Source organism: Patagioenas fasciata, chromosome 7 (assembly GCF_037038585.1).
Source record: "Patagioenas fasciata isolate bPatFas1 chromosome 7, bPatFas1.hap1, whole genome shotgun sequence".
Taxonomy (NCBI): domain Eukaryota; kingdom Metazoa; phylum Chordata; class Aves; order Columbiformes; family Columbidae; genus Patagioenas; species Patagioenas fasciata.
This window is the reverse complement of record NC_092526.1, coordinates 41,223,994-41,296,082: the sequence shown is the minus strand read 5'-3', so window position 1 is coordinate 41,296,082 and position 72,089 is coordinate 41,223,994.

Here is a 72,089-nt window from a genome sequence, read left to right as displayed (position 1 = left end):
CTTTACATCCTCCCCAGCTGTTCCTTGAAGCACAAAGCCTTGGGCTGATGCAGACTCCCTCTGGGTGACCTGCTCCACCACAGCACTGCCCTTCCAGTCACATTCCTTTCTGCTCATGTCCAGCCTGCACCTCCCCAGCCGCACTTTGGGCAATTATTTCTTTCTCATACTCTTTCCCACTATGAAGAAAACCTCCACCATCTCTGAAACCACCCTTCAAGCACTCTCAGGCTACTCCTGCACTGCTGCAGCCTCCCCAGCACTGCTGGGCCAAAGCAGCCCAGGTCCCTCAGCATTCCACACCATGTGCACAAGGTGCTGAACCTGCCTTGGCAGAACCCTGCACTCTCCACTTCCTCCCTGCTTCTCCAAACTGGGAAGCTGCACACTGGCACACACCCATGTGTGTGGGGTCACACCAGCGCTGAACCGAATGGGATGAGAACTCCAGGTGTCTGGGTCCCCATGCTCCTCCTCATGCAGCCCCGTGTGCAGCTGCCTTGTTCATGGTGAGCATGCACCACAGGCTTGTGTGGGGACCTTGTAGTGCCCAGGCCCTTCTCCTCAGGGTCACTACTCAGCGTGTCAGGTCCTGGTCTGTCCTGATGGATGGGGTTGTTCTCCTGCCCCAATACAGAACAGGTCACATCATCTTGTCAAAATTCAGAGCTTTATACTGGATGAATACCAGATTTTCTCAAGGTCTGGACTCTCCCTTGGCTGAAGCTCCATTTGCTCAGCTGTTATTTCTTGCATTCGGATTGTTTATCCTAATGAGGGTGTGTCTCCCAAGATAATAACATGAGGACACTACAAATACCACCTCCTGGAGGAAATGTGGAAGCTTGTGGGTCTGATTCTTATAATGCCAGAGGTTTGGACTTCGAGAGGAAGTTTCTGTTCATGTGGGAGAGCAGCAGGAATGCGTGGAGCTCTGCCTGGGGACAGACAATGTCAGTTGAAAGTTGAGGAGTCAGCATGAGAGGGCAGAACAGCATGGGCAATGTTGTGGTCACTGGACATCAGCTACTGACTCACTGATGAGGAAGAGGAATTAGATGAGGCCTCCTTCAGGCAAATGAAAGAAGCCTCATGTTTCCAGGGCTGGGTCCTCATGGCAGACCTGAGATATCCCAATACCTGCAAGGTACCAGCCATCCAGCAGGGTTTTGGAGCTCATTGACAATGTCTTCCTGACACAAGTGACTGAGGAGTCAGTGAGGTGAGTTGCCCTGTGGGACTTTACACTTACAAACCAGAAAGAATTGATCAGGGATGTAACAGTGAGGGATGGGAAAGTGGAGTTGAGGCTCCTGGAAGATGATAGCAAGGTAAAAAGCACAGTTGTTGTGCAGCACTTTTTACCCTTTCTCAAATACAAGATCACAGAGGTGCTGCCAGCATCACTGAGTGGCTCAGATTTGGCAAGGAGTGGGTCCATCTTGGAGCCAGCTGAAATCCGTTCTGTCTGACGTTGGTCCAACTCCTGTTGTCTTCTCAGAGAGGTGACAACTGTAGCACACCCACACCCACCCCCAGTTCCAAGACTTTGCCATGTAAATCCAGTTAGATGTTACAAACTACTTGATCATGGAGAAGAAATGGAAAAGATCTTCTGTCAGCAGCCTTAGGATGTCTCCAGTCAATGGGGACATTCCTATGGGGAACTGTAATTGCCCTGACATTCACTGGCCTGGCAAAGTGGCAGGTGTCAACAGTCCAGGGGATCTTAGACCAACTTCTTTACATGTCTGCCTGGTAAGCCAATGAGGGTGATGCTCACCTGGATCTGGTACTGATGAAGAAGAAAGAGCTGGTGAGGGATGTGAATATCTGTTTCCACCTTGGCTGTCATGACCTGGGAACAGTGGGGTCCCAGGCACCAGAGGGGAGGGAGGAAGGTCAGCAGCAGAGCACAGGCTGGTGGGCTCCAGAGGAGAAGACTTTGACATACTGGGGGATGGTGAGCAAAGTGGCAACATGGAAGTAGATCTGGAGGGTGAAGGAGCTCAGGAAATCTAAACAAGCCTTACAGGACAGGCTCCTCCAAGCACAAGAATGATCTCTTCAAGTACTCATGAAAAGAAGCATTTATCTCATGAGGGTGTTTGTCTGAACTGTTGGAGCTCCAGGGCAAAAAGGCAGCACACAGGAGATGGAAGCAGTGAAAGGTGCAAAGGAGGAATTTAGAAACCTTGTCCATGGATGTGGGGACAATGCCAAAGCTGCCCTGGATTTGATATCTTCATGGGAAGGGCAATGAGAAGAGCTGATACAGCTTCCTTACAGTAAAAGAATAGACAGGATGAACGTGGGCCTGCCACTTAACTTCATAAGAGTAGAATCAGACAGGACTGAGGTTCTTCACGGCTTTTCTGCCTCCATCTTCACCAACAAGGTCTCCTGGGACTTTGTTCCTGAAACCAGGAGTCTGGAGAACACCCAGAAGTGGATGGGGCTCAAGTCAGGGGTGACCTGAGCAAACTCATACACCATTAGAGAACAGGAGATGGGTCATTTGACCAGCTCCCTGAACACAAGTATCACTGTGCTGTGGCACCTGAGATTCCCAGAAACACCCACCTCTTGGTCCAGAGGCGTGTGATTCCTCTTGAGGTGTCCTGGTCTGTCTCTTCACTCAAGTGGTGGTTTAGGCACCCACTTTTCTGATATTTTCAGTCTTTATCATGAGATATTCCACATCAATATGAACTGGAGGTGGCTGATACCACCTGTTCTGGAAATGGAGGGAAGGGTGAACACGGAAGGAAATAGAAGAAATACTGTTTAATTGCTATTTATTATGGAAATGCTCTCTGCTTTGTTATTCCTGAAATCTCTCTAATCATTCACACCAGACTTGAGGCCTTTAGGAAAATGATGCACAGAGTATTTTAGATGGTAATGAGCCCTCTGCTGCCGTGATTCTGAACTGGAGATGCTGAAAGAATGAACAAACCTCTAATGAAGTGAAAGGCAGAAGCAAGCCCAAGTTTCTGAGGGTGTCTGGGACCCCATGAAGGGCCATCGCAGACACAGCTGTGAAGGAAACAACCAGTCCAGGTCCCTGTCCCTGGAGGCTAGTGAAGAAAATACTTGGAGACACTGGTTACAGGTGTCGAGGGCCATGTGGAGGTGGCTTTGATGCCATGTCAGCCCTTGATGCTTGTTCATCACCAGAATGGCTGAGCCCTGACCCCTGGGACCTGGTAGATTTTTCTCCAATGTTTTTCAAGGCTTTTCCTGGGGTCAGTGTGAGTGTTTTGTGTTTTGGAGTAGGTTTTATGTCAATTGCTGTTCCTTTAACTGCAAGGCTCTGGTTTTCTGTGGAGTTGGAAATGCCTGTGAGTTCCTCACTACTCATCCAGCTTCTTTCATAGACCTGGCAATGGTCACCAGTCACCTCAATGTCCCAGTCCCAGACTTGCTTCCATCCTTCATTTGGATCCACACCCCATCACTCCAGGAGGTTCATGCATCCACCAGGTTCATGGATGATTCCTGAGGACCAACCAAGTGTGGGCAGTGTAAGAGAGCAGCAGAGCAGGGTCAGCTCATGGACCATGACAGAGCATAGCCACCCCAGCAGCAGCCATTCCCCATCTCCCAGGCACAGCCATGCCCACAGGATGGAAATGGCACTGCCATACATTATTAGCCCAAGAGAGGGGTTTCTTCCTTCCATATTCCCAGGAAAATCTGCCTCCTATTCCTCCTCCACCTGCAGACATCAACTACTTTCCATTTCTGGGCTCAGACATGGCTGGAAGGGTTCACTAAAGCCATCAGCCATCTCATTGCTTCTCCCTGACATGCCCTGACCCTCTCCCACACCTACACATGGTCAATCACGGCTGCTCATGGCCTCCTGCTCTTCAGAAGAGGCCTTGAGCTTCTTGGTTCATCCTGGTGCTTATGATAAACTTCCTCGCTCTCTCCAGAGTTCATGGTGAGCTCTCTTGTCCATAACAGCCCCTTTATGACCATGTCTTACTAAATGGTTGTCTTTGTATGATCATTTGTGCAGAAAGGGCAGTCACAGGAAAGCACCCAATATGTCAAAACTGATGCCGAGTGAAATGCTGTAACGACCTGATGAGTTACCCCTGTGTCTGTGTCTCTTCTGGAAGGAGTCTGTCCCAAGAAGGGGATCCAGCTCCTGCCACTCTCTGCAGAGGCACATGAGCAGTGTCCATGCACCTGGGGACACAAAGGGTGACGTTTGCCAGACCACCCTTCATCTGAACCACTTAGATGTGTACTCATGGATGAGGTATGAAGCCTATAGTGCACATACCTATTTAATTGTCATTGCCAGATGGGTACCACAGAGGCAGAGTACTATTTTACAGATATTTTAGTATAAGCATGTTAAACATTTTTTTTTTTTTCTTTAAAAACTGTCCTTCCTAGACAAAGTACACAAACACCTGAAGGATTATTCATGATTATCCACACAAGGCCCACCAGGTTTGGATCAGAGGAAATGGCATGCCAGAGTTCAAGGCAAGGATGAGTTGGGTTCTGTCCTGGGATCTGGAAACTGAAACCTGCTCCCATCTTCCAACCCCCTGCCCTCCTCAGTGAGGGGTGTGAGACATCCTGCCAGCGAGGGCTGAACTCACAATCATGACCAGTATCTTATGTCCAACTGCAGCCAATGGTGTCCTGCCAGCTCAGGACTGGAGCTTCCATTGCTGGTATTTAATAGAATTGGAGATGTGGCTCTTAGGGATATGGTTTAGAGGTGGTCTTGACACTGTTTGATTCACAATTGGACTCCATGTTCTTAAGGGTCTTTTCCAGCCTAAATGGTTCTATGATTCTCTGATTCTACGATTTGGGTTGAAACCATTTTAATTCCATCACCTCCAGCTTCCCTCAGAGGCTGCTGTTGTGTGGCACAACTGTCCTGGCTCTCCACGCAGGTTGGGCACTGGTTTGGTGTCTGCATTGAAAGTTTTCCCCTTCCTGGGGTAAAAGACTGTCGAGGAGAGACAGTTGTAGAGATTTGGGTCACAGAGGTTTGAAGCAATCCTTTCAAAATCCAATCAGGCAGAGCTTTGTAGCTCAGGAAAAATGGAGATGCTCTGAAGGATGTTTTTGAACAGTGGTACTGTCACTAATAACAGTAACAGGGAACTCCTTATTCTCACTGGTGATGATGATGACCTAAATCTCTTTAATTTCATTCCTAACAGTCATTGTTGCTTTTCAAAACTTCTACTACACCTCAGTAGTTGTGTCTTGAAAGAAGTTCTTAGAACAACGATTTTTCTCCGACTTTTTTTTTTTTTTAAATCATTTAAAGAGTACACCTCTTGGACAGAATTACCCCAAAATCATCCTACTTTCCTAACGTTTTCCCCCTTTTTTTTTTTCCCATGATGTGAGGTGTTGTTGGCATAGGAGAATAGTTTCTTTTTGAGACAAAAAAGGCCAAGGAACAGATCCCAGGTCAGTGCAGAGGCGCAAAGGAAGCCAGAATCTTTATGTGGTGTCCACTTATACACACTGTTACCTGCATTTCCAGTCTCTGCAGTCCCAGCTGTGCAGTAGAGTCTGGAGTTATGAGCTCCCTCCATCTGCCCTGTGTGACACGTGTAAAATGGAACTACCCCAGTCAAATGGCTGGTCTTGATTCTCTTCAAAGCCTGAAGCTCCACATGGGTCAGGAGACAAGCCAGGATACCCAACCACGACTCACTTGCTCGGCACTTAAAGTTCAGGTGTTCCCAGGAATCTCAGGAGACAAGCTGTGATGATTCCTGGCTTCAAGGAGCTGGTCAAGACCCTTGTCCCCATTTCTGTAATGATGACTTTGTTGCCTGGCTGATGTGCAGACTCTGTACATGGATGCTGACACCTCTTGAACAACCTGCTCTGAAAGGATGAACAAAGTGGGCATGAGGACAGCAAAAAAGAAGATCCTGGGTGGGGGCAAATGAAAAGAGATGAAGAAGATGTGGTCAGGGCTGTTCAGGGGTACTTGTAAAGCAGCCCTGCACCTCATGTGAATTATTCCTGTGCTCAGGGAGAACCTGAAAGCTCTCCTTAACTTGAAAACATGAAGGGGATGAAAGGACAGTGTCATTCAGGCTGGGTGGGACCTCAGGAGGTGTCTTGATCAACCTCCTGCTCAAAGCAGGGTCAGACCAGATTACTCAGGGCTTTATGCAAACACATCTTGGACACCTTCTGGGACAGAGTGAGTGCGCACTCCTGGGAAACAGCTTCCAGTGCTTGACTGTCCTCATGACTGGAAAGTTTCTCCCTTTCTGTAGCACCTTTCCAAGGCCAACCATCCAGATTGTTTTTCACCCATCTACCTACACACTGACTCAGACCATAATGTCCTACCTTGGATACAATATTATTACAGAAGATGATGCTGAATGTCTTGCTGTCTTTCAGTTAATAGACCATCAATTTCTCCCCACATCCACAACCTTGTCCTTTTCTCACAGAAAGAAAAAAGCATTGACAGACACAACCTGCCCTGGGTAAACCCCATCACCTTCTCTTTCAGACACCCAGAAATGGGGTCTCAGTGGACATGCTCTGGGGCATAGGCCTTAGTTCCCCTGCTCACCCATTGGCCATTTTGAAAAGTGCACACACTGTGTGAGAGTTGCCAGTGGTCAGGGAATCCCTCCAGTCTCCTTGAGCTTTCCAAGATGGTGGAGAGTGGCCTCACTGTGACATCGTCCTGCTGTCTCAGCTCCTGGGATGCTGCCTCTGCCGTCCCATAGACTGGAAAGGATTGTGTTAGTTTTGGTGACCCCTGACTTGATCCCCATTCACTGCTGGTCGTTCTGCCTCCAGTCACAGAGGTCTGGGAGACCTTTCTGGTGAAGATGGAGAACAAGAGGACAGAGAAATTCTCACCAGTTTTCCTGATTAAATTCATCAATGGGCACACTGTGGTTTTGTTTCTTCTTTAACCATTACTGCAGTAGTAACAGCTCATTATGGGGCCCTTGAATTGCCTTACATGTCTAGACTGAATTTTGAACTGGACTGTTGCTGTGCTTGGAGGCTGCTGTCCTTGCAGACCAGATGAACTAACTTCTACCACCCTGCCTGACAGTTTATTCCATCCATGACACAGCTCTGTCTGCAGCACTGACAGCTCCAGCTCCCCCAGTCAGGTCCCTGGCTGAGGACATTGCCACGCATCTGGGCTGAACCACCCCAGCTGTGGCACCAGCCCAGCTCTGACCTGCCACAAGATACCTGGTACCAAGTTTCCAAGACTCCATGTGTGCAAAGGCTTTGCTGCAGAGCACAGACATGATATGGCCAAAGATTAATGAATGTCTCTCTAGATGAAACAGTGTAAAACCAGAACAAAATGCCTAAGTTCATTCAACTGAAGATATTCCCACCCCCAGTTTGCAGAAGTTAAATAATCTGCTGCAACATTCCTGGTGTCCTGTGTAATGATGGGACAAGAAAATATGATTCTGATACTGATTTATTTTTTAAACTTAGATATACAGTGCTGGCAAGAAGTGTCTGTTCAGAGGAGAGAGAATCAACATCACTGATTACTTGAGGTTGTTTCAAAGGATGTGCCCCTGGAGGCCCAGGGACACCTGGAGGGAGCCCAGAGGGGACACAGAAAGGGACATCATGGGCTGCTCCTGTGCTGCTGAGCTGGGCTGGGCTCCTGGGACAGAGGGAGCTCATGGCAAGTGGTAGCACTGCAGAGAGACAACTCTGCCCAGGAGCAACTCCTCTGCAAAGCACAGCAGGGCTGAGGGCTCTGCCTGCAGCACTGAGGGCAGAGGAGCCAGGCAGAGAGAGGGGAATGCAGTCTGGGGTGGGAGGATGCTGAGAGATCACTCAGAGACAAATCTTCACAGATATGAAGCCTGTGGCTGCAGAGCATTGTATCTGCAGATCATGTTAGGATCTCAGAAAGCTGTCACATTGCAGAGCCTGCAAGAGATGTAAGTACAACTCTCAGAGATTCTCTGATGCAGAGGAGGAGGATGAGCTGCAGAGCAGGGGTTGCCTTCTGCAACATCAAGGTTATAAGATGTGAATGCTGCATTTTTGAATTGGTGGCTGTGGGGTGTAAACGTAAACGTGCAGGCAGGGGTGCCCAGGGCTGTCCTGCAGAGCAGGGTCCCTGCACCCCAGGGCTGTTCCAGGGCAGGGACTCTGCCACCTGCCAGGGTCAGCACTCATCCTGCCCGAGGAGATCCCCACAGTGTTGCGGGGAGAATCTGTGGATGGAAGGAATGACCCCTGTCAGAGCAGGAGTACTTCTAGTGTTAAGAGGGCACTATGTGTTACGGGGCTGCTCAGAGCTCCAGATCACCCCTAGAGACATTGCAGAGGGTCCTTCTGATGAACAACAGAAAGCGCAGGAGTCTGTGCTTTCAGTTTTCCACTCTTGGTTAGCTGGGTGATGAATGGGACATGGGAATTGATTTCTCTGCCATGGAGAAGCCACTGAGAACCCAGTTCTCATTAGGACTTGTCAGAGCTTCTCCTGAGCCCCTGCACACACAGAGCTATCCCTGGGCAGTGCCAGGAAGTGTGAGCAGGACAGAGCTGAGGACACAGCGGGTGGGACGTGGTCTATGACACTGACAGGGAACAGACCCAGGGACAGAGAAAAAGTTGTTGGTAGGGACAGCTCCAGGCAGCTGAGATCTGGGCAAGGATGGAGAAGGATAAGCTCTCTGAAAAGCCATGAGAAGGGAGGTTGGGGCAACTCCTAGCCATGCCCCGCAGTACAGACACTGACTATGGACCAGGTGCCTGGTCTCCTCTCCCAACTTTTAATGTCAGAGGTGGTCAGTCACCTTCTTAACAACCTCACCCCTTAAAAGGAGAAACTGCCAAACAGCTGACGGTCTGTCTCCTGGCCTCACGTGCAGCAACTCGGTGGTTTTCTCTGTGGCTTTCTCTGCTGTCTTTGCAAAACTTCTTTTATTACCTAACTTATTTATGTCTTTTCCTCCTTGCACAGATGCTCATGCCAACAAACAGCAAATGTACAATGGTAGCTCCATCACCCAGTTCCTCCTCCTGGTGTTCACAGACACACGGGAGCTGCAGCTGTTGCACTTCTGGCTCTTCCTGGGCATCTGCCTGGCTGCCCTGCTGGGCAACGGCCTCATCATCACCACCATAGCCTGTGACCAGCACCTCCACACTCCCATGTACTTCCTCCTCCTCAGCCTGGATCTGGGAACCATCTCCACCACTGTCCCCAACTCCATATCCAACTCCCTGTGGAACAGCAGGGCCATCTCCTATTTGGAGTGTGCTGAACAAGTCTTCATATTTCTCTTTTTTATTTCAGCAGAATATTTTCTTCTCACAATCATGTCCGATGACCGCTATGTTGCCATCTGCAAACCCCTGCACTACAGCACCCTGCTGGGCAGCAGAGCTTGTGTCCACATGGCAGCAGCTGTCTGGGCCACTGGGTTTCTCAATGCTCTGCTGCACACGGCTGTGAGAAATGCAGTTGTGATTCGTGCTGAAATGTTTAATGTTTACAGATATAACCAAATGAGGCACAGGCTCTGAACCTGGAAAAAGGGAAGGTGGTTAAGTTCTATGTAAAAAGTTATGAAACTTGTTTATGAAGTTATATTGATAGAGGGAACAACATTTTAAGGGTTAACTAAACATATAATGGGTGCCTACTAACGAACTAACACTTCAAGGCTTAGCCACACAATAAATGCTTAGTTTAAAGCTTTATGTAAACTTATGTTAAGAAAAACCGAACCCCATCGAATGCCAAGATAAGAAGCTTTACTGCACCTAGCTGTAAACTTGAGGAGACAAGATAAAAAGTTTTACAGCAAAAGGGGGCACCAGTCTGGTTTCAATCGACTTGGCAGCTTGGGTCCCAGTCAACTCAACATAATGAGCCAAAGGTAAAAAGTTCACTGTGACGAAGCTGAAGGAGCCTTCATCCAAAGACCCCTCCTCAAATTCTCCAAGTGACACTGCGCAGGCCAACAGGGGAGGGTCAAGGAGGGGACTATGGAAATGGTTATCTGAGACTCACTTTATGAATATGTATAGGCGTTCCTGGGATCATTATGAATATGTAATACCTTACTGTATTTAAGCACACTTCTTATTGTTAAAAGGTGTGCGTGTTGGGCGGAGCAGATCCCCTGCGCACACAGCACTGTTTTGCTTATGCTCTAATGAACACGTGTTTAAAGAATACAATTAAGGAATTGGATTAAACATTGTTTATCAATAGAAAAAGTGTAAGTTATTTATTTCACAACCAATACATTTTCACTGCCACTCTGCAAGAGCAATGCCCTGGGCCAGTTCTTCTGTGAAATCCCCCAGATTCTGAAACTCTCCTGCTCAGATGCATATCTCAGGGATTTTACAGTACGTGTGTTTACTATCTGCTTCATTTGGGGATGTTTTGCTTTCATTGTGCTGTCGTATGTGCAGATCTTCAGGGCCGTGCTGAGGATCCCCTGTGAGCAGGAACGGCACAAAGCCTTTTCCACCTGTCTCCCTAACTTGGTTGTGGTCTCCCTTTATGTCAGCACTGCCATGTTTGCCTACCTGAAGCCCCCCTTCATTTCCTCCCCAACCCTGGACCAGGTGGTGTCCATTCTTTACTCAGTGGTGCCTCCAGCAGTGAACCCACTCATCTACAGCATGAGGAACCAGGACTTCAAGCACGCCGTAAGGAAACTGATGACTGTTTGCTTTTCAAAAGTAGTCATGAACTGACCTGCTTCTTCTGCATGTTACTTGTAATATAACTCAGTAGCTCAGCCTGAGTTTTCTAGGTTTTTTGGTTTTCTTTTGTTTTAGCTTTTCTTGGTCATATTAATGCTCTCCACAGGCAAAATCATTTATCATCTTATGCCTATGTCCATATCTACCTGTCTCATGTGACCCGTAATCTTGGTGTAAATAAAGAGCTGTATTGTCTGTGTGTTTAAATGAAATAAAGGACCCTGCACTGACTTGTTTGGTCAGAATCCTCTCTCTGAGATCTCTGGACCTGCAAGAGCCATCTCTGTGTGCTGAGTGAGCCGGAGCCACCCTGAGCTGGGTCTTCCTCCTATCCTGACCAGTATGAGCCTGCAGACTCACCCCATGGCCCCGGGGCACCACAGCCCACTTGCTCTGAGCAGCATCTCCAGCTCAGAGCTGTATAAAGCATGGGAAGGGGGTGCAGGAACATCTGGTCATGTCAGCACAGATCAACTGTATGGGGAAAGGGCTCTGTGGGGAGATGGGAGAAGAGTGGGGCACTGTATGTGTGCAGGGAAGACATGGAAAGATAAACCTTTTGCTGCAGGTGGCAGCTCGGGGCAGGCAACCCTGGCACTGTGGCAGCAGGACCTTCCTGAGGATCCCCTAGGCCAAATGTCTCATGCTGTCCTGGGGAACAAGTCTGGACCTGAGTCTGCAAGCTGCCTGGGCTGGAGATCCTCTCAGCATGCTGGCTGGATGAAGATTCTCACCGCCCTTCATTCTCACTGGTCCCCACTGCTGTGGGACCAGTTCCAGTGTGTCTGCTCTGCTGAGCTCGGCTGGGGAGAGGGCAGGGAGGTGGCATAATTCAGGAGGGGGTGGGAGGGCTGAACTGGCAAATACCCCAGAGAAGAAAACACCAGTGAACAGCTGAAGTGTGTGAGTGTGCAGGGCTGGCACACAGCAGTGTCCTCTCCTAGCCAGGCCTCCTGGGAGAGCCCTGAAGGACCAGCAGAGCAGGATCTGGGGTGTGCCCATGTTCATGGGACTTTTCCTGAGGCAGCTTCCCCAGTCATCACAGACCAGCCCCTCAAAACCACCATTTCCTGCACTGGTCCTTCACTGCAGCTGAGAGAGGTTGTTCATCCCTCAACACAAGGACACTAAGTCAGAAGTCAGTGTTTCCATTGTACGGATGAGATATGAGCATGCATATCATGTACATAAGATGAACCCGACTCAGTACAAACACCATCAACTATTCCTGCAGGTTCCATGAAGGCCTGTGGGACAGTCAGTCACGAGGTCACTTCATGTCACCAGTTACATCCCATGAGAGATCAGCTGAATGCAGCACTAGGATGTGCTGCCTTGAACTGAGGCCCCCATGTCCATTCCTCATGACGTGGGACATGAGGATGGCCATACATAGGGATCTGGACCTGATGGATCATGGGGCTGAGGCCAATTGTCTGAGGCTTAACAAGGCCAAGTGCTGGGTCCTGCACTACGGTCACAACACCCCATGAATGCTACCTGCTCAGGGAAGAGTGGCTGGAAAGCTGCCTGGTGGAAAGGGATCTGGGGGTGTTGATTGACAGTGGCTGATCATGAGCCAGAATGTGCCCAGGTTGCCAGAAAGACAAACAGCATCCTGGCTTGTATCAGGAATAGTGTGGCCAGTGGGACTAGAGAAATGATTGCGCCACTGTGCTCGGCACTGGTGAGGCCCCACCTTGAATCCTGTGTTCAGTTTTGGGTCCCTTATCTCAAGAAGGACATTGAGGTACTAGAGAGAGTACAGAGGAGGTGACAAAGCTGCTGAGGGGCTGGAGAACAAGTGTGATGAGGAGCGGTTGAGGGAGCTGGGGCTGTTCAGCCTGGAGAACAGGAGGCTGAGGGGAGACCTTCGCACTGTCCACAACTGCCTGAGAGGAGGTTGGAACATGGATGTTGTTGGTCTCCTCTCCCAAGCAGGAAGTGATATGACAGGAGGAAATGGCCGCAATTTGCACCAGGGGAGGTTTCCTGTCTGTTATGTCACCCTTGCCTGTGATTCTGGATCGTGTTTTCAAAATGACAGTGCAACCGAGGAGGTCCTGGCATCCATCAAACCCCTCTTCAACAAAGGCAGGAAGGAGAGTTGGGAGAGTCACAGGCTGGTCAACCTGCCTCTGTCCCTGGGAAGGTGATGGGACAAGTCCTCCTGCAGCCATCTGCAGGCACGTGAAAGAAAAGAAAGAGGCTTGTGAACCAAAATGGGCAGGGGAAAGAAACGCATGCTGTGTGTATGAAATTGTGCCAGGCCTTGGACATGGTCCCCCCTGGTGTCCTTATAGCTGGATTGGTGCTGTCTGGGCTGAAAAACTGGATGCTTGGTGGGAAGTTCACTGAAATATCAAGCCCAAATATCATCTGTGATGGAGTGTCCTCTGTGCAGTTAGTGTGTCATCCCTCAGTGACCAGCATTTGGGTCAAAACTGCTGAAGGTCTTTATTCTCCCTTCTGTGATGTGATGGAGATGATGCAAAGCTGAGTGGAGACCCTGAACAACCTCACCTGGTCACCCTGCTTTGGGAAAGAGAGTGAAACAAGATGATGTTCAGGGCTCTCTTCAAACCTGACTTACTCTATGATTCAATGAATCTTTCCCCTGGACACGTTTTTGAAGATGGAATATCTACAGGGAAAAAAAAAAAAAAAAGAGGCAGAAGAGGAGATATAAATGATGTCAACATAAAAACAACTGTTACTGCAAAGAAAGTTTCTGCACTCAAACATTTAGAAGGAAATATATTTGTTTAATTTGATAAAACAAACATATTTTATCTGGTCAGGTCCTAGGCTATGAGGAGGGTGATGGATGGGTTCAGTATTATGAGGTCAGTTGAGTCTCAGACACTCATAATCCAGTCAAACTCATGTGACTGTGAAGGGGACTGTGAGTTCAGTTCTGTCTCTGGAAGTGACAGCCCAGCAGCAGTGACATGGCTGGAAAAGAACCTCTGCCCAAGTGCCCAAAGGCCCTACCCAGGAAAGGTCTTGGAGATGGGTTGTCACGTCCATCCCACCTGAGAACATGACAGCACAGCAGCAGGGACATGGTTGTGTCTGTCAGAGAAGCTGAAAGGCCAGCAGCACTCATGGGATTTAGGAGATCATGGTGTGGTTACTTCTCTCCGGTCAGGTAAAAGACCACAAGGACCCTAATGGGTTGGGTTGCCTGCATGAAGAACAATTTTTAGAGATGGTTGAGTTTTCCTTAGTAGCGGAAAAAAAACAAGAGAGATTAAAAAAAAAGTCAAAAAATGCAACTTGGATGATGGAGACTGGATAGCAGGAGGAAAAAATGTCACTGGAAGGGCAGTACTGTGGTGTAAGAAGTCATCCAGAGGGAGTCTGGATCAGCCCGTGGTTTGTGTTCCAAAGAGCAGCCAGTGAGGGTGCAGACACATCAGTGAAGGTGCAGAAATGCTGGGGTGAGAGCAGGTGGGGAAGCAAGATGGGTGTCTGCAGTCTGCAGGGAAAGAGGGGCAGGTGTAGGACCGTGTAGAACAGCCTGTGATGGAGATGGCATAGGGCGCTGGCAAGGCTGGAAGAGACCCACAGAACCCAGGTCTCTGTCCCCTTGGCCATGGCAGTTGTCTCTGTCACTGAGGCCCAGGAGAAGACATGTTGTCCTCATGGCACTGGGGCCTCATTGCCTCCTTGCAGCCCCATGGGGAAGCTGCAAGTTGTTGGACCAGTGTTGTCCTTCCTTCGGCCTTGCACACCCACATCCCATGGTCCCAGGAAGAGCCCTGAGATGTGTGTGAGGGACAGGATCCCCCTTCCCATTGCCTGGAGGTCATGGCTTCTCCTTTCTGCTTCAGAAAGCAAACCAAGGGGTTTCTGAGCATCAGAGCTGAAGAAAAGGCTAAAAGGAGACCTGATGTTGGCTATAGCTTCCTCACAAGGGGAGAAGGAAGGGAAGGTACTGATCTCTTCTCTCTGCTGACCAGTGACAGAACCCAAGGGAATGGAAGAAGGGCGTTCCAGGGGATGTTCAGGTTGGACATGAGGAAAAAGTTCTTCACCCAGAGGTGCTGAACACTGGAACAGACTCCCCAGGGAGGTGTCACGGCCTCAACCTGACAGTGTTCAATAAGAGACTGGACAACGTCCTCAGCACACATGGTGTGACCTGTGGGGTGTCCTGTGCAGGGACAGGAGTTGGACTCCATGATCCTGGTGGGTCCTTCCAACTCAGGACATTCTATGATTCTAGGAAATACTAGGCCGAAAGTCCATGTGTTCATTGTACAGATGAGATGTAACCATACACATCATGTGCATGTCCACTGTGTGCATGTGGTGAGATGAACCCAAGGGAGCACAAATGCTGTCAGCTATTCCTTGGGGTGCCATAAAAGTCAGTGGGACAGAGATGGTGTTCAGGGGTCTCTTCCAACCTGCAGTATTGTAGGATTCCATGAATCTTTTCCTTGGAGAGCTCTTTCATGTCAGAATAGACAGAGGAAGAAGGAAAAAAAAAATCAGAGGCAGAAGCAGAGATATAAAATGCCCCAGAGTAAATACAGCAGCTCCTCTGAGGAACGTTTCTCCACTCAAACCCTTGATAGGAAATCTATTGGATAAATTTGATGAAAGCAGCTTAGTTTTATCTGCTCACACACTGGACCACACGGAGGGCGATGACTGGGTACGATGTCATGTGGTCACTTGTGTCTCAGGAACTCATAGTCCAGTAGGAAGCCAATGGCTGTGGAGGGGACCGTGAGGTCACTTCTGCCTCTGCAGGGGATAGGTCAACAGCAGGAACATGGCTGGGAAAGGACTGTGAGGTCACACACACGAGACGAGCAGTTGGGCCCAATCAGCATGGTTTTGTGAAAGGCAGGTCCTGCTTGACCAGCCTGATCTCCTTCTATGACAAGGTGACTGGCTGAGCAGATGAGGGAAAGTCTGTTGTGGGGAGTGAATCCACCACACAGGCTGTGGATGTTTTGTCCTTAGACAGAATAAAGCCTTTGACACCATACCCCCCAGCATCTCCTGGAGAAACTTCAGCTCATGGCCTGGATGGTGTATCTGCGATGGATCAAGAACTGGCTGGAGGGCTGGACCAAAAGAATCATTGTGAATAGAGCCAAATCCAGCTGGCAGCCAGTCATGAGTGGTGTGCCCAGGGCTCAGTATTTGGCTCAGTTCTACTTAATCTTTATCAATGATCTGGATGAGGGTATTGAGTGCAGCCTCAGTAAGTTTGCCGATGACACCAAGTTCCATGGGAGTGTTGATCTGCTGGAGGGTGGGAAGGCCACACAGAGGGATCTGGACCAGCTGGATCATTGAGCTGAGGCCAATTGTGTGAGATTTAACATGGCCAAGTGCCGAGTCCTGCACATGGGTCACAACAGCCCCAGGCTCAGGGAAGAGTGGCTGGGAAATTTCCTGGTGGAAAGGGATCTGGGAGTGTTGATTGACAGCCTTCTTAACATGAGCCTGTGTGTGTGCAGGTGACCAGAAAGGCCACCAGCATCCTGACTTGTATTAGGAATGGTGTAGCCAGCAGGACTATAGTGATTGTGCCACTGTTCTCAGCACTGGTGAGACTGAAACTTGAATTCTGTGTTCAGTTTTGGGCCCCTCATCATAAGAAGGACATTGAGGCACCAGAGAGAGTGAAGAGGAGGTGAGGGGAGCGGTTGAGGGAACTGGGGCTGTTCAGCCTGGAGAACAGGAGGCTGAGGGGAGACCTTTCTCGCTGTCCACAGCTGCCTGAAAGGAGGTTAGAACATGGAGGGTGTTGGTCTCTTCTCCCAAATAGTGATAGGACAAGAGGAAATGGTCTCAGGTTGTGCCAGGGAAGGTTTAGATTGGATATTAGGAAAAAGTCTTCCTGGAAAGGGCTGTCAGGCATTGGAACAGTCTGCCCAAGGCAGTGGTGGAGTCACCATCCCTGGAGGGGTTTAAAAGGAATTTAGATGAGGTTCTTAAGGGAGATGGTTTAGTGCTCATGTCGGGTTATGGTTTGGATGTCTTTCAACTGAAAGGATTCTATGATTCTGTGATATCAACTGCATAAGTCTTCTATCACTTCTTCTAAGTGCTCTTCACGTATCTGCCTCTTTACCTACAGTCCTGAAAGTTTTCTAATTAAGCACAAAAGTCTTGAATACTAGATGTAAATGATGGAAGCAACAGGGCTCTATCAGTCTGGTCTGATACCTGCCAGTCCCACGCAGACACCTCAGGTACACGGGGGCCTCTCGAGGTTTGCACTGGGTGCTTATAGTGAGACCATGGAGCTCAGCGTGAAAACCTGAGAACTCCCCTCAAAACTTAAAAGCAAACAAAATGAAACCAAACCAAAGCAACAACAACAAAAAGAACAAAAAAAAACACACTCTATTTTTTAATAAGATGAAATAATTCAATATTTCCAATAAAACATCTGTGGAATTTCTATCCTGCCAAAATATGAATTTTCAGAATGTGTATGAACTGTGGGAGATGAAACATTGACCTTTCCCTGTGCTTGCATTGCCAGAACTCTGTCTGTCACGATGTGTATTTAATCCCCCTGAACATCCAGGAGTTTCTACCTGTCCTTACCCAGCTCACCATGTCTGAACTCATCTCTTCAGAAACCTGTCTGGACATTTGCACTTTCCATCACTCCCCAGAGGTTCTTCACCTCTCACTCTTTACTCATTCAGAGCCTCTCAGCTCTCACTCTGCTTTGAGCTTCAGACAGGTAAAGTCTTTCAGCAGTTGCTCTCATACTCCCTACAGGCAACTCTTCAATTCTGGCAATGGACCTTGCTGGAAACTACTTAATTTAACCATAGAACTGAGAAATATCATCAAGTTCTATTGTGTTTTCTTGCTTTTTTTTTTTTTTTTTTGTCCTTTATTGTTTCCTCTAATTAAAAATTCCCCGGTGCCTGTTTACATCCAGTTCTCTAAGGAAACATGAAGCAATTCCTGCAAAGAAGCTGCAACAATCAGATGCAAACTTCAGTGCAGAATCTGATGTAAAGAAATGTGCTGTAAATCCCAGGAGGGCCAATGAGCAAAACAGGGAGTTTGGGGAGCTGATTATAGATTTCCTGCTAACAATTTGAGTAGAGAAACATTCTTCACAGGAACTACTCTGTTTATTTGACACCTTTTAGGTCTCCTCCTCTGCCTGTATTTTTTTATTTTCTTGTTCCTGCACCTATTCCTTCTTCCAAAACCTTTCCAAGGGAAAGATTCCTTGAATCACAGAGTAACTCAGGTTTGAACATCATCTTGTCTCAGTGTCCTGCTCATGGCAGGGTGAACCAGGTGAGGTTGTCCAAAGCCTCTGCCCAGCTTTCCACCATCCTCAAAGGAGCCGAAACTACACTGTGTTCCATCATCAGTTCCAAAGGAGCTGAAGGTTCACTCTGTCACATCATTCAGGGGAGAAGACATTCAACAGTGTTGGCCCAGGTGCTGGTCCCTGAGGGATTCCACTGCTAACTGGCTGCACGGGGCACTTTGTACCACTGGTGACATTTGGGCTTCATCATACAGCCAACTTCCCATCCAGCATCCACTTCTATAGCCCAGAGAGCACCAGTCGCATTCTAAGGACACCACGGGAAACCATGTCTGACACCTTGCAAATTTCCGTGTGCACAACATGCCTTTCTTTCCCTGCCCATTTGGTTTCTGCAATCCCTTTCTTGTTTCTCAAGTGTCTGTACATGGCTGCAGGAAGACTTGTCCCATTCCCTTCCCAGGGATGGAGCTGGGCTGACCAGCCTGTAATTCTCACAATTCTCATTCCTGCCTTTCTTGAAGACAGGTTTGACAACTGCTTTTTCCAAGGACCTCAGAACCTCTGTGATTGCTCTAGCACATCTGAGATCACAATCCAGCATCACGGCTAAGCTGGACATAACAGACAGGAGCACATTGGATTGATCTGCCTGGGCCAGTGGGGTTTGTTCCTGGAGTCACACACAGAAATGTCAGGGTCTGTCAGGTGTCCACATCTGAGCTGGCCTCATGGGCTTCTTATGCACCCAGGGATGTTCAGAGACAGAGTCTGTTCCTTTTACACAGAGGCAGGAGTCACAGTGTCCCTCAGCCCTGTGGTGTGTCACCCTGCTCTGCACTCATCTGAGACATCCCATGTCATGTGGAATGGACACGGGGACATTGGTTAAAGGAAGCACAACCCAGTGCTGCATTTAGTTTCCATGGGATGTTTCTCAAAATGTAAAATGACCTTGAGACCTTGTCTGTCCCACAAACCTTCATAGAATCATACAATGTCCTGAGCTAGAAGGGACCCACATGGATCATTGAGTCTAACTCCTGTCCCTGCACAGGACACCCCACAGGTCACACCGTGTGTCTGAGGACGTTGTCCAGTCTCTTCTTGAACACTGTCAGGTTGAGGCTGTGACACCTCCCTGGGGAGCCTGTTCCAGTGTCCAGCACCTCTGGGTGAAGAACCTTTTCCTGATGTCCAACCTGACCCTCCCTGGCAAAACTTCTTCCATTCCCTCGATTTCTGTTACTGTCACAGAGAGAAGAATTCAGCCCTGCCCCTCCTGCTCCCTGATGAGGAACCTGCAGCCCCATGAGCTCTGCCCTCAGTCTTCTCTGCTCCAGCTGAACAAACCCAGGGACTTCAGCTGCTCCTCATATGGCTTTTCCTCAAAACCCTTCACCAACTTTGTAGCCTCTTCTGGACACTCTCCAGTAGCTTTATCTCCTGAGGGCCCCCCTGCGAAGAGCAGAGTGGGACAATATCCTCCCTGCCTGGCTGGCTGTGCTGTGCTGGATGCACCAAGACACGGGTCCCTCTTGGCTCCAGGGACACTGGTAGCTCTTGTTCAATTTACTGTCGACCAGAACTCCCAGATCCCTCTCCACAGAGCTACTCTCCAGCATCTCATCCCCCAGTCTGTATGTACAGACAGGGTTCACGTGTCCCCAGTGCAAAATGGCACCCCCAGAATATCTGACAACATTTGTGCTTACTTGGGTTCATCTCACCTCTCATACATGATGTTCATGCTCACATTTCATCTGTACAATGCAAACATGGACATTGGACCTACTCATTCAGTGTCTTTTCAAGGAGGGACAAAGAACCTCTCTGAACTGGGGCAAGAAGTCTGGGCTGGAAATGAAGGTTGTGAGGGATTAGTCCATGATGACTGGGGCAGATTGCATGGGATGTCCAGTACCCACAAGCACAGCCCAGACCCTGCTCTGCTGGTCCTGCAGCTCTCTGGCAGGAGACCTGGCTGTGAGAGGACACTGCTGTGTGCCAGCCCTGCAACACACACACTGTTCAGCTGTACAATGCGGTTTGAATCTGTGGCCACTTTTGTGGGCATGTTCTTGAGATAATCTTTGGAGGAAGACCTAAACCTTCTGGTCCTGCCTGAGGAGGTCACCTTTCTATCTGGAAAGGCTGTTCTGAGGCCAGCTCTGTCACAGCAGTGCCCATTGCCTGTCCCTGCCTGCGCTCACAGGACTGACACACAGCAGGACTGTGACCAAGCTGCCAGAGCACTCAGGCCTTGCACCAACACAAGGGATGAGAAGGAGAGTGTGGGAGTGGAACCAGAACAGCTCTGGAAGAACAAGCACTGGTGCTCCCTGGCACTGGTGCTGCCATGGCACTGGTGCTGCCATGCTGGACTCTTTTCCTCTCCACCCACAACAGCAACTGTTCCTGCAGCTCCAAACAGGTCTTGGTGAAAGGATCCCATGAAAAAGAGTCACTACAGGGTTCTATATTTTGTTTAATTACACAAAGGGCACAGTCAGTGGTTATAAAAGAACAGCAGACAGTGAATTTGAAAGGGGATGACAACATTATCACAATAGAAACACCACCAACAAAAAAAAATTAGAGATGACAGGCTGGGCCTGTAATTAGTTACATTAAAACTCCTATGCAGAAGGAGATGGGCAGTTTTTTGCTTCAGAAAACCAGCCAGTCATCAGTTTCCTCAGGGCATCCTTGAGCTCCTGGTTCCTCATACTGTAGATGAGGGAGTTCACTGCTGGAGGCACCACTGAGTACAGAATGGCCATCGCGAGGTCCAGGAATGGGGAGGAGATGGAGGGGAGTTTCAGCCAGGAAAACATGCCAGTGCTGACGTAGAGGGAGACCACGGTCAGGTGAGGGAGGCAGGTGGAAAAGGCTTTGTGCCGTCCCTGCTCAGAGGGGATCCTCAGCACGGCCCTGAAGATCTGCACATAGGACACCACAATGGACACAAAACATCCAAAACCGATTAACAGACTGAACACAAGAAGCCAAACTTCTCTGAGGTAGGTGTCTAAGCAGGAGAGCTTGAGGATGTGGGGGATTTCACAGAAGAACTGGCGCAGGACATTGCCCTTGCACAGTGGCAGTGAAAATGTTTTGGCCGTGAGGAGCAGAACAATGAGAAACCCAGTGGCCCAGGCAGCTGCTGTCATGTGGACACAAGCTCTGCTGCCCAGGAGGGTCTCATAGTTCAGGGGTTTGCAGATGGCAACGTAGTGGTCATAGGCCATGATGGTCAGAAGGCAATACTTTGCTGCAATACAAAAGAGAAACATAAAGACTTGTGCAGCACATCCCAGAAAGGAGATGGCCCTGTTTTCCCAGAGGGAATTGGCCGTGGACTTAGGGACAATGGTGGAGATGCAGCCCAGGTCGGGGAGGGCGAGGTTGAGGAGGAAGAAGTACATGGGGGTGTGGAGGTGCTGGTCACAGGCTATGGTGGTGATGGTGAGGCTGTTGCCCAGGAGGGCAGCCAGGTAGATGCCCAGGAAGAGCCAGAAGTGCAAGAGCTGCAGCTCCCGTGTGTCTGCGAACGCCAGGAGGAGGAACTGGGTGATGGAGTTGCTGTTGGACATTTGCTGCCTGTGGGCATGAGGATCTGTGCAAGGAGGAAAGGACAGTGACAAGTTAGGGTAGACTTCTCTGAGGAAAATAATATGCTGTTTCTCATGGAAAGCTCCTCCCTGATGGAGGGATGTTTCTGCTCATTCTCTTTTTCTACCAAGTTTGAATAACAGTTCATCACAGCTTAAAATACAGCTTGAGCATCCAGTTTCCATGAACACACCTCTGGGGCAAGTCCCCCTAAGCTGATGTCAGAACAAAAACTGACCCACACTCCCACCCCAACCCCAGAGTGCAAGAGCTCCCGGGACAGGTGGAGAAACAGGGAAGGACACTGCAGTGCTAGCAGAAAATAAAGCAAGGACAGAAAGGCAGACGGGCATGCTGTGGAACCTTCTCCTTACCCGACTGTGCTGCTGCCCCTCACATAATGACACTGTAGAGCAAGTACTTTTAGCAACTTTTCTGTGTACCATGTTCCAGGAACCCTTCACCTGGAGGTCCAGCTGCTGAGGTGGAGACTCATGACCTAGAACCCATGATTTTGGGGCATAGAATGAGGAAAGGAGACCAGGGCTTTGCACTGGGAGATGTGTCTGCACTGCAGGAGATGGCAGGGGGGTTCCTGAATCCCCTCCCCAGCATTTCTGGTCCATCTCCCTCTCCCTGCTCATGTCTGTGCTGCCTGCAGCTGTGTCTCTGTCTCTGGGTCAGCTCCCTGTCAGTGTCATAGACCCCGTCGCACCTGCTGTGTGCTCAGCTCTGTCCTGCTCACACCTCCTGACACTGCCCAGGTGCAGCTCTGTGTGTGCAGGGGCTCAGGAGCAGCTCAGACACATCCTAACGAGAACACCTAGCAATGGTCACCTGTCACCTCAATGTCCCAGTCCCAAACTTGCTTGAATCCTCTATTTGGATCCATACCCATCACTCCAGGAAGTTCATGCATCCACCAGGTTCATGGATGATTCCTGAGGACCATCCAAGTGTGGGCAGTGTAAGAGAGGAGCAGAGCAGGGTCAGCTCATGGGCCATGACAGAGCACAGCCACCCCAGCAGCAGCCATTCCCCATCTTCCAGGCACAGCCATGCCCACAGGATGGAAATGGCATTGCCATACATTATTAGCCCAAGAGAGGGGTTTCTTCCTTCCATATTCCCAGAAAAATCTGCCTCCTATTCCTCCTCCACCTGCAGACATCAACTGCTTTCCATTTCTGGGCTCAGACATGACTGGAAGGGTTCACTAAAGCCATCAGTCATCTCATTGTTTCTCCCTGACATCCCCCGACCCTCTCCCACACCTACACATGGTCAATCATGGCTGCTCATGGCCTCCTGCTCTTCAGAAGAGGCCTTGAGCTTCTTGGTTCTTCCTGGTGCTTCTTATAAACTTCCTCGCTCTCTCCAGAGTTCATGGTGAGCTCTCTTGTCCATAACAGCCCCTTTATGACCATGTCTTACTAAAAGGTTGTCTTTGTATGATCATTTGTGCAGAAAGGGCAGTCACAGGAAAGCACCCAATATGTCAAAACTGATGCTGAGTGAAATGCTGTAACGACCTGATGAGTTACCCCTGTGTCTGTGTCTCTCCTGGAAGGAGTCTGTCCCGAGAAGGGGATCCAGCTCCTGCCACTCTCTGCAGAGGCACATGAGCAGTGTCCATGCACCTGGGGACAAAAACGGTGACGTTTGCCTGACCACCCTTCATCCGAGCCACTTAGATGTGCGCTTGTGGATGAGGTATGAAGACTTATAGTGCAAATACCTATTTAATAGTCACTGCCAGAGGGGCTACCACAGATGCACAATATCATTTTACAGATATGTAAATGTAAATGTAAACATGTTTAACTTTTATTATTCTTTAAAAACTGACATTCCTAGACATGTCGCGGTTGAGACGGACAAACAACATGGACCAAGTTCTTCCAGGATGAAAGTAATAGATGCCATTTATTGCTACAAGTGCATTTTTATACAATTCTACCAGTTCATGTGACTTTTCACTATTGGTTACAAGTTACAGCACTAACATCTCACTGGTTAATTTTGCTATCATCCATGTTATTCTTCTATCCCCTTCTCTCTCACAGGTACATCTCTCCTCTCTCACGGGTACAACTCCATATCTCTGGATACTCCTTTACTCCCATCCTTCTCAACGGTAAATCTTAATATCTTCAAGGTTGATCTCTACTCCCATACTTTTTGTCAATGATTCCACAGACCCACTGCAGTTTCCCACAATTTCCCCTTTTTGTATTTGTGCTAAAAATGTTGCCTTACTTGTCTGCTGCAGGGCCCTTTGCAGCAGAGAAATCATGCATGGCAACATTAGTAACACGACTACAACAATCATCAGAACAATCAGTCCTGTTTTCACTACTGATAACAACCACCCTGAAAGCCCCCAGCTACTAAACAATTTATTTAACCAATCCCATCCATCATCAACTTGTAACTTTTGTACCCCCTCTTTCAACAATTGTATACTTTTATGAATTGACTATGAATGATCTGACAAGTTCATACAGCACATACCTTCAAAATCTTCACACCTGTGTCCTTGAGCTAATAACAAAAAGTCTATTGCAGCTCTGCTCTGCAGTATAGCATGTCTTACAGAATCTACATCTAACAAAAGTCCGCTTAAAGCCTTAGAAGTTCTGTTAGTTTGCTTAGCTTGCCAACATCCTAATTTTTCTAAAGTATTTAGAGCTTTAGCTGTGCCAACACCAGGTACAAGAGACTCTAAAACCCTTAATCCTGATCCCCAAGAATCTACTCTGTCATCACATTTTGACTTATATGCATGCAAAAAATGTTTTTCCGGTGTAGCTTTTCTGTGATCTACTATCATGGATACATTGGGCATTAAGAGAGTTAATCATCCCAAAATATATGGTCCTCCAACAGCATTAGAAGGAATTCCTGGCCAGGCTCTATCTCCGCAGATCAAGAATACACCATACGGAAGTTTTCGGGGCCGCTGTCCCACATTGTTAACAACACCCCTTGGATTCTTCTGCGAGGCATTGCACCAACGAGTTTCATTTCTGTAGTCATCAAGGGTAGCATTAACATTTTGCAGTCTTATCCATTCATGTTTTAGCATATTGTCCTGGCACTTTTCACAAACCAGCTGGATACAAGCATCCATGGGCACAGATCCCAGCAATTCCAGTTCCTGTGGTTCAATGCCTATTTCCGGGAGACAGTTAATCCAAAGTGCCATGTTAGTATTATTACAGTTTGTTGCAATGCCTCTGGATCAACCACTATTTTGAAACAGCTGTGTGATGCTGCTGTAGTCGTCAAGGGGGATGCCAACCAAGCATGTGTGGAACAGGTTTTCCGGAGATGCCATAGCTAGGCATATGGAATCCTGGCCAGTCATGTTTGCTAAAGTAATCCACATGTTAGTTTTTGTCTGTGCAAGCATCCAAGATGAAGCAGCTGCAGCAATCATCATTAGGAAGGCAACACAGGTTTCACATTTTGCTCAGGTAACCATTGTGGTCCTTGATCTGTAGAGACACAAGCATAGCCTCTCCCCCAGGTTAATAATTCATGTGGACCCGTCCATTGTCCTGTGCGCAAATCCCGCACCAACACTTTTGCCCCTGGACCCACCCTTTCTTGAACCACTAAAGAGGAAAAGTGATGTAGAATGGGCGGCATCTGGGCATCATCAGAAACCTGCAAAAAGTTTAAAACCTATGTGGCTTTAGCCAAGCGTGCATCAGGTGGTTCATCCAACATTCCCTCTTTTTGTTTTTGAAGAAAACGCTTGAGTGTTCCATGAGCGCGTTCCACAATACCTTGCCCTGTGGGAGAGTGAGGAATACCTGTAACATGAGATACTCCCCAGAGCTGTAGAAATGAAGCAACTTTCCGCGATACATATGCTGAGCCGTTGACTGTTTTTACCTGTTGCAGAACGCCCAAGAAGGAAAATGCACGCTGCCAATGACGTATTACATCTCGTGCAGATTCTGCAGTATGAGCAGTGGCAACGATAGCAGAAGAGAAGGTGTCTATAGAGACATGAACATACTTCAAGTGCCCAAATTCAGGTACATGTGTAACATCAGTTTGCTAAATTTGCAAGGCTCAAAGGCCACGGGGATTGGTAGGAATATGCTGATCTTGACAATCAGGGCATGCAGCAACAATAGCACGTGCCTCAGAATTTGAAATGCCAAATTGTCGTCTCAAGGCACGATAGCCTTGATGATAGAAATGATGTGAGGCTATTGCCTGTTGTTTAACATCAGGAACAGGTCCTAAAATCACTGCTGAAAATAGAGAATCTGCTTTTGCATTTCCTTCTATTATGAAACCTGGTAACGTAGTATGACTTTTAACATGCATGACATAATATTCATGATGATGCTTCTGAATTTCAAGCCATAACAGTTTTAAAATACCAAATAACTTTTCATTAGACACATGTCCCAATACAACTTTATCCAACCGTTGTACAAGCCCAGCCACATAAGCAGAATCTGTCACAATATTCGCAGGGCCAGGAAAGGCCTGAAACGCCATGGTCATTGCTCTAAGTTTGACCACTTGTGGTGATCCTTCCTGATATTCTACTTGATGTTGCCACTGTGGTCCATCCTTCCAAACAATGGCTGCCTTGTCCGTCCTTCCTGATCCATCTGTAAATACTGTAGGTCCATTTACTGGGCTTGATTGATTCAGTTGCTTCTGACCAAATCTTACCTGTCTGCCTAATTCAATCACTGGATGTGAGGGCAAATGATAACTGATTTGACTCGTATAATTCATCATAACTACTTGTAGTGCAGAACTATCAGCCATACACCATTCAAAATAATGACTTTGCACAGGAAGCATGATTGTTTCTGGGTCTCTTGCCATTAATTCCATGCAGCGTGATCTGATTTTAATAATTACCTGAGCCACCAGTTCAAAAAGACCCGGGGCTGTCTTTTTTGACTTTTCTGGCAAAAAGACCCACTCTAAAATATGTAAAGGATCTCCCCATTTCTCGTGCCATTGTGCGATCATAGCAAAAGGAATGCATTGATCAATCAAAACAATTGCTTGTACAGGCACTGTCAAATCAATTCTCCATATGTGCTTACTACTGATTGCTTGTTCAATTTTCGCAATTACCTGCTGGTTTTCTGTTGTCAAAGTGCGAGGGGCAGAAATATTAGTATCTCCTCGCAAGAGATCGAACAATGGCTGCAATTGAGAAGAGGGGATTCCTACATAAGGTCTTACCCAATTGATCATTCCTTCCAATTTTTGCACATCATTCAGTGTTTTGATTTTTACTTGCAGTTTTATAGGTTGTGGTATCACTGTCTGATCCAAAATTTTCATGCCCAAATAAAGCCATGGCTGTTGTCGTTGCACCTTCTCAGGTGCAACAACCAGCCCATACTGATTTAATGACTCACGTGCCTTATTTTCCATTTCACTCAATTTTTGTGGCGTTGCTGCGGCCAGCAAAATGTCATCCATATAATGATAGCAATACCCTGATGCAAACAAAGTACGTACCGGACTCAGAGCTTTTGCCACATACCATTGACATATGGTAGGTGAATTTTTCATCCCTTGTGGCAGCACTTTCCAATGATACCTTATTGCTAGCTCTCCATTATTTACAGACGGAACAGTAAAGGCAAACTTTTCCATGTCTTGTTCTGCTAAAGGAATAGTAAAGAAACAATCCTTCAAATCTATTACAACAATTTCCCACTGCATTGGAATCATTGTAGGAGAAGGTAAACCTGGTTGCAAAGCTCCCATAGTTGCCATAACCTCATTAACCTTTCATAGGTCATGTAATAATCTCCATTTTCCAGATTTCTTTTTGATAACAAACACAGGAGTATTCCAAGGGCTATGTGAGATCTCTATGTGTCCCGCAGTTAGCTGCTTCATCACAATATATTGCAGGGCTGTAAGTTTTTCCTGAGCAAGGGGCCACTGATTGACCCATACTGGTCTTTCAGCTAACCATCTTAGTGCTAAAGTGGGTTGAGAAACACCCTGCATCACAGTGACCCCTGCTAAAAATCCGTAGTTATCCATACTCCCCACTGCCCTAAGCAATCCCTCCCCTATAAGTTCAGCGGGACTGGGGCCACATAAGGTCTCACTGTAGCCCTTTGGTTTTCAGGATTAGCAATCACTATTGGTTTAGCTGACATCAAACTGTTTGCGACTCCACCCAGTCCCATCACCCCCACAGTATTTGAAACCAAGGGCCAAGAAGGAGGCCAGTCCTGTTGTGAAATTATAGTGACATCTGCTCCTGTATCAAGCAGTCCAGTAAGCTTCACCTGGCTGGGAACAAAAGCATTCATTATGAGTGTACAAACCATTTGTGGCCTTTTCTCTGACACTGTTTGAGATCAAAAAATAAGTGGCTTTCCAGTTGAACCAGGTCCACTGTCCCCACGAAGAACTTGCTCAGTCCTAGGAACAGAACTCAAAAAGGGCACAAGTTGAGCTAAACGTGTTCCTTTTTGTATTGTCACAGGTGGTATCGCTGTGGAAACCAAGGCACAAATTTGTCCTGTATAGTCCGCATCAATAACCCCCACGTGTACCATTAATCTTTGCAGGGTACTACTTGATCGTCCTATTAACAAAGCACTCAGTCCTCTGCCAATTGGCCCCCAAGCATCCAGGGGCACTTTATGCACCTCTTGAGTTGTTGTAGTTACTGTGTGGGTGGTGGATACATCCATCCCGGCTGCTCCACTGTTTTTTCTGATAGTGTGTCACAGAGGGCTACGTGTGCACTGACCCCAGAAACGGATTGCCAGGGCTGCAAAGTGTTGTTGAAGGAGGCATTTGTGTCTGCGTGCGCCCCTTCGTGTTCTTCTTGTCGTTTCCCTGTTGCAGTGGCTGTTCATTAGAATGATACTTAGAATGACACTGCCTAGAAAAATGTCCCTTTTTTCCACATTTGAAGCAAGTTACTGAGGCTGTATCATAGACAGGTGTGTTTACAGCTTTTGAAGCCTGTTTGTTTTTATGTGGACAGATGAGTCTTACATGACCATTCCGACCGTGTTCATAGCACTTTTGATCTTGTATTTTAGCTGCTGCCATAGCAGCAGCAAGTGCAGTCATTTTATGTTCCACTGAACCGACCTTGGCACAAGCAGTAATCATTGCTTCTAAAGTTGGAGCCCCTGGCAAAGTTTCAATCAGTTTCTGGCAATCTGTATTAGCATTATCACGAGCTAGCTGTTTTACCAGCAGTCCCCGGACATTCACATCGAACACCTGGTGTTCGACAGCCGCTTGTAATTTTTCAATGAAGGAAAAAAACGGCTCTTTAGGACCCTGCTTGATAGCAGTGTATCTCTGTTTTGGTTCTGCCAGCTCCGCTGTTCTAATTATAGCCTCGATCCCTATGGTCTTCACTTGCTCAAGCACAAGAGGAGGCCATTGTGCTTGAAGTTGCGGATTAATATACTGCCCCAAGCCCATCAATACATCCGCATCTGTAAAAGAACAGGGATCAGTGTCTGGGTATTGTATGTTTACCAGTGCTTGTGCCTCAGCCCTTTGCTGCCAAATACTTTGAAACACTGAGAGCTGTACAGGTTGAAAAATAACCTGAGCTAACTGAGAAACATCGTAGGGAGTCATAGCTTCCATATATAACAAACATAACAGCTGCATAACTGCAGGGGAGTTAGGCCCGTACTGGGCAGTGGCTTTTTGCTAATCTTGAATTACTTTCCAGGAATAAGAAACGTGCTCATGGGGCTCCCCGCCTGCAGGATTATGGTATATGACAGGAAATGCCATAGATCCAACAGATTCAACAGGTGGCGGCTCAGTAACAGAGGAAGGAACCGATATAGTTTCTGATAGATCCCATTCCCCTATTTCCATAGCTTTAGCCTTCCCACTCTTCCAGAAATGCACAGGGTCCCGTGGTCTAACTGTAATCAAAGCTGGGGGTAAATCTCAACTTTTTGGTAAGTTTGGTTTACACTCTGAAACTCTACCCCCACCCTCGGGAATTTGCTCTGCAGCAGCGTGGGAGGGGAGCGGGGGCAGGCTGGGGGGACCCAAATTTATAGGAATTACATTATTTGGCTCTGTCTGGCTCACCACGGGAGGATCCTCCCCACCTAAATCTCCAGGCAAGGGGGGATAGGAAAAAGAATGTCCACTTTTTCCTTCCACGACTGATAGCGGTGGGGCAGAAGGTTGAACTGTGATTAATGGCAGTGACGCAGACAGCGGAACCGCGACTGATGATGGTGGAGCAGACGTTTGAGTCATGATTGATTGATGATGGCGGAGCAGTCGGTTGAATGCACTGCTCTGACCGGTGCTCCGGGGGCCCCTCCCGAGATCGTATATAACCCAATGCTGTATTTTCATGTGAGTCTTTCATAGCTTTTATCTGATCTCGGGGCCACACATATGTATACAACTCTTTCATAATTTTTGTCTGATCTCGGGGCCACACATACGTACGCTCCTCCTCTATTCCTTTTAACTTTCCAAGAAAGTGTCACGGATCCTTACCTGTATCAGATAATATGGACTTGGGCATTTTTGATGAATCTTTAGTAACAAGGGAGTTCGGAGTAGTACTTAGTCTCGCCTTTTCCTCCGAATCTGGCCCAGGAGAACCAGGAAGACCATCCCCCTCCGCCACCTCTGCCTTATCCTGTTGCTGTTTTAACTCTTTCAGAGTGTCTAATAACAAACGCCACGTTGTTAACAGTTCAGTTGCTTCCTTGGACCCTTGGGTAGTATTATCAAACAGTTTATCTCCCAAGTCCCTCCATTGTGACACACTAAATGCTGTCACAGGATTAACCTCTAAACCTTGTGCTTTGCCCCATAGTAACATTTTTCTTAAAGTCAGTTCCGGAAGGCTAACAACCCGCTTCTTCAGAAGCAGCTTCTTTAAATAAGTTCTCCCCCATGTTCCCGGTAGCTCACCTACTCCTTAGCGAGGTGTCTTTTCAATGATCCGAATCTTCGGCAGCTCTCCTCGGCTGCTCTATCAGCTGTACCAGGCTCCGTCTTCACAGGCAGGATCACGTGGGGGTCACCAGATGTCGCGGTTGAGACAGACAAACAACATGGACCAAGTTCTTCCAGGATGAAAGTAATAGATGCCATTTATTGCTACAAGTGCATTTTTATACAATTCTACCAGTTCATGTGACTTTTCACTATTGGTTACAAGTTACAGCACTAATATCTCACTGGTTAATTTTGCTATCATCCATGTTATTCTTCTATCCCCTTCTCTCTCACAGGTACATCTCTCGTCTCTCACAGGTACATCTCCATATCTCCGGATACTCCTTTACTCTTATTCTTCTCAAGGGTAAACCTTAATATCTTCAAGGTTGATCTCTACTCCCATACTTTCTGTCAAGGATTCCACAGACCCGCTACAGTTTCCCACAATTACACAAAGACTTGAAGGATTATTCATGTATTTTAACATGATTATCCACAGAAGGCCACCAGTTTTGCATCTCAAGAAATGGGATGCCAGAGTTCAAGGGCAGGATGTCCCAGGGCTCTGTCCTGGGATCTGGAAACTGAAACGTGCTCCCATCTCCCAACCCCCTGCCCTCCTCAGTGAGGGGTGTGAGACATTCTGCCAGTGAGGGCTGAACTCACAATCATGACCAGTATCTTATGTCCAACTGCAGCCGATGGTGTCCTGCCAGCTCAGGATTGGAGCTTCCATTGTTGGAGCTATTTAGAAAACATGGAGATGTGGCGCTATGGGATGTGGTTTAGTGGTGTCTTTGGCAGTTCTTGATGTGCAGTTGGACTCCATGTTCTTAAGGGTCTTTTCCAGACTAAATGACTCTATGATTCTCTGATTTGGGTTGAAACCATTTCAGTTCCATCTCCTCCATCTTCCCTCAGAGACTGCTGTTGTGTGGCACAACTGTCCTGGCTCTCCACGCAGGTTGGGCACTGGTTTGGTGCCTGCATTGGAAGTTTTCCCCTTCTTGGGGTAAAAGGCTGTTGAGGAGAGACAGTTGTAGAGATTTGGGTCACAGGGTTTGAAGCAATCCTTTCAAAATCTAGTCAGATTGAGCTTTGGTACAAAGGCACAAAGGAAACCAGAATCTTTATGTGATGTGCACTGACACACACTGTTACCTGCATTTCCAATCCTTGCAGTCCCAACTGTGCAGCAGAGTCTGGAGTTCTGAGCTCCCTTCATCTGCCCTGTGTGACACGTGTAAAATGGAACTACCCCAGTCAAATGGCTGGTTTTGATTCTCTTCACAGCCTGAAGCACCACATGGGTCAGGAAACAAACCAGGATACCCAATCAGGACTCACATCACAGTATCACAGTATCACAATATGTTTGGGATTGGAAGGGACCTCAAAAGATCATCTAGTCCAATCCCCCTGCTGGAGCAGGAACGCCTAGGAGAGGTCGCACAGGAATGTGTCCAGGCGGGCTTTGAATGTCTCCAGGGAAGGAGACTCCACAACTCCCCTGGGCAGCCTGGTCCAGGCTCTGTCATCCTCACTGAGAAGAAGTTCTTTCTCAAATTTAAGTGGAACCTCTTGTGTTCCAGCTTGATCCCATTACCCCTTGTCCTATCATTGTTTGCCACTGAGAAGAGCCTGGCTCCATCCTCGTGGCACTCACCCTTTATATATTTATAAACATTAATAAGGTCACCCCTCAGTCTCCTCTTCTCCAAACTAAAGAGCCCCAGCTCCCTCAGCCTTTCTTCATAAGGGAGGTGCTCCACTCCCTTAATGATCTTTGTTGCCCTACGCTGGACCCTTTCCAGCAGTTCCCTCTCCTTCTTGAACTGAGGGGCCCAGAACTGGACACAATATTCCAGATGGGGTCTCACCAGGGCGGAGTAGAGGGGAAGGAGGACCTCTCTCGATCTACTGACCACCACTCTTGTAATACACCCAAGGATACCATTGGCCTTCCTGGCCACAAGGGCACAGTGCTGGATCATGGTCATCCTGTTGTCCACCAGGACCCCCCGGTCCCTTTCCCCTACACTGCTCTCTAATATGTAATTTCCCAACCTATACTGTAACCTGGGGTTGTTCTTGCCCAGATGCAGGACTCTACACTCTCCCTTGTTAAATTTCATCAGGTTATTCCCCGCCCAACTCTCCAGCCTGTCCAGGTCCCGCTGGATGGCAGCACAGCCTTCTGGGGTGTCAGCCACTCCTCCCAACTTAGTGTCATCAGCAAACTTGCTGATAGTACACTCAATTCCCTCGTCTAAATTGTTAATGAATAGATTGAACAATATTGGCCCCAGCACTGACCCCTGAGGCACTCCACTAGATACTGGCCTCCAACTGGACTCCGCACCATTGACCACCACTCTCTGGCTTCTCTCTTTAAGCCAGTTTGCAACCCACCTCACTACTCTATTGTCTAGACCACACCTCCTCATCTTAGCTGTGAGGATGCTGTGAGAGACTGTGTCAAAGGCTTTACTGAAGTCAAGGTAAACCACATCCACCGCTCTGCCATCATCCATCCACCTTGTTACATTCTCATAAAAGGCTATGAGATTGGTCATGCATGACTTACCCTTGGTAAAGCCATGCTGACTGCCCCTAATAACCATCTTATTCTTGATATGCCTTGAGATGACACCAAGGATAAGCTGTTGCACTACTTTCCCAGGGACAGAGGTGAGGCTGACCAGTCTATAATTATCCGGGTCCTCCTTCTTGCCCTTTTTGAAGACTGGAGTGACATTTGCTTTCCTCCAGTCCTCGGGCACCTCTCCGTTTCCCAAGACTTGGCAAAAATGATGGAGAGCGGTCCAGCAATGACCTCAGCCAGCTCCCTCAGCACCCGCGGATGCATCCCATCTGGACCCATGGATTTATGGATGTCCAGACTATTTAATTGCTCCCTAACCCAGTCCTCATCGACTAAAGCAAACTCCTCCATTGACCTGGCTTCATCCGGGGTCTCAGGGGTCCAGGGTTCCCCAGGACAGCCTCCAGCAGAGTAGACAGAGACAAAGAAGGCATTCAGCAATTCTGCCTTCTCTGTGTCTTCTGCCACCAGGGCACCCACCTCATTCATCAGTGGGCCTACATTGCCTCTGGTATTAGTTTTATCTGCTATGTATTTGAAAAAGTTCTTCTTGCTGTCCTTGACCCCTCTCACCAGCTGTAATTCTAAGGAGGCCTTGGCTATCCTAGCTGTCTTCCTACATCCTCTAACAGCAGCCTTATATTCCTCCCAAGTGGCCAGCCCCTGCTTCCATGACCTGTAAACTCTCCACTTCTGCTTGAGCATACCCAACAGATCCCTATTCAACCACACAGGTCTCCTGGTTCCCTTCCTCGACTTCCTACATGTAGGGATGCTCTGATCCTGAGCGTGGAAGAAGAAATCTCTGAATGCAATCCAGCTCTCTTGGGCCCCTTTTCCTTCAAGCAGTCTTGCCCATGGGATTTCCCCCAGCAATTGCTTGAAAAGGCAGAAGTTAGCCCTGCTGAAGTCCAGGATTGCAATTCTACTTGCTATTCTGTTTCTGCCACACAAGATGCTGAACTCCACCATCTCGTGGTCACTGCAACCCAGACAGCCCTTAACCTTTACTGCTTCGACCAGACCCTCTTTGTTAGTGAGGATGAGATCCAGCAGTGCACCTCTCCTAGTTGGCTCCTCCACCATCTGCATGAGAAAGTTATCATCAATGCACTGGAGGAACCTCCTGGACTGTGACTGGCTGGCTGAATGGTCCTTCCAGCAAAATCAGGGAAGTTAAAATCACCCAGAACAACCAGGGCCTGTGACTGTGAGGCCACTCTCATCTGCGCATAGAAGGCCTCATCAGCTTCCTCAGCCTGATCTGGTGGCCTATAATAGACACCTACAACCATATCACCCCTGCCAGCCTGCCCCTTGATCCTGACCCATACACTCTCAACTCATTCCTCATCCGCTCCTGGGTAGAATTTAGTACATTACAGTTGCTCTCTCACATAGAGAGCAACTCCACCACCACACCTGGCTGGCCTGTCTGTCCTGAAAAGGGCGTAGCCACCCATGACCACATTCCAGTCATGTAAACTGTCCCACCACGTTTCTGTGATTGCCACCAGGTCATAATCTCCCGACCGAACATAGGATTCTAACTCCTCCTGCTTATTCCCCATGCTGCACGCATTGGTGTACAGGCATTTCAGGGAGTGAGCAGAGCACATCAATTTCTCCCTAGAGGCACAGAAGGCCACCTGGTGCTCTGCACTTACAGTTTAGGAGTTCACTGTAATCTCAGCAGACATGTCATGCTGATATCTGGGTTTAAGGAGGTGCTCAAGTGTCTCATGCCCATTTCTGCAATGGTGGCTTTGATGTCTGGCTGATGTGCAGGCTCTGTACATGGATGCTGACACCACTTGAACAAACTGCTCTGAAAGGACTAACAGGATGACCTGTTCTTTCTGGAAGGGTATTAGGACAGTAAAAAAGACCCTGGGTTGGAGCAAATGAAAAGGGATGCAAAAGTTGTAGTCAGGACTGTTTATGGTACCTGTAAAGCAGTCCTGCATCTCATGTGAATTATTCCTGTGGACAGTGAGAAACTGAGAGCTTTGTCTAAATTATAAACATGAAGGGGATGAAAGGACAATGTTATTCAGGTTCAGCAGGAGTTTGGAAGGTGTCTTGACCAACCTCCTGCTCAAAGCAGCATCGGACCAGATAACTCAGGGCTTTATCCTACCTTGGATACAAAAATATTGCAGGAAATGATGCTGGATTCCTTGCTGACTTCCAGGTAACAGACCATCAATGTTTTCCTCACATCACTCCTGTTTTTAGCTCACAGAAAGCAAAGAGTATGGGCAGGCACAACGTACCCTTGGGTAAACCCCATCACCTTCTCTTTCAGACACCCAGACAATCCAGATCAGAACTCAGTCTAGACCTGTAAGGCAATTCAAGGGCCCCATAATGAGCTGCTACTACTGCAGGAACAGTTAAAGGAGAAACAAAGACACTGTGTGGTAACTGATGAATTTAAGAAGGGAGAGAAGTGATATTCTCTGTGTATCTTGTCCTCCCTCTTCACCAGCAAGGTCTCCTAGGCCTCTGTGACTCAAGGCAGAACAACCAGCAGTGGATGGGCATCAAGTCAGTGGTCACTGGAACAAACACAACCCTTTCCAGTCTATGGGACAGCAGGGGCAGCATCCCAGGAGCTGAGACAGCAGGACAATGTCACAGTGAGGCCACTCTCCACCATCTTGGAAAGCTCATGGAGACTGGGGGGACTCCCTGACCACTGGCAGCTCTCACACAGTGTGTGCACTTTTCAAAATGGCCAATGGGTGAGCAGGGGAACTAAGGGCTGTGCCCCAGAACATGTCCACTGGGACCCCATTTCTGGGTGTCTGGAAGACAAGGTGACAGGATTTACCCAGGGCAGGTTGTGCCTGTCCATCCTCTTTGCTTTCTGCGAGGAAAGGACGGGGTTTCTGGACGTGGTCAGAGCAGAGGTGGTCTGTTACCTGGAAGTCAGCAAAGCAATCAGCATCATCCCCCACGGTATTCTTGTGTCCAAGGTAGGATATTATGGTCTGTGTCAGTGTGCAAATAGGTGGGTAAAAAGCAATCTGGATGGTTGGGCTTGGAAAGGTGCCATAGAAAGGGAGAAACTTTCCAGTCATGAGGACAGTCAAGCACTGGAAGCTGTTTCCCAGGAGTGTCCATCCGCTCTACCCCAGAAAGTGTCCAAGATGTGTTTGTATAGGCCCCTGACTAATCTGGTCTGACCCTGCTTTGAGGAGGAGGTTGGTCAAGACACCTCCTGAGGTCCCATCCTGCCTGAATGATGCTGTCCTTTCACCCCCTTCATGTTTTCAATTTAGGGACAGCTCTCAAGTTATTCCTGATGACAGGCATAATTCATATGAGGTGCAGGGCTGCTTTATAAGTGCCACGAAACAGCCCTGACTACATCTTTAGTATCTCTTTCCATTTGCCCCCACCCAGGTTCTTCTCCAATCCTGAGCTGGCAAGACAACATTGGCTGCAAGCTGGTTGGCAGAGAGTTTCTCACACTCTTCACTGTCAGGGCAAGTGTTGGGGAGATGGGCGCACACTTCAGTTTCACACATCCCAGGACAGTGTCCGACCCATCCTTCCCTTGGTTTTTGTCCTCCCACTCCTTGAGATGCAAAGCTGGTGGGAATTCTGTGGATAATCATGTTAAAATACATCAATAATCCTCTAAGTGTTTGTGTAATAGCATCAAATAAAAAATAAAAAGGAAACAAAAGATTATTCTGCCTAAAAATAAATCTCTGCAGCACAGGAATCTGTGTCTGCATTAGCCGTTCTGGGCAGTGTCAATTATACGGGCGTTCACACTATAAGGCTGGATAGCCCATCCACAAGTACATGCCTAATTGGTTCAGATGAAGGGTGGTCTTGCACAAGTCACCCTTTTGTTCCCTGGTGTCATGAACACAGGGTTTGTCTCTCCAGAGAGTGGCAGAGGCTGGATCCCCTTCTCAGGACAGACTCCTGGCCAGAAAGACACAGACACAGGGGTAACTCCGGGTAACTCCTTCAGATGAAAAACATCTGAATGACAATGCAGTCATTGGTTCCAGACAACATGGGTTTGTGAGGGCAAAGTCTTGTCTGACCAACTTAATTTTATTCTAGGACAAGGTTACCCACCTAATTGACCAAGGGAAACCTGTTCTTCTTTTTGGATTTCAGTATAATTTGATAGTGTCTCTCACAGGATCCTCCTGGACAAGATGTCCAGCACACAGCTGGGTCAACACACAACGCAGTGGGTGGGCAATTGGCTGATGGGCTGGGCTCAAAGGGTTCTAGTAAATGGGGTCATGTCAGGTTGGTGACCATTCATTAGTGGGTTCCACAGGGATCCATCTTAGGGCCAGTGCTCTGTGATGTCTTTATAAATGACTTAGACTCAGGACTTGAAGGTGTAATTAGTCATTTGGCTGATGACACAAAATTGAGGGGAACTGTCAACACTTGAGGGAAGAGAGACCCTGCAGAGGGATCTCGACAAACTGGAGAACTGAGCTATCACCAGCCACGTGAACTTCAAATAGAGCAAGTGCCAGATTCTGCACCTGGGACATGGTCTTCCCTCAGCCTCCTGTTCTCCAGGCTGAACAGCCCCAGTTCCTCAACCGCTCCTCATCACATTTGTGCTCCAGCCTCTCAGCAGCTTTGGCGCCTCCTCTGCACTCTCTCTGGTGCCTCAATGTCCTTCTTGTGAAGAGGGACCCAAAACTGAACACAGGATTCCAAATGTGGCCTTACCATTTCCAAGTACAGTAGCACAATCACTTCTCTAGTCCTGCTGGCCACATTATTCCTGATGCAGACCAGGATACCATTGGCCTTTTCAGCCACCTGGGCACATGCTGGCTCATGTTCAGCTGCTGTCAATCAACACCCCCAGATTGTTCTCTGCCAGGCAATTTACCAGCTGCTCTTTCCTGAGTCTGCAGTGTTCAAGGGGTTGTTGTGACAGAAGTGCAGGACCCAGCACATGGCCTTGTTAAACCTCAGACAAATGGCCTCATCCCAATGATGCAGCTGGTGCAGATCCCTCTGTATGGGCTTCCCACCCTCCAGCAGATTAACACTCTCACCCAATTTGGTGTCATCTGCAAACTTACTGAGGGTGCACTCGATCCCCTCATCCAGATCATTGATAAAGAGATTAGATACTGAGTCCTGGGGACATCACTCATGACTGGACGCTAACTGGAGTTGGCTCCATTCACCACAACCCTTTGGGCCCGGCCCTCCAGCCAGGCCTCAGCCATGGTTTCCTTCTGGCCAGAGTGGTACTCATGGGGCTCAAGAAGTGGATGCTGGGTGGGAAGTTGGCTGAACCATCAAGCACAAATATCATCAGTGGGACAAAGTCCTCTGTGCAGCCAGTTACTGGTGTCATCTCTCAGTGACCAGCACTTGGGCCAACACTGTTGAACATCTTTATTTTCCCCTTCCAAGATGTAACAGAGTGGATTTTCAGTGCCTTTGAGGATGATGCAAACCTGGGTGGAGGCCTTGAGCAACCTCACCTGGTTCACCCTGAGCAGGAGAGTGAGACAAGATGAGTGAGACAAGGGCTCTCTGCAAACCTGAGTTATTCTGTGATTTGACAAAATTTTTGCCTTGGAGAAGTTTCTGGAGAGAATATATAGTAAAAACAATAAAAAAAGGTCAAAGAGGAGAGGAGATCTAGAAGTGGTTAACATTAATTGCAGCAGTTCCAGTGAGGAGTGCTTTTAACTCACATTGTTAGTAGAAAATATATTTGACAAAACTGAAGAAGGTGAGGAAGCAAGATGGGTGTCTACAGCCTGTGGGAAAGAGGGGCAGGTGTAGGACTGTGTAGAGCACAATTCAGTCTTGGTCAGGTCCTGGGTTATGAGGAGGGTGATGGGTGGGTGTGGCATTGTGAGGTCAGTTGTATCTCAGTCACTCATAATCCAGTCAGAATCATGTGGCTGTGAAGGGAACAGTGAGGTCAGTTCTGTCTCTGGAGGTGACAGCCCAGCAGCAGGGACATGGCTGGGAAAGAACATCATGCCTATGAGAGAAGCTGAAAGGCCAGCAGCACTTGTGGGATTTAGAAGATCATGGTGAGGTTACTTCTCCCTAGTCAACTGAAAGACCAGAGGAAGCCTAACAGGTTGGTTTCCCTGCTTCATGGGCAGTTTCTGAGGAGGTAAAGCTTTCCCAGGTAGTGGGAAAAAGCAGGAAAGAAAAAAAAAAAAGCCACCAAGTGCAGATTGGTAAGTGGAGACTGGATATCAGGAGGAAGAAATGTCAGTGGAAGAGCAGTGCTGTGAGGCAAGAGGTCACCCAGAGGGAGCTGGATCAGCCCACGGTTTGTGTTCCAAAGAACATCCAGTGAGGGTGCAGACACAGCAGTGAAGGTGCAGAAATGCTGGGGTAGAAATGCGGGGTGAGAAAGTGAGCCATGAGGCCCCTGTGCTGTAAGAACAAGGTGTCTCCTCACAGGCATAAGAGGTGCAGAACAACAGCCATAGCCAAGGGGAGAAGGAGCTCATGTCTGGTGGGGGCTTTCAGCCTCTTTACCTCCCTTGATCATCTCCACCACAGCCTCTCCTATGCTGTGGCATCACCTGCACCTCTTTCCCCGCAGGCTGGAGACATCCCCCCTGCTGCCCCACCTTGCTCTTGTCTGAGCATCTTCCTTCCTTTGCTGAGACCTCTCCATCCTCCCCAGCTGTTCCTTGAAGCACAAAGCCTTGGGCTGATGCAGACTCCCTCTGGTGATCTGCTCCACCGCAGCACTGCCCTTCCAGTCACATTCTTTCCTGCTCATGTCCAGCCTGGACCTCCCCAGCTGCACTTTGTGCCTTTATTTCTTTCTCAAGCTCTTTCCCACTATGAAGTGGGAAACCACCCTTCTAGCACTGTTCAGGCTACTCCTACACTGCTGCAGCCTCCCCAGCACTGCTGGGCCAAAGCAGCCCAGGTCCCTCAGCATCCCACACCATGTGCACAGGGTGCTGAACCTGCCTTGGCAGAGCCCTGCACTCTCCAGTTCCTCCCTGCTTCTCCAAACTGGGAAGCCTCACACTGGCACACACCCATGTGTGTGGGGTCACACCAGTGCTGAACCGAATGGGATGAGAACTCCAGGTGTCTGGGTCCCCACACTCCTCCTGATGCAGCCCCGTGTGCAGCTGCCTTGTTCATGATGAGCGTGCACCACGGGCTTGTGTGGGGACCTTGTTGTGCCCAGGCCTTTCTCCTCAGGGTCACTGCTCAGCGTGTCAGGTCCTGGTCTGTCCTGATGGATGGGGTTATTTTCCTGCCCTAATACAGAACTGACCACTTCTCCTTATGAAACTTCAGAGCTTTCTGATATGCAAATCCCAGATTTCCTCAGAGTCGTGACTCTCTCTGGATTGAAGCTGTGTTTGTTCAGCTGTTAATGTTTCCATGCATATGGCTTATTCTGTTAAGAGTGTCTCTTCCAACATAACAGCATAAGGACTTGTAGGGCACTACAAATACCATCTTCTGGAGATACTGGGGGGTCTTGGGGATCTGGTGCTCATAATGCCAGAGGTCTGGACTTTGAGTGGAGCTTTCCCTTCCTGTGGGAGAGCAGCAGGAATACATGGAGCTCTGCCTGTGGACAGAGAATATCAGATGATAATTGAGGAGTCAGCATGAGAGTGCAGAACAACCTGCTCAATTTTGTGGTGGGTGAACATCAGCTACAGGCTCACTGATGAGGAAAAGGAATTAGATGTGGCCCTCTTCAGACAAATGAAAGAAGCCTCATGTTTACAAGGCAGTGTCCTTGTGTCAGATTTAAGATATCCCAGTATTTGCAAGGCATCAGCCATCCAGGAGGGTTTGGAGCTCATTGACAACATCTTCCTGACGTGTGACTGAGGAGTCAGTGAGGTGAGGTGCGCTGTGGGACTTCACACTTACAAACCACAAAGAGTTGTTCAGAGATGGAACAGTCGGGGATGGGAAAGTAGAGTTGAGGCTCCTAGGAGATGATAACAAGGCAAAGAGCAGGATTTCTGGAGAGCAAGCTTTGGCCTGCTGAGTGACCTGCTTGGCTCCTATGGGATATGACCTTGGTGTCTGCAGCATTTTTTCTCTCACATTTCCTCCCTCCTCTCTCCCACCTGATCTTGTGCAGCATTTTTTATCCTTTCTCAAATACAATATAACAGAGGTGCTGACAACATCAGTGAGTGGCTCAGATTAGGCAAGTGTGGATCCATCTTGGAGTCAGCTGAAATCGGCTCTGTCTGATACTGGTTAAACTCCTGTTGTCTTTTCTTAGAGACGACAACTGTAACACAGCCACACTCACGCCCAGTTCCAAGATTTTGCCGTGTAAACCAAATATAGGGTGATAACATGTTGGGTGTTACAAACTATTTGATCATGGAGAAGAAATGGAAAAGATCTGTCAGTAATCTGAGGAAGTCTCAAATCAATGAGCAGGTTCCTATGGGGAACTGTAATTGCCCCGGCATTCACTGAACAGGCAAAGCGGCAGGTGCCAACAGTCCAGGGGATCTTGGGACCACTTCTTAACGTGGCTACCTGGTGGGACAATAAGGATGATGATCATCTGGAACTGGGAAACAAGGAAGAGCTGGTGAGGGATGTGAACATCAGTGTCTAACTTGGCTGTTGTGACCAGGCAACAGTGGGGTTCCAGGCACCAGAGGGGAGGGAGGAAGACCAGCAGCAGAGCACAGGCTGGTGGAATCCAGAGAATAAGACTTTGACATATTGGGGGATGGTGGGTGAAGTGGTGACATGGAAGTCAGTCTGAAGGGTGAAGGAGCTCAGTAGATCTGAGAAGCCTTAGAGGACAGCCTGCTCCAAGCACAAGAATGATCTCTCCAAGTACCCATGAAAAGAAGCATTTATTTCGTGAGGCTGCTCCTCTGAACTGACAGAGCTCCAGGGCACAAAGGCAGCACACAGGAGGTGGAAGCAGGGGGAGCTGCAAAGGAGGAAATCTTTTCCATGGATGTAGGGATGATGCCAAGTTCCCCTGGACTGGATACCTGTAGGGAAGGCTGAGGGCAGCAAAATCAGCTGACACAGCTTCCTTACAGTAAAACAATAGACAGGGTTAACGTGGGTCTGCTGCTGAACTTCCTAAGAGTAGAATCAGAAAGGACTGAGGTTCTTCATGGCTTCTTTGCCTCCATTTTCACCAGCAAGGTCTCCTGGGACTTTGTTCCTGAAGGCAGGAGACCGGAGAACACCCAGGAGTGGGTGGAGCTCAAGTCAGGGGTGACCTGAGCAAACTCAGACACCATTATAGAAAAGGAGATGGAGCATTTCACCAGCTCCCCGAACACTAGTATGGCTGTGCTGTGGAACCTGAGATTCCCAGGAGCACTCACATTTTGGTCCAGAGGAGTGTGGTTCCTCTTGAGGTGTTCTTGTTAGTCAGGCACTCAAGCTGACTGACATCTTCAGTCTTTATCAGGAGACGCTCCAGATCAATATGAACAGGAGATTGCTGATACCACCTGTTCTGGAAAGGGAGGGAAGTAGGAGCAGGAAAGGAAATAGAAGAAATTTGGCTTTACTGCTATTTTCTAATGAAATGCTCTCTGTTTGGCGGTTTCTGAAATCTCCTTAATCATCCACACCAGACTTCAAGCCTTTAGGAAAATGATGAACAAAGGCTTGCTTGTATGAGTATTTTAGATGTTAATGAGCCCTCTGGTGCCATGATCCTGAACTGCAGCTGCTGAAAGAATGAACAAACCTCTCATGAAGTGAAAGGCAGAAGCAAACCCCAAGTTTCCGAGGGTGTTTGGGACCTCATGAAGGGCCATCACTGACACAGCTGTGAAGGAAACAACCAGTCGAGGTCCCTGTCCCTGAAGGTTGGTGAAGGAAAGACTTGGAGACACTGGTTACAGGTGGTGAGGGCAATGTGGAGGTGGCTTTCATGCCATGTCAGCCTTTGATGTCTGTTTATCACCAGAATGGCTGAGCCCTGACCCCTGGGACCTAGTAGATTTTTCTCAATTTTTTTTCAAGGATTTTCTTGTGATCACTGTGAGTGTTTTGTGTTTTGGGGGTGGGTTTTATGTCAACTACTGTTGTTTTAACTGTAAGACTCTGGTTTCTGTGGAGTTGGAGATGCTTTTGAGTTCCTTACAACTCATCCAGCTTCTTTCATACACCTGGCAATGATCACCAATCACCTCAATGTCCCACTCCCAAACTTGCTTGCATCCTCTATTTGGATCCATATCCCAGCACTCCAGGAGGTTCATGCATCTACCAGGTTCGTGGATGATTGCATGTGGGCAGTTTAAGAGAGGAGCAGAGCAGGTTCAGCTCATGGGCCATGACTGAGCACAGCGACCCCCAGCAGCAGCCATTCCGCATCTCCCAGCTACAGCCATGCCCACAGGATGGAAATGTCACTACTATATACGATTAGCCCAAGAGAGGCCTTTCTTCCTTCCATATTCCCAGGAAAATCTTCCTCCTATTCCTTCTCCATCTGCAGACATCAACTTTCCATTTCAACTTTTCCATCAATGCTTTTCATTTTTGGGCTCAGACATGGCTGGAATGGTTCACTAATGCCATCAGTCATCTCATTGCTTCTCCCTGACACACCCTGACCCTCTCCCACACCTACATATGGCAAATCACTGCTGCTCAGGGCCTCCTGCTCTTCAGAAGTGTCCTTGAGCTTCTTGGTTCTTCCTGGTGCTTATTATGAACTTCCTTGCTCTCTCCAGAGGTCATGGTGAGCTTTCTTGTCCATAACAGCCCCTTTATGACCATGTCTTACTAAATGGTTGTCTTTCTGTGAGCATTTGTGGAGAATGGGCAGTCACAAGAAAGCACCAAAGACATAAAAACTGATGCTGAGTAAAATGCTGTAAAGACCTGGTCAGTTACCTCTGTGTCTGTGTCTCTCCTGGAAGGAGTCTGTCCCAAGAAGGGGATCCAGCTTCTGCCACTCTCTGGAGAGACACATGAGCAGTGTCCGTGGGGAGGAACAGGGTGACTTTTTCCAGACCACCCTTCATCTGAACCACTTAGATGTGTACTTACAGATGGAGTATTATGCCTTATGCTGCATATACCTATTTGATTGGCACTGCCAATGAGGCTACCACAGATGTAGAGTGAAATGTTGGAGATATTTATATTTAGACAGATTAACCTTTTTTTTTTTTTTTTTTTTTTTTTTTGGTACTGACACTCCTAGAGAAATTACACAAACACTTGAAGGATTATTGATGTGTTTTAACATGATTATCCTCAGAAGACCCACCAACTTTGCATCTCAGGAAACGGGATGCCAGAAGTGAAGGGAAGGATGGTTTGGGCACTTTCCTGGCATCAGGGAAGCTGACACGTGCTCCCCAACACCCTGCCCTCCTCAGTGAGGGATGTGAGACATTCTGCCAGCGAGGGCTGAACTCACAGTCATGACAAGTATCTTACGTCTATCTGCAACAAATGGTGTCCTGCCAGCTCAAGATTTGAGCTTCCGTTGCTGGAGGTATTTAAAAGACGTGGAGATGTAGCACTTTGGGATATGATTTAGTGGTGGACTTGATAGTGTTTGATTTAGGGTTGGACTCAATGATCTTAAAAGGGTCTTTTCCAGCCTCAATAATTCTATGATGCTATGATTCTATGATTTGAGTTGATACCGTTTCAATTCCATCACCTCCAGCTTCCCTCAGAGGCTGCTGTTGTGTGGCACAACTGTCCTGGCTCTCCAGGCAGGTTGGGCACTGGTTCGGTGCCTGCATTGGACGTTTTCTCCTTCCTGGGAGCACAGAGCTGGGCAGAGCAGAGAGCTGAGCCAGGCTGAGACCCTCTTTTTTAGGCATTGACAATTTATAAGATTTACATACACAGACCTGGACTAAGATGTTTTATCTATAATTTTTATTAAAAACATACCACACTCATGTTCTGTCTGTTTCAGTTATGTTCCCACTCATTCACAGAGCAGGCCTAATGACATTTACACATCACATGTACTTGGGGGTGGTCATCCAGCCCGAGACACCGTTCTCACAAGTCTGGGCTATCACTCTTTACAATTATGAGAAACGTACTTCAGCACAACCTGTCCAAGTCCCTTTATATTTTAACTAGTTGCTATGATCTAATTATGTTAGTACTATTTCTTCTTTGACCATCCAGATGTTCATGTTAGTATTGATCTTCCTTTATCATACAGGGGACTGGAACCACAAATCTTGCTTTCCCATGTCTTTGCTTTCCCACAAAGACTGTTCAGGAGAGACAGTTGTAGAGATTAGGGTCACAGAGGTTTGATGCATTCCTTTCAAAATCTGAGCACCCTGAGCTTTGGAGCCCAGGAAAAATGGAGATGCTCCGAAAGATGTTTTTGAACATCTACTACCACTAATAACAGTCACAGGAAACTCCTTATTCTCACTGATGGTGACAATGAACTAAAGCTCTTTAATTTAATCCCTAACAGTCATTCTTGCTTTTCAAATAATCTACTGCACCTCAGTAGTTGTGTCTTGAAATACATTTTTAGGACAATGCTTTTTTTCTCACTTTTTTTTTTTTTTTAATCATTTAAAGAGTACACCTCTTGGACAGTGTTATTCCAAAATCGTGCTTCTTTTGTAACTTTTTTTTTTCCCCCTGTTGTGAGGTGGAGGTGGCATAGGAGAACAGTTTCTTTTTGAGACAATGAAGGCCAAGGAACAGATCTCAGGTCAGTACAAAGGCACAAAGGAAGCCAGAATCTTTATGTGGTGTGCACTGACACACACTATTACCTGCATTCCCAGTCTCTGCAGTCCCGGCTGTGCAGCAGAGTCTGGAGTTCTGAGCTCCCTTCATCTGCCCTGTGTGACACATGCAAAATGGAACTACCCCAATCAAATGGCTGGTTTTGATTCTCTTCACAGTCTGCAGCACCACATGGGTCAGGAGACAAGCCAGGATACCTGATGAGGACTCACATGCTCTGCACTCACACTTTAGGTGTTCACTGTGATCTCAGGAGACAAAGCGTCCTGATAGCTGGGTTCAAGGGGCTGGTCAAGTACCTTGTCACCATTTCTGTAACGATGGCTTTCCTGCCTGATTGATGTGCAGAGATAGAGATACATGGATGCTGACACCTGTTGAGCAACCTGCTCTGAAAGAATGAACAAGATGGGTATGAGGATATAGCAAAAAAGAACTTGTGTTGGGGTAAATGAAAAGGGATGCAGAATTTGTGGTCAGGCCTGTTTGAGGTACTTGTAAGCAGCTCTGCACCTCATGTGAATTAATCCTGTGGTCAGGGAGAACTTGAGAGCTCTCCCTAAATTGGAAATACGAAAGGAAAAGAAGGACAGTGTCATTCAGACTGGATGAGACCTTTGGAGGTGTCTTGACCAACCTCCTGCTCAAAGCAGGGTCAGACCAGATTACTCAGTGCTTTATCCTACTTTGGATACAAAAATATTGCAGGGAATGATGCTGGATTCCTTACTGACTTCCAGGTAACAGACCATCAATATTTTTCACACATCAATCCTGTTCGTTCCTCACAGAAAGCAAAGAGGATGGGCAGGCATAATGTACCCTGGGGAAACGCCATCACCTCTTTCAGACACTGTCCTAATTTTGTTAAAAACAAATTTCTTTTTTAGTGAATTTGTCATCTAAAGCCTTCATATTAACTGCATTTTTCCTGGAGAACCAGATACATGTTTTGGTAAACACAGCAATGGAATGTGAAGTTATTGATAAGCATGGATGGACATCTCACGAGAGGGGCAACAAGAAAACAGGTGACCAAGAAAATGACCAACTGAGTATAACAACCCATTCATGTGAATACTTTATATAAAAGTGGGAGATCATGAGGATCTTGTCCCTTTTGCTTATGGCTGACATTAGGAGAGGACCTTGCTAGTTGTCTCTGCAAACTGAGGTCTAGTGAGAGACTGAATCCAGCTTTGGTTGGCTGCAGACACCAGTCCAGGACTTCGGGTGCTGGCCCTACAGTTGCTGGGACTTTAAAGACTGGATTTGTATATTTTGTATTATTTTCTCTATTCTTATTATTAGCATTAGTAAAACATTTTTAATTTTTCCAACTCTCTTCTCTCTGTCCTTCTTTTCCTCCCGACTGCCTGTCCTGAATGGGAAGCAGGGAGAGGGAGAGGCTGAAGAAGGAAGGCAGGGAAGAGGAGGTTAACAATACATCTACCAGGGTTTTATTGTCACCTTGCAATCAAAACCCTCGACAGACACCCACAAATGGGATTCCAGTGGACATGATCTGGGGCACAGTCCTTAGTTCCCCTGCTCACCCACAAGCCACTTTTGAAAAGTGCATACACTGTGTGAGAGCTGCCAGTGGTCAGGGAGTCCCCCCCAGTCTCCATGAGCTTTCCAAGATGGTGGAGAGTGGCCTCACTGTGACATATTCCTGCTGTCTCAGCTCCTGGGATGCTACCCCTGCTGTCCCATAGACTGGAAAGGATTGTGTTAGTTCCAGTGACCTCTGACTTGATCTCCATCCACTGCTGGTTGTTCTGCCTCAAGTTACAGAAGCCTGAGAGACCTTGGTGGTGAAGATGGAGGACAACAGACACTGAGAATATCACTTCTTTCCCTCATTAAATTCATCAGTGACCACACAGTGTCTGTTTCTCCTTTAACTGTTCATGAAGTAGTAACAGCTCATTATGGGTCCCTTGAATCCCCTTACAGGTCTAGACTGAGTTTTGATCTGGGCTGTTTCTGTGTTTGGAGGCTGCTGTCCTTGAACACCAGATGAACTAACTTCTGCCACCCTGCCTGGCAGTTTATTCCATCTGTGTCACAGCTCTGTCTGCAACACTGATAGATGCAGCTCCTCCAGTCAGGTCCCTGGCTGAGAACATTGCCTCACATCTGGGCTGAACCACCCCAGCTGTGGCACCAGGAAACCTCTGAGTCACCCCAGGGCTGTGCTGGGGCAGGGACTCTGCCGCCTGCCAGGGTCAGCGCTCAGCCTGCCCAGAGACATCCCAACAACACTGAGGGGAGAAGCTGTGGGGCAAAGGAGTGACCTCCAGCAGGGCAGGGTCCTTCTGCTGTTGAGAGAGAACTGTGTGGGTCAGGACAGCTTACAGCTCCAATTTATCCCCAGAACATTTGCAGAGGTTCCATCTGAAGGAGAATGATGACCATGAGCCAGCACTGTGCCCTTGTGGCCAGGAAGGCCAATGGTACCTGGGGTGGATTAGAAGGGAGTGGTCAGTAGGTCAGAGAGGTTCTCCTTCCTCTCTACTCTGTCCTGCTGAGACCACGCCTGGAATATTGTGTCCAGTTCTGGGTCCCTCAGTTCCAGAAGGACAGGGAACTGCTGGAGAGAGTCCAGCGCAGGGCAACCAAGATGATTTAGGGAGTGGAGCACCTCCCTTATGAGGAAAGACTGAGGGAGCTGGGTCTCTTTAGTTTGGAAAAGAGGAGACTGAGGGGCGACCTTATTAATGATTACAGATATACAAAGGGTAAGTGTCAGGAGGATGGAGCCAGGCTCTTCTCAGTGGCAAACAATGGTAGGACAAGGGGTAATGGGTTTAAGCTGGAACATAGGAGGTTCCACTTACACTTGAGAAGAAACTTCTTCTCAGTGAGGATAAATGAGCACTGGACCAGGCTGCCCAGGGAGGTTGCGGAGTCTCCTACTCTGGAGACATTCAAAACCCACCTGGACACCTTCCTGTGTAGCCTCACCTAGGTGTTCCTGCTCGGGCAGGGGGATTGGACTAAATGATCTTTGGAGGTCCCTTCCAATTCCTAACATTCTATGACACTGAGGCAGCATTTATCTGATAGGGATGATTTTAAGTTTGCAGTTTTTTCCACTCTTGGTTGGCTGGGTGGGTAGTGGGAGATGCAGATATATTTCTCTGCCCTGGAGAAGGCAACTGAGACCTCAGTTCTTGTTAGGACTTGTCAGAGCTGCTTCTGAGCCCCTGCATACACAGAGCTGCCCCTGGGCAGTGCCTGGTGCCAGAAGGTGTGAGCAGGGCAGAACTGAGCACACAGAGGGTGGGACAGGGTCTGTGACACTGACAGGGCGCAGAGCCAGGGACAGAGAAACAGCTCTTGGCAGGGACAGCTCCAGGTAGCAGAAAAGTGGGCAGGGAGAGGGAGCTGCAACCAGAAATGCTGGGAAGGGGATTTAGGAACCCACTGTCATCCCCTGCAGAGCAGACACATTTCCCAGTGCAAAATCCTGGTCTCCTCTCCTGCCCAGCAGAGCCTTTGCCCCAGAGCCATGGAGTCCTGGTCATGAGTCACCACCTCAGCAGCTGGACCTTTAGGTGAAAGATTCCTTGAATGTGGTACACAAAAAAAAAGATGCTAAAAGCACTTGCCCTACAGTGACATCATGTGAGTGGCAGTGAGCACAGCTGGGTAGGGAGAAGGCTTCACAGCATGTCTGTCTGCCTCTGTCCTTGCTTTATTTGTTCTGGAACACTGTTGTGTTCTTCTCTGTTTCTCCACCTGTCCCTGGTGCTCTTACTCTTACTCTCTAGGGTTGGGTTGGGGATGTGGGTCAGTTTTTGTTTGGACACCAACACTAGGAGTCCTGTCCCTCATGGAAACTAGATGCTGAAGCTACGTTTAAAGCTGTAATGAACCATGTCATTCAGCTGGTAGTACAGGAGAATAAGTGCTCATTCAAGGAGGAGATTTTTTATGAGAAACAAAATGTTTTTTTTCTTCAGAGACATCTCATTTAAATTGTCACTGTCTTTTCTTCTTTGGACAGGTCCTCAGCAGAGACAGAAAATGTCCAACAGCAGCTCCATCACCCAGTTCCTCCTCCTGTCATTCACAGACACACGGGAGCTGCAGCTCTTGCACTTCTGGCTCTTCCTGGGCATCTAGCTGGCTGCCCTCCTGGGCAACTGCCTCATCATCACCACCATAGCCTGTGACCAGCACCTCCACACACCCATGAACTTCTTCCTGCTCAACCTCACCCTCCTTGACTTGGGCTCCATCTCCACAACAGTCCCCAAATCCATGGCCAATTCATTCTAGGACACCAGGACCATCTCCTACACAGGATGTGCTGCACAGCTCTTTTTTTCCTTTTTCTGTGCTACAGCAGAATATTCCCTTCTCACCATCATGCCCTATGACCGCTACGTTGCCATCTGCAAACCCCTGCACTATGGGACCCTCCTGGGCAGCAGAGCTTGTGTCCACATGGCAGCAGCTGCCTGGGCCACTGGGTTTCTCAATGCTCTGCTGCACACGGCCGATACATTTTCACTGCCACTGTGCAAGGGCAATGCCCTGGGCCAATTCTCCTGTGAAATCCCCCAGATCCTCAAGCTCTCCTGCTCAGACAGTTACCTCAGGGAATCTGCATTTCTCCTGGTCAGTGTCTTAGTAGGATTTGGATGTTTTGTGTTCATCGTGGTGTCCTACGTGCAGATCTTCAGGGCTGTGCTGAGGATCCCCTCTGAGCAGGGACGGCACAAAGCCTTTTCCAGCTGCCTCCCTCACCTGGCTGTGATCTCCCTGTTCCTCAGCAGTGGTTCATTTTCCTACCTGAAACCCGCCTCCATCCTCTTGCCTTTTGGGGACCTGCTGGTGGCAGTTCTGTACTCGGTGGTGCCTCCATCAGTGAATCCCCTCATCTACAGCATGAGGAACCAGGAGCTCAAGAATGCAGTGTAGAAACAGATATCTGAGTGTTGTCCAAAACAATAAACTTCTTCTACATAGCAATCTTAATGTAACTAATGACAGACCCAGTCTGTCATCTGTATTTTCTGTTGTTATCAGTGTTTTTTCTATTGTGATAACGTTGTCAGTCCTGTTCTAATTCACTCTTTTATTTTATAAACACTGGTTGTGGAAATGAGGAACCATGATCGGTGTGTATTTAAACAAAATAAAGGGCCCTGTAGTGACTCTTTTTCAATGGTATTTTTCCTGAAAGGCCTGTTTGGAACTGCAGGGACAGTTCCTGCATTGGGTGGAGGGGAACAGAGTCCATCATGGCAGCTCTGCCCAGGAGCACCAGCGTTTGGTCTTCCAGAGCTGTTCTGGTTCCACTCCCACAATCTCCTTCTCATCCCTTGTGTTGGTGCAAGGCCTGAGTGCTCTGGGAGCTTGGTCACCATCCTGCTGTGTGTCAGTCCTGTGAGCGCAGGCAGGGACAGGCAATGGGCACGTGTGTGACAGAACTGATCTCCATTACAGAATTTCCATAAAGAAAGGTGATCTCCTCAGGGCAGTACCTGAAGGTTTAGCTCTTCTTATAGTTTTCTCTGAAGAACACGCTCAAGAAAGTGGCCCACAGATGAAAACACAGATGAAAACAGTGTACAGCTAAACAGTGTGGGGGGGGGGGGTTGGGCACACAGCAGTGTCCTCTCACAGCCAGGCCTCCTGTCAGAGACCTGCAGGACCAGCAGAGCAGGGTCTGAGCTGTGCCTGTGTGCACTGGACACCCTTCAGAAGGTGCCCCAAAGCCATCATCATGGCCTTGCCCCTCACAGCCACGATTTGCAGCACTGGCCTTTCACCCCAGCTCAGAGAAGCTGTTCTTCCATCCACAGAGGGACACTGAATGAGCAGTTCAGAGTTCATGTTTGCATTGCAGAAGTGAGATGTGAGCAAGCACACCACGTATTCAAGATGAATTGAATTTGAATGAGCACAAACACCATCAGCTGTTCCTGGAGGTTCCATGAAGGCCTGTGGGACAGACAGCATCTCGAGGTCACTTCATGTTGGGAGTAACATCCCATGGAAACTGCCTGAATACAACACTGGGTTGTGCTTCCTTGAACCAATGCCCCTGTGTCCATTCCTCATGATATGGGACATGAGGGATGGGGGGAGATCAGACAGGAGCTGACCTTGTGTGGAACAGGAGGCCAGAGAGACACTGTGACTCCTGCCTCTGTTTGTAAAAGGGACTGACTCTGTCTCTGAACAACCTGGGTGCATAAGGAATGCTGAGATCAGCTCAGATATGGATGCCTGATGGAACACTGACATTTCTGTGTGTGACTCCAGGAACAAACCTCAGTGGCCCAGTGAGATTTATCTCAACTGCCTTGGGCAGGCTCATTGCAAGGGCTCCTGTCTGCTACATCATCCTTGTCCATGATTCTTGATTGTGCTCTTAAAAGTGACAACAGAGTCAGAGAAGTTCTGAGGTCCTTGGGAAATGAAGATGTCAAACTGATCTGCAAAAAGGGCCCGAAGCAGAACTTGAAGAACTACAGGCTGGTCAGCCTACCTCTGTCCCTGGGAAGGGGATAGGCCGTGTCTTCCTGCACCGGTCTCCAGGCACCTGAAGGACAAGGAAGGGACTGCTGAACAGAAATGACACAATGAGTCACAAGAAATGCTCTGAGCCCATTCCAGAGCTTTAGACCCCCAAGAAAGAGCAGGTGCAGGGTGCAGGGCCAGAAGCCCTTGCTGTCCTGGTGCTTCACCAGGCCTGGGAAGTAACTGGAGAAGGACTGGTGTCCCCCACTTGCCATCTCTTACTTCATCATCCCTCGTGAAGGGTGGCATGGAAGGCAAGTCTGGGACCCTGTGTCTGGACTTGCACTGAAAAAAGTGTTCACCCAGAAGCCACATCCTTCTGCTCTGGTACTTCAGTCCTGATGCTCATCACATGTCCTTAAGACAAACTTATGCATCCCTCTTGCCAACCTTACCCCAAAAGTCACCTCTAGACAAGGCTCCTGAGCTGGGGCCAAGCTGGAGAACTGGGGTCCAGCTGTGACCAGAGGAAGGACAAGGACTGTCCTGGCTCCTCTAAAAGACTGGCAGTCTCTGCGATCTCCACCAGAAAAGGCAGCATGTGGGAAACTGTAGACCATCCCCATGCCCATTGGAGGCCCTTAGGAAGAATTCCTCTCTCCAAATATCCAGCCCAGTGTATTGCTGCATGAACAACCAGGAGAAACTGCCCCAGGACCCTCATTCCAGACTCCATCTCCTCCACCCCATACAGACAGTGCTCTCCCTCTTGTCACTGAGAGGTTTCCATGGACCCAAGAGACATCTGTGGGGAGGAGATGTTGGGTAGGGACATAGTGTCCTTCAGTGCTCCTCATGGTACCTCTAGTACATGGTACCACTAGTCACAACCCTCTGAGCCTGGATGTTCAGCCAGTTCTCAGTGGTGCTAAGCAGGAATATGCCCATGAGCACATTGGGCTGCACTGGGAGGAGCATGGCCATCCAGACAAGGGCAGTTATTGCCCATCTTGACTCAGCACTGGTGTGGTCACAGCTGGAGCGGTGTGTCCCAGTGTGAGGTTCCCCATTCTAGAGGAATGTGGAGGAGCTGTCGTGTGGCCAGAGAAAGTCTGGGTCATGTGTGGAGATGTTGAGAGACCCAAACTTCTTTAGCCTGGTGAAGTGGAGCCTGAGGAAACAAGCTGTTTCTACTGAAATTGAGTTAATTTTCTTCATGTATTTTGAACCTCTCTCCTTCACAGCCAGTACACTCTTTTGTTTAGATTTCCTATGAGCATAGTGAGATAACGCTGTTTCTTCCCTGGGATAGCATTATTTTTTTTCTTTTTAGCAGCTTTACAGTGTTTGCCATTTCCTACGAAAGGATTGTCAGAACTCACTGATATCTTTGTTGTTGTCAGGGAAACCAGGTACTTCTTTGACCATCCAGCTGCAAATGCAAATTGGCAGGGGGGAACACAGACAGGACAGCACCTGGATTGACATGCAGGCTAATCAATGAAAATATTCCCTATGATTAGCGTCATGCTCAGTCTAAAGCTGGAGCCAGCTTTTAAGGCTTGTTACATCCATCACTTCGGGTTTAACAGCTAGTTTGGTTGTTCCATTCAGAAGTGTCATTCTGTCAGGAGTTCAATGTCAGTTCGGCCTTTTGCTATTCTGCCATTTTGCAGTTGGTCTTTGGGCCTTTCTGCCTGTTGCTGTTTTGCTCTCTCTTGCTGGGATGGGCTGTTCAGGACCAAGGTGCTCTCTTCTGCAGGACTGGCTGTTCAGCACAACTGGAGTTTTGTGGAGAATTGCACTGAGTATCATATATTTTACTTCATGCATATCCTAGTTTATTATTAGTAGTAGTGTATTATGTTTATGATTTTTATTGTCTTATTCATTTTTTCTAAACCAACAACTTTCTCTTTTCCCTTTCAGTTCTCTCCCTTATCCCACTTGGGGACTGGGAGCAGGATGTGAGCAGCTATCAAGGTCTTAGTTGGTGGTTGTGGTAAAACCATGACAAGAAATGGTAGTAGTAGCTTCAGAAATCCTGAAAACCACTTTCCAAGATGATGGACTTTTTTTTCTTTTTTTTTTCTTTTTTTTTTTTTTTTTTTTGATGAAAGGAACAGCATGAGAAAGGAAAACCATCAGAAACTTTGCAGCTCTGGAGGTCCAGAGTGGAGCTCAGGATAAAGAAATGTCATTCTGAACGCAGTGTAGGATGGACCGTGGTGGAGGTGGCCAAGAGTGAGGCTGAATGTCCCTGAAAGAGCCAAGGTCTTTGTCCCCTTGGCTATGGCTTGTGTTCAAAGGCCTAAGAGGAGACACATGGTTGTCACGGCCACGGCACCCCATTGCCTCCTTGCACTCCCCAGGGAGTGTCACTCCATTGTCCTGCACTGGGCATCGCACTCCCCACATCCCCAGGAAGAGCCCTGAGCCACATGTGAGGGACAGGATCTCCCTTCCTAGGGGCTGGTGGTCAACTCTTGGCCATTGTCTTTCATCAAGGGTTTTCTCAGCATCAGAGCTGCTGCACTTTGCCCTTCCCTGATGCAATCACAGCCTCCAATTATCTGCTCTAACGAGTCCCTGGGGAGGCTTTGTCAGTAACAGCCCTCAGCGGGGCCCATTAATGCTTCAAGGTACTTTGGAGTTTGCTTCTGACATAGACTTCTTGAGCAGATTCTTCAGTCTGTCCTTGGTATCTGAGGTTCATGGACTCAGCACCAAATACATCATGTGCTCATTAAAAACCAGAAAGCCCTAACGAGCGATGTTTCTTTCTGTAATATTCTTCAAATCTTCAAGACTTGTAGAACTAACTGGAAAGGTTTCAATGGGACACTTAATGATGAAGATTTCAAAGAAGATTTCAATAAGCAGGTTTTTTCTTTCAAGAGTGTTTTCTATCATTTTTCAGTGTATAGAAGAAGTGACAGCAGCATTCTACAATGGACATTGATCCAGAGGATCTCCTGAAGACATCTGGACAGGCAAGAGAACAGTCCTTGAGGCTGGACACTGTATGGACAACCTCGCTCCTCACCCCCCACTCCCAGTCTGCTGGTTCACTCATTGGCCACCAAAGACTTGCATCACTTTTCCTCACATCAGACTTCTCCACTGAGCTCTGCAGGAGATGCTGCAGCTCCTGTGCACCAGCTCCACCTGCTCTCCTGTGTAAATACTGCACAGTTTAATAAACAGTAAAACACTTTCCTCGACTGTGTGTGTAAGCTGGATCTGATGAGGTCCACCATCCACAAGGGACATCCACACAAGAACTGTTTTAGACAAAGAGATAGGAAAGGATAGAAATGAACACAATTAAGGTGTTGACTGCTATATTAATTAGACCTCTGAAGAATGGGACAAGTTTGTAACTCCCTGAAGTTCAAAGCAGAAACCAGACAGTTGAGAGGCCACTGAATGACGAAAGAGCAAGTGGAGGAGAAACCTGAGAGCACTGGGAAGGGCAAACATTCAGACAGTCTGCTGGAAAGTTGTCCTTTGACAGGGACATATAATCAGGAGAGATGGAAACTCCTGAATGACGAGGGAGATGAAATAATAGTGTTGATAATAGAAGTACAGGGGAAGACCAATATTTCTTCTCCTACCCTTAGTACTCTTCCTGCTAATTCACTTTTTGGTTTTTTTCTTTTAAATTTTAATATGTTAAAAAAACAACTAAACAGAAATCTCCAATCAAACAAACCAACCAAACAAAAGAAACAAAAATCCCCACAAAACCAAAGCAAAAAAAACCCCAAACCAACTAAACAATAACAATCAAAACCAAAAAAACCCCAGCAATAACAACAACAACAAAACACAAGCAAAACAACAACGCAAAAGTGCACCTTTCCAGGCAGACATCAGTCACCAGTTGTCTCACCATAAACAGCCAGTGCCATTTTAGGGGCCCCAGAGTACCTGAGGTGCTGGTCTGGGATTGGCATCTATCACACAGGACCTGTGGAGACCAGAGCACCTTGCAATGCAGGTGAAGACTGGGCAGGAGTTCCCGGGGCATCTACACTGGCACCGGTGCTTGTGTCCCTGGAGCTGAAGACATTTGTGTGTCTAAATCCATGCCAACTTCTGGAAAACTCCTTTTCAAAGAAGAGTAAATCCCCTACAAAGACTTTACAAATAATTAATTAAATAACTTATTAATTGATTAAATTATGTTGACACCATTCTTTGCTTTGGATCTTTGTCTTCAGTTCTTCTTATTTTAATTTTTATTGACATTAACTGACATCTGATGGGCCTACAAGCATTAAGCCAAGATCATTTTGTGTCTTGCACAGCACCTCATGCCCTCTAAACCTTCCCTGCCCAGGACTCCTCACACTTTGCCCAGAGTGAGTCACACTGAGGTGTTGGCTGGTTCACTGGTTGAGATGTTGGTTTAGATGGTCACCTACAGAACAGGTGGATCCTGCCCCATCATCGTCTGCTCTGCTCCAGTTAGAAACAGAACCCAACATCACAATGGGACTCTAAGAGAACTGAGGTTGAAGGGACCTCAGGAGTCTGCAGTCCAACCTGTCAGAAACTGGGTCACACCAAGGTGTTCAAGCCTTGATTCAATCAGAGCTTTAGCAGGACTGGTGAGGCTGCACCTTGAATCCTGGGGTCAGTTTTAGGCCCCTCATGGCAAGGCAGACATTGAGGTGCTGGAGAGCAGTCAGAAGAGGGTGATAAGGCTGGTGAAGGGTCTGGAGCACCAGTCTGATGAGGAGCGGTTGAGGGAGCTGGGGCTGTTCAGCCTTGAGAAAAGGAGGCTGAGGGAAGACCTTGTCGCTATCTACAACTACCTGAAAGGAGGTTTTATCACGGTGCGTGTTGGTCTCTTCTCCCAAGTAGCAAGTGATAGGACAAGAAAAAATGGCCTCAAGTTGCACAAGGGGAGGTTTAAATTGGATATTAGGAAAAAATTCTTCAGGGAAAGGGTTTTGAAGCAACGGAACAGACTGCCCAGTGAGGTTGTGGAGTCCCCATCACTGAAGGTGTTTAAAAGACATACAGATGAGGCTCTTAGGGACATGGTTTAGTGCCAGATTTAGGTTATGGTTGGATGTGATGATCTTAAGGGTCTCTTCCAAAAACAATTCTATGATTCTATGAGAAGTCATATTTGATATTTTCTTTCTCAAAGGACCATGCATCGTCCCTGAGAGCCAGGACTTTTCTGAGGTGTTTGAGAGATGTCTCACGGTCACACCAGCCAGTTCCACCAGCACCTGTCTGTCCCTGCCCAGACCAAAGCTTTTCTCCATATCCCAACCTTCCAGGTGAGTTTCTGGGACACAGCAAATGCTGTGCTGGTCGTCTGGGCCTGTTCAGAAAAGTAGGCCAACATGTTGATTGGCTCTCTGTGCACCTCAAAGCTTTACTGACCATTTTTCTCAATGCCTCACTTGTACCAAACCTTTCTGGTCCTTAAGCTGTGGATGAGGGGATTGAGCAGCAATGTGGGGAAGGTGTAGAAAAAAAAAAAACTTTGGCAAAATGTCTCAGGAGCACTGTTCTGGGCATCCCACAGTCAAGGATGAGGGTGCTGTAGAAAACAGTGGCACAGGTGAGGTGAGAGGTCCAGATGGAGAAGGTCTTGTGCCTGTCTACACTGGGGTAGAGAGCAGTGATGCATTCATGGGATGCCCATGTGTACAGGAAGGGAACAAATGGCTCCAGGGGACAAAATACCTTCCAGCCAGTTCTTTACCCAGCGCAGATACTCCATCCAGGCCATGAGCTGCAGCTTCTCCAGGAGATGCTGTGGGATACAGTGTCAAAGGTTTTACTGCAGTCTAAGGACACAACATCTACAACCTGTGTGGCGGATTCACTCCCCACAACAGACTTTCCCTCATCTGCTCAGCTGGTCACCGTGTCATAGAAGGAGATCAGGTTGGTCAAGCAGGACCTGCCTTTCATCAAGCCATGCTGATTGGGCCTGATTGCTCATCTCCTATCTGTGACCTCACAGTCCTTTCCCAGCCATGTTCCTGCTGTTGGCCTATCCCCTGCAGAGGCAGAAGTGACCTCACAGTCCCCTCCACAGCCATTGGCTTCCTACTGGACTATGAGTTCCTGAGACACAAGTGACCACATGACATCGTACCCAGCCATCATCCTCCTTGTGGTCCTGTGTGTGAGCAGATCAAACTAAGCTGCTTTCATCAAATTTATCCAATAGATTTCCTATCAAGGGTTTGAGTGGAGAAACGTTCCTCAGAGGAATTGCTGTATTTACTCTGGGGCATTTTTATATTTCTGCTTCTGTCCCAGTTTTTCCTTCTTCCTCTGTCAATTCCCATGTGAAAGAGCTCACCTAGGCAAAGATTCATGGAATCCTACAATAACGCAGGTCGGAAGAGACCCCTGAACACCATCTCTGTCCCACTGACCTTTATTGCATCCCAAGGAATATCTGACAGCATTTGTGTTCCCTTGGGTTCATGTCCCCATATGCACACAGTGGACATGCACATCATGTATGTGTTTACATTTCATTTATAAAATGAAAACACGGACTTTTGACCAAGTATTTCATAGAATCATGGAATGTCCTGAGTTGGAAGGGGCACACAATGATCATCGAGTGTGGGGGACTACAGTGGGTCCGTGGATTCCCTGACAGAGGGCATGGGACAGAAATTAGCCTTGAAGATATGAAGGCCTACCCATGAGAAAGATGGGAGTAAAGGAGTATCCGGAGGTATTAAGGATGTACCCGTGAGAGAGAAGGGAGTAGAAGAGTAACACTGATGATAGCAAAATTAGCCAATGAGATGTTACTGCTGTAACTTGTAACCAATAGTGAAGAGACACATGAATTGGTAAAACTGTATAAAAATGCACTTGTGGCGATAAATGGCATCTACTACTTTCATCCTGGAAGAACTTGGTCCATGTCGTTTGTCCGTCTCAACCACAACATATGGTGACCCCGACGTGATCCTGCCTGAAGAGGATCTCGCATGAAGAGGAGACAGCGTGAAGCTGTGACAACCAAAGGAGAGCTGTGGAGACGGAGCCCGGTACAGCTGATAGAGCAGCCGAGAAGAGCTGCCGAAGATCCGGGTCATTGAAAAGACACCTCGCTAAGGAGTAGGTGAGCTACCGGGAACAGGAGGGGGTGGAACTTATCTAAAGAAGAGGGTATTGTATTATCTACATGAAAGTTGCTTCTGAAGAAGCAGGGTATTAGCCCTCTCGAACTGACTTTACGAAGGAAGGGCTGTGTTACTATGGGGCAAAGCACTAGTGAAAGATGCAAAGAAACAACTGAACTGTTAACAACATGTCAGTTTTTGCTAGAGACTTTGAGAGGATTAAAAGAGCAACGGAAACATGCAGAGACAGCAGGGAGGGTTGGTCTTCCTGGCTCTCCTGGGCCAGATTCGGAGGAAAAGGCGAGATTAAGTACTACTCCGACCCGCCCTGTTACTAAAGGTTCGTCAGCACCGCCCAAGTCCATATTATCTGATACGGATAAGGATCCGCAACACTTTCATGGAAAGTTAAAAGGAATAGAGGAGGAGTGTACGTATGTGTAGCCCCAAGATCAGATAAAAGCTATGAAAGACTCACATGAAAAAACAGCGTTGGGTTATATACGATCTCGGGAGGGGCCCCCGGAGCACCGGTCAGAGCAGTGCATTCAACCGATTGCTCCACTGTCATCAATCACGGCTCAAACGTCTGCTCCACCATCATCAATCGCGGTTCCACCGTCTGTGTCACCGCCATTGATCACAGTTCAACCTTCTGTCCCGCCGCTATCAGTCGCAGAAGGAAAAAGTGGACATTTTTTTTTTCCTATCCCCCCTTGCCTGGAGATTTAGGTGGGGAAGATCCTCCCGTGGTGAGCCAGACTGAGCCAAATAACGTAATTTCTATAAATTTGTGTCCCCCCAGCCTGCCCCCACCCCCCTCCCACGCTGCTGCAGAGCAAATTCCTGAGGGGGGGGGGTAGAGTCTCAGAGCATAAACCGAACTTACCAAAAAGCTGGGATTTACCCCCCAACTCTTGGAAGAGACACTAATTGACATACCACAATTACAGGCACGATAAATTCCTGAAATCCTGAGGCAGTCAAGAGACCTCGCATATCAAGCTATGATAAAGGTGCCTGAAACTGACAAAGCAGCCAAATCATTTGCAACTATTAATCAGGGTCCCAATGAGAATTACATGCAATTTATTGACCATCTTCTAGAGGCCATCAATAAGCAGGTTGAAAACTTAGAAGCTAAGGAAGCACTGGTGTTGAAATTCGCAGTAGAGAATGCTAATGTTCGCTATCAACATGTTATCGCGAGTTTTACAGTACATTATCTGTTTCTGTGTATGGACTCTCTGAAAATCAAGCAGCTTGTCGGGACTGTGAGTTAATTGTTTCACTGGTTGTTGTTAGAATTGTTTCTTTGTGGTATAAGTGCGCCGTCAAACCTTCTCCCCACTTTTCCCACTTGCGCTGCAAGCAGCCCTGTGCTTTCCCCCCCTCCCTCCCTCTTCTCGTAGTTTCTACTTACGAGATGGGGTCAGGAATGACTGTTTTCAGTCGTGTTCATAAGAAATCGGTATTGGGAGGTGCTTTAGAACATAGGAAAGCACTTGGAAATATGAGGAAGGAAGATCTTGTGAAATATTGTAATTAATGGTGGCTGCTGTGTAAGTTTGATGATTGGGAAAAGTGTCCGGAGAATAGAACCTTGAAGTATAACTTTTTGTTGTTTCTAAAGCGAGAAGAGCAGGACAAAAATAAAACTCTACAAGAGATCATTGAATCATTTCAGACAGTTTTACAGCTGGAATGGTTTGAACTTCAACAAGCTGAGAGAGAGTTAACTGATAACACACAGGTCACAGTAAACTTGCTGAAGTCTGCAAGACGCTTTCTTCATTAACCTGTTTTCTTTGTGGGTATCTGTTTAAGCAAGTTGCAGTTTTAGTAGGCTTTTGTTGTGTGGTCCAGTGATTTCACACACTGTTAAATAATGAGAATGAGACTCAAAATGTGCGTTTTGTGATAATACAGAAGATCATGAGTAATTTCGTTCTTTCCTGCGTGAATGTGATGGTAAAATTTTGTGTGTAGTAGCTGTTATTTTTCTTTCTAGCATGCTAGCTTTATTCCGGCATTCAGACTTGCACAACTCTGTGATGGGCTGTGTTTCATCACTATGTACTAAATTTGGCTCTTGTGTATGCACACCAATTAAAGAACCCTGTTTTTGGGATAACAGTTGTAGCACCCCAGATGACACACTGATAAAAGCCTTGCCCGGTCCAGCTTGCTGCAGCGGCGGGGGGCGGGTGCTGATGGGGCTTCAGCGGGCACTGACCTGTTTTGTCAGGGAGACCCAGCAGCACCGCTACCTGGCTGAGCAGTAAGTGGTTCAAAGGTGCAATGCTAAAATCAAGATATTGTCTTGAATAAGTGTAACTCTGATCTATCTACATATTTGAACTTGGTATTTGATTTTCATGTCTGAGCTCAGTATTTTTATTTGCATATTTATATGTGGTACCAAAAGAATTTTGTTCGGGGAGATAATTACAAAATGGGAACCGGTTCCACTGCTAAAATTCCACCTTGTTCCCCCTTAGGATGCATCCTTCCGCATTAGAGTAATTGCTTATATTGTTATCTAGTAATTTTGAGACCAGAAAAGAATTTAAATTGTTAAACTCTGCTTTGCCAAAAAAAAAAAAAAAAAAAAAAAAGACAAGCACTTAAATGGTATGATGGATGTGAACTTGGTATTGTATGAAGTTGTATTTAAAAGTTGCTAGAATATGAACTGATTTGGATGTAAGGAAATGGAATAATGGATTGATGTTTAATATGCTGGTTTTTGACATCTGTAACTTGTAAAAGGTGAATGGGGCTGAGGAATGTAACTATTGCTGAGCTACTTGGAATTGCATATGAAGTGTATTGTGGTTGGAATGAAACGGGAAAACAAAAAAGCAAAATATCCCAGGCCTGTGTCGAGCTGCGAGGAGTTTGCCAGAGCCTCCTACTTCATACCAGCGGTTACACCAGCTGCGTGGCCTTGGTACAGCTGAACTGCAAAAAAAAAAAAAAAAAAAAAAGGAAAAACCTGTTTTCCCGCTTTACTCCCCCCACTCTGTCTTTTATTTTCCCTGGAGTATTGTCACTCATCCTTGTTGTGGCACTGTGTTGCTTCTCGGCTTTGAATCAGGGGTTGTTGGTGTTGTTTCTTTTTGCTTCTGTCTTGTTTCCTAGGTTTTGGCACATCTGAGGAAAGAGCTCATCATTTTCCCTCCTTGCTGAAGTCAGTCTTTTCACACTGGTCAGCTTTTGGGGGTCAGAGTGCTCAGTGCTTCTCTGGGTCAGACTGGTACTGATTTGGGTGTGGAGTGGAGCCAGGCTGGTTTGATGTGGAGTTCAAACTGATTTGTTTTCATGCCGAGCTGGATGTCTTGCCATCTCAGATGGGGGTGAGAGGGAGGTTTTATTCCCCCCCGCGCCCCTCCCCTAAGCAATGTTACTGCTAGAGACCTGTAATACTGCATGAAGGAGTCTGAGGGTGAAATTTAAAGGCATCACCAGTGGATCCATAGTTCTAGTGAAGCTGGGAAATTAAACAAAAATATTATATATATATATGTATATATATAGACTCATTCTGTGGTAACTGGTTGTAAGAGACTTCTTAGTAAATTCACTGTGCTAGTTTTTGAGGTCATGGGATAAAACGAAAGGAAAGGTGTTTTTTGAGACTAATAGAATGCCAAATTTGGAACAAAGTTTTAATACATGAATTCTTGTATTTGCCAGAAAGCCCTGTACCTCTCTTCGGTCAAGATCTGTTAAGTAAATTGTAAGCTGAAATAACATTTTCTGAGAATTCTGTTTAGTTACATGTCCTACAAGAAGCTGCTTGGATGGTGCAGATCTACTTGTGCAAGTGAAAAATCTCCTAGGAAATTTTGAATGCCGTATTTCCACTAATATTAAGAACCAATGTTTCGATAAAGCAAACACTGCACTGATAGATCTGAAACAGGACTTCGATCCGGTAAGGGAAAACAATATCCAATAAATATGACAGCCAAAATGGAGTTAGAGATTTTGAGGAATAAATTTATGACAACCTTACAGGCTGACTGCATTCGATTGGACTTGCAGATTTATCTGTTTATAGCTACAACATAGAAAAAACCTGTGGCTCTTGTGGGACAGTATGATGAGATTGCTAACAGACTGATATACTGATTGTTACTCTGATCAAGAAAAGCAGGGAATGAATTTAAGTCTCAATAGGCCATGATCCTTTTGTCCTACATGTACCATTTGTGAAGTTTAATTTTGATTTTTTTTTTTATTTGCAATCTATGTCTTTGTAAATTGCACTAACTGATTTTCTTAACGGAACAGCTTTTGGCATGCATAAATGTAAAATGTAAATTGCTCAGAACCTGCAATTCTTTAACATCAGGTCATAGGCCATACTTGTATCTGGTCTGATTCTACATACTTGCACAGTTTTTGTTGATGGTTCTGGGAAGTCTCATAAAACTGTAGTGGTTTGGTGTGAAGATAACAATCGGCATCATTCTGTAAAAATTATTGAAGGTTCAACCCAATTAGTAGAACTTGGTGCAGCTTAACATTACTTAGAGCTTTTTAAGGAGGAACCTCTCAATTTGATTTGTGATTCTGAGTACGTAGTCAAGGTCCAACGTACATATCTGATTCTGAACTGTGTTTTTGTTTTTTTCTTTACTTTTTTTTTTTTTTTTTTAAAAAAAAGGGGGAGAAGTAGGGAAAACACCACAAAACCAATTGTCAAAAGCACTGTATGTGATGAAACACTTTGCAAGTATGACCCAAAAACATGCTAAATCAGAAAGAACCTACATTAGTTGTGGTCAAATCACTAGTTAATGGTCAATGGAAAAGAACACATCAATTGATAACCTGGGGGAGAGGCTATGCTTGTGTCCTTACAGATCAAGGGCCGCAATGGTTGCCAACATGAAATGTGAAATCTGTGTTATCTTCCTGACAATGACTGCTGCATCTGCTGCGCTTTGGATGCCTGCACAGACAAAGAGTAACGCGGATTACTTTAGCCAACATGACTGGCCAGGACTCTATATACCTAGCTATGGCATCTCCGGAAAACCTGTTCCACACATGCTTGGTTGGCATCCCCCTTGTTAACTACAGCAGCATCACACGACTGTTTCAAAATAGTGGTTGATCCAGAGGCATTGCAACAAACTGTAATAATACCAGCATGGCACTTTGGATTAATTGCCTCCTGGAAGCAGATATTGAAACACAGGAACTGGAATTGCTGGCATCTATGTCCATGGACGCTTGTATCAACCTGGTTTGTGAAAAGTGTCAGAACAATATACGAGAACAAGAATGGATAAGACTGCAAAATGTTAATGCTACCCTTGGTGACTATAGAAATGAAACTCGATGGTGCAACGCCTCGCAGAAGAATCCAAGGGGTGTCATTGATAATGTGGGACAGCGACCCCAAAAACCTCCTGTATGGTGTATTCTTGATCTGTGGAGATAGAGCCTGATCAGGAATTCCTTCTAATGCTGTTGGAGGACCATGTAGTTTGGGACGGTTAACTCTCTTAATGCCCAATGTATCTATGATAATAGATCACAGAAGAGCAAGATGAGAAAAATACTTTTTGCATGTATATGAGTCAAATGTGATGATAATGTAGACTTTTGGGGATCAGGGTTAAGGGTTTTAGAACCTCATGTATCTGGTGTTGGCACGGCTAGAGCTTTAAATACTTTAGAAAAATTAGGATACTGGTTAGTTAAGCAAACTAACAGAACTTCTAAGGCTTTAAGTGGACTTTTGTTAGATGTAGATTCTGTAAGACATGCCACATGGCAGAGTAGAGCTGCGATAGACTTTTTGTTATTAGCATTGCTTAGTGGTTGGGGGTTTTTAGGATGGTTGCTATCAGTAGTGAAAACGGGACTGATTGTTTTGATGATTGTTGTGGTTGTGTTACTAATGTTGCCATGCATGATTTCTCTGCTGCAAAGGGCCCTGCAGTGGACAATGAAGGCAATTTTTTTAGCACAAAAACAAAAAGGGGGAATTGTGGGAGACTACGGTGGGTCCGTGGATTCCCTGACAGAGGGCATGGGAACAGAAATTAGCCTTGAAGATATGAAGGCCTACCCATGAGAAAGATGGGAGTAAAGGAGTATCCGGAGATATTAAGGATGTACCCGTGAGAGAGAAGGGAGTAGAAGAGTAACACTGATGATAGCAAAATTAGCCAATGAGATGTTACTGCTGTAACTTGTAACCAATAGTGAAGAGACACATGAATTGGTAAAACTGTATAAAAATGCACTTGTGGCAATAAATGGCATCTACTACTTTCATCCTGGAAGAACTTGGTCCATGTTGTTTGTCCGTCTCAACCACGACACATGGTGACACACCACAGGGCTGAGGTGCCTCCCATTCTTTGGGAATAGGAACAGAAGGCCAGAGGGACACTGTGACTCCTGCCTCTGTGTGTAAAAGGGAAGTGTCTGTCCCTGAATATCTCTATGTGGACACCTGACAGAGCCCTGACATTTGTGTGTGAGACTCCAGGGACAAACTCCACTGGCCCAGTGAGATTCATCTCAGCTGACTTGGACAGGCTCATCACAAGTGTCCCTGTTTGCTACATTACCTTTTCCATCTCCATCACAGGCTGTTCTATGCAGTCCTACACCTGCCCTGCTTTCCCTGTGGGAAAATCTGCATTGTGGTCTCAAAAGTGCCACAGTAATCAGAGAGGCACAGTGGTCCTTCAAAAAGGTAGAGGTCAAGCCCATCTTCAAGAATAGCAGGAAGGAGAACTGGGAGAATTATGGGCTGGTCAACCTATCTCTCTCCCTGGGAGAGGGATGGGCCACTTTCTCCTACAGCCATGTCCAGGCAGCGGAAGGACAAGAAAGGGATTTGCTGAACTGAAATGGGCAGGGGAAAGAAAGGCATGTTGTGTACATGGAGTTTTGCAAGGCCCCAGACATGGTCTCCTGTGGTGGCCTTAGAGCAGATTGGTGAGATCTGGGATGCAGATGTGGATGTTGTGATGGGTAGGAAGTTGGCTGGATGACCAAACCCAAATATCATCAGTGGAACAAAGTCCAGTGTTTAGCCAGGTTCTAGCGGCGTCCCTCAGTGATGAGTACTTGGGCCAACACGGTTGAGCGGTTTTATTCTCCCGCTGCATCATGTCATGGAGCAAATTTTCAGCTCTTTTGTGGATGATGCAAAGCTGGGCAGAGGCCTAGAACAACCTCACCTGGTGGACCCTGCCTTGAGCAGGAGAGTGAGACAAGATGATGTTCAGGGTTCTCTTCAAACCTGAGTTATTCTATGATTCAATGAATCTTTACCTTGGAGAGGTGTTTGAAGACGGAAGATGTAGTCCTTACCAGTTAGAAGAATGAATCCTGCCTGCAATTGCTAACCTAAAATATGTAAATCCACTCAGTTTTGGTTAGTCTGCTCCGCTAACAAAGATAAAAGTGACTTTTAAAACACCTGATCAGAACCTGCAAAGAATACTGTCCTTGCAGCGCAGACACTCTGGAGCCTGCATAATTAGTTGAGTCTTGTTTTAATATCTGTCTCAAGACTGTTACATAGAGTGTCCTTTAGCTGAACTTCGCTCCTTATACACTATATCCTTAGGATGGGAAACCCAGGCTCAGCCCGGGACCATTCCTCAACAAGCATATGTAAAATGACTATGTAACCAATATGCCAACGTGTAAACACTTGGCTCTTTAGGACTGCAGTGAGGGTCTGAATGTAGGGATAAGATTTTGTATATGATGGCTGTTCCTTTTCTATCTGATGTGCTGGTTTCATTCCAGCATCCAGGCTTACACAACTCTAATAAACAGTATCTCTTTTCTGGGTGTGGGATTGGCTTTGCACTTCAGATAGCGAATTCACAACTAGCGACCAGGAAAAATGAAAATAACAAAAAAAAAAAAAAAAAGAGAGGCATGGGAGGAGATAGAAAAGCTGTCAACATTTCAAATTCCTGTAAAGAATGCTTCTTCACTCAGATCTTTGCTAGGAAACAGATTTCATCAATTTGATAAAACAAGCATGCTTCTATCTAGGCAGGTCCTGGCCCATAAGGACGGTGATGGATAGGCATGGTATTATGAGGTCACATTTGTCTCAGAAATGTGTAATTGAGTTCCAAGACTTTGGCTGTGAAGGGGACAGTGAGGTAAGTTCTGTCTCTGGAGATGACAGCCCAGCAGCAGAGACATGGCTGGGAAAGAACTTCAGCCTAAGTGCCCACAGGTCCTACCCAGGAAGAGGCCTTGATTGTCATTTCCATTCCACCTGAGTACATGAAAGGACAGCAGCAGGGACATGGTCGTGTCGTTCAGAGAAGCTGAAAGGCCAGTAGCACTCATGGGATGTCACGGAGGCACCCCGAAGCTGATTTAAGGGACAACAGGGTCTCCATCCCGGGGAGGCGGGGTCTCAGCAGCAGGATCTTGCTCGTAGCTCCGAGAGACCGGCGACAATTGGCTCAGTCTCGACGAGAGTCCCGTTTTTATTGGCTGATCAGACCTGACTGTAGGCATTCTAGAAGCTTCTCTGCACCCCCACACCGTGTGTGGGGCACCCCTGAAGCCTCCAAACACCCCCCACACTGTTCACAGGCGCCCAGCGGCTCACTGGCGCCTCGGCACTCCCTTCTCCTAATGGCCCTGGCCAGGGTGCTCTGGGCCAAACAAAAGAAGCTGTCAGCCTCAAGTAGCAGAGAGAGGGAGATGTGCCTACTCCCTCCATATTGAAGGAGGTGGGGGAAGAGAGGGGGGGTTTGCATTCTGCCACAATCCACCCCGTGACTACAGTCATGGTCTGATACTTTGGAGTGGTGGTGCAGTCACCTCTTGCCTCCAAAGTAAAAAGGGGACACTTCTGCCGGTGAGCCTTAATGTCCACTGTGGATCACCGTATCTCATGGGTTGACTTGCCCCTGCAACGCAGTTATTAATAACAATCAACAATAGAATTGAAATAATTAGAACAATCAACAATTGCCCAAGGTAATTATTGAGTCCCAAACATCAGTCACAGTTCGTTAGTGTTTCCATTCCTGTGACTGCCTTCCTTCTGAATGGCTTGCATCTGGATTCTCTTCCATCTCTTGCTGGTGATAGCTGGATCCCTTTCCACCCCGTCATTGCTGGTGTCGTTTCGTTTCCAAGGCATCTGGATCCTCTTCCACCCCGTCATTGTCCTTTGCCCTGCAAGAAAACACAAGAACAGACCTCGGTCCTCGGGGAGGAACCAGGCTTTCAGGGTTAGTAGTCTGGAACTATCCACCGAGCACTAATACGGTGGGTTTTCCCATTCTCATCAAGGGCTTCCCAGGCATATAACCCTCTGGGTTTTGCCAGAGTCATGGGTACAATACCAATAGACGGTAATTTCACCATGACAGGCTGGCCCACTTGTATTTTTGAGGAATGTTCTTCCTCTGTGTTGGTTGTCAAGTTGCTGTCTGTCAATGGCTTTTCAGGACAGAACGCCCTGATTTTGGGGCTCCCATAGCTTCCCCAGCGGTTATTGACAAGGAAGACAGCTTGTTGATTCCATTTGGCAGCGAGGGTTCCATCCTTTGCATGTCCTTTTACCCAACCCACAATCAAAGGTTGTGACCTGCCAATTTCTAATAGTCTTTGCCAATCTTCAGCTCTCCACACTCTAGTGCGATTTACTTCCCATTGTTTAGATTCCCATTGGCATATCCATTCAGTGGCACCCTTATAGGTTGCATAGGAATCAGTGTAAATCATGGAGGCTTCTCCTTCTGCTGCTAGTAAGAGAGCAAGCAGTTCTCCTACTTGAGCACTACCTTCCCCCTCCTCTGTTATTCTTTTTCCAGTAGCAATCTCCAATGCTGCTGCCTTGTACTGCCAGTTTGTCCCTACCCGATGGGCTGATGCATCAGTGAACCAGACACCTTGTGTGTCTGAGTCCTGAGTTAGCTTAGGTGCTTCTTTAATAGGAGAGGGTTTATAAGGCAGGCTCAACAGGACCGGATCAGCGTTCACGGGTTGTTGAAGTTTTGAAACTTTTACAGAACAATTGGCTAACTCCCTCTAAATAGGCGTACCATTTTCGTACTGTTGCTTTCTGTGCCACCCCCTCAGGGGGCGGTAACCCTTTAAGGATTGAATTCAACAGAGGGAAAGGGCCTTGTACAATAACTTCCTGTGACGTACACAGTTTCTCTGCCTCCTTAACTGCTCGGGTAAGTGAGAGAAGCCCCTTCTCCCACTCCGAATATCGTTGTTCAGCTCCCTTAAATGCGGTGGAAGAGAACAACAAAGGTCTAGCTGGCCCTGTTGGACCCCTTTGGAATATGGCACAATAGGAGGCATGTTCTGCAAACCCCCATTCCACTCTCAATGGGTCTTGTGGATGTAGTGGGCCCAATTTCTGATAGGTTTTAAGTTCATCTTTTAGAACATTAAGGGCCTCTGTATGTTGTAGAGTCCAATTCCATTTCTTGTTTTTTCAGAGTAGGTCATATAGGGGACGGGCAATCACTGAGAATCCTGGGATATGTTTTCTCCAGTACCCTAATGTACCCAACAGGCATTGTAGGTCCGCTTTGCTGTTTGGGGTGTGTCCCTTGTCTATAGTAGCCAGAACATCATCAGGCACTGCTATGGCTCCTCCTATCCACCAAGCCCCTAGGAATTTAACTTCCTGGCTGGGACCCTGGCACTTGGACGGTGGAATATCTAATCCGTTCTGTGTTAATAAATTCCAAAGAGTTTCTGCTACTTGCCCCACCTGTTCCTTATTATTTCCACCCACTAAGATGTCATCTATATATTGATATATGTAAATGCCTGAGGGTACCTGTACAGTGTCAATGAGTGCAGCAAGGGCATTGTGGGCAATAGTAGGAGAGTGTTTGTACCCCTGAGGAAGCCGATTAAAAGTGTATTGCTTCCCTTCCCAGGTAAAAGCAAATTGTGGCTGGTCTTCTTCCCTTAGGGGAATCATGAAGAACATATCTTTAACATCTAAAGCAGCCATCCATGGGTGGGCTGCTGCTTGTATTACAGTCACCACTGAGGCTATGTTTGGGATGGCAGCTGTTAGTGGTGCAGTGTTACTATTCAGTTTTCGATAATCAATAGTTAGGCGCCATCGCACATCAGGCTTGCGAACGGGCCAAACTGGAGAATTATAGGGAGAATGGGTGCGGCTAATTATTTGTCTTTTTTCAAGATCATTAATAACCTCCGTAATGCCCCGTTTTGCTGCATTTGGCAGGGGGTACTGTGGAGTACAGGTTATTGTACATGTGGGTAGAGCAGGAGCAAGTTGCAAAATCCTAATGTCAGTAGTTCTTTCGAACTGCAAGGTTGCAGAGGTAAGTGGCAATATTCTAATACGGGCTACCTCCGCTCTGTGGCTTCCAAAGCTCCAAATCTCCCCATTAGGTAAGCACCACCGTCTACCTGCCAAAATATCAAATCCCAATATGTTTGCCTTATAAGGACTCAGGGCAACTTCCACAGCTGTTGTCCGTTTTTCCCCAGGTAGCAAAAGGTGGGTTTGAGCTAAAGGACATCTCTCTGCTACACCTGTTACCCCTGCTATATAGATGGCTTTCCTTGATGGTTTAATCCCAAGTTTGTCAGCTTGCCGCCTGTTCAAAACACTGATTTGTGCGCCTGTGTCAATTAGAAATTTCACACTTATTCGCCTTGGACCAACGGGGATATGTATGTATGGTTCTTTATCACTGGACCATTGGCAAGAAAATACAAAGCGGGTGGGGCGGTCCTGCTTCCCATCCGCTTCTACTAGTTTTTTGGCTCCCTTTGTGAGGATACGAAAGGGTTAATGTTTCGCTTGTCCTCAGGGAGGGGGACGGTTACCGGTGCCTCCTCTTTGTTCTCTGATCTTCCCTCTAAGTATTCCACCAGCTCCTGTAGGTGCTTGGTGGAAAGCTTATATAGCAGTGTTCGGGGCACACCCAGAGCAGCCGCGCGGCGCCAGAGGCTGCTCCGCTGCAAGCTGCTGCTCTGATCTGACCGGCAGCCAAAACGCTCCGGTTTCTGGGACGGGGGGGGGCGGCCTCTGAAGAGGCTCGGCTCGGCTCGTCTTCCGGACCGTCCGGCTTCTGCACGGGCCGCCGCTCGGGTCTACCCACCCCATCTCGCGCCCATGTGTAACCACATTGTGTAAAATTTCCGCCCAGGTTAATACATGTTCAGGAGGACTTCGGGGATTTTGCTTATTACGATCAATAGCCCCCTGAATTTTCTCCTTAAGGGACTGGACATATATTTTTAAGGCATCCGGTAATCCTTTAATAAGCAGCCGAAGGTGGACCGGATCCACCGGCGCCGCCATAGGGGGGGACTGCCGGCCCTTTTCATACATTGCTTGTATACAAGCCGCCTTTTGAACTCCCTCAGCAAGATCTGATAAGCCTTTTACAACAATTGCAACTGGCTCCCCACGTTCCCTGGGATCTATACCGCCAGGCCAGTAAGCTACACGAGATGTGATGGACTGATTACCATCCGGACCATCACTTAAAAATACCCC